Genomic DNA, 72,089 nt, shown 5'->3' on the forward strand with positions numbered 1-72,089 from the left:
TAATTCAAGGTTAATATTCCTAGGGAAATCCTCTCAGGGTTAAGAATTATTAAAGCAAGAACAAACTATTATTCTTAAACTATTTCTAGAAGGAAAACTCTTGTGTTCCAAACAGGTGGCTCACTCTCCTAACTTCTGATAAGACTACTTTTACTGACCAGTAGAAGGATAGTAGACTTTTTCCCATGAGAAAAAACCTTGCCTTCCAAAGAAGCTTTTAAGCCTCCTCTTGTTTGATGATAAGTACTGACTGGGAGGATAGTAGACTATTCTAGACCTTGCATTCCCAGACAATTTACATTAGTTCAATAAGATAGTTATGTTACTGAGGTTATTTTCATCATATGGATGGTGAGGTAATATTTTATGAAAACTTTTCATTCTTTTCTTTGTTGCTGGGGTAAATTTTCACAAGGAGCCTGTCACTCTGAAGACTACCCAATGTGTAGATATGGAGGAGGGGCAATAACATTGAGCTATATAATCTTGCTTGACTGTCAATTGGGACGGTTCATTGATCTTCATTGTCATTTTAAGATGTGAAGTGTGCCTTTTTCTTGAGAAAAGGCAAAATAAACATTTTTTGCTCAGTCTCTCTATATTTTTAAGTGGATTTTTATCCCATACAGTTTGATACATTGGCCAGGAAATCATTCCTCCTTAAGACTCTCCTGGTCAAGGATACAGTCACCAGACTGATAATTTCAGCAGCTTATGATATAGTGCCCAGACAGATCTCTTGAAGAGTGGAAAAAAAACCCAGAGGAGATAATTAATTTTTTTTGAGCAAAGGTGAAACCCTCCAGAGGCGGCAATCTCAAGAAATAGGGAGAGGAAAAGCCCCTCTCTCCCCACCAGAAATTGAATCAAGAGGCCATTTGGGTAACACAAGTTTGTGTAGACAAACCCAGACAAGTAAGATCTATGAAAGATCAGTGAGGTCCTAGGTGGGCCCCCTTTCCCCTTAAACCCTAAAACAGCTAAAAGTCTGTATAGTGGAGAAAGGAGAGGCATTCTGTCATGTGTGCAAAGACAACATGGGGCAAGTTCAGCACAGGTCAGATTCAAGTTAGGGGGCAAGAATATGAAAAGGATGGGGAGAGCAAAACTAAGTGACATGGAGCCATCATTCCATGGGATGCCGGGTGATAGTCCTTTAGGGACTAGACTTGGTTTTAGGGACTGAATCCCAAAGTACCAAGGACAGGATAAAAAAGAATGATTAAATTTTGTTGCCTAAGTTGGACTGGGGCCCTTCTCCAAGAAAGCAACTTCTGGCCAAGGTTCTATTCCTCTAATGATTTGAGGTACCAAAAATTATAAATATATGTGAATTCAAAAACTCCTCATATTGAGCAAGAAGTGATCTATGCAACCCTATGGCAGCATAAGGAGGGTCAATTTGTCGTAAAAGTTGAAAGTGAGGAGGAGGAGGAAGAAGAGGAGGAGGAGGAGAAGTCCAAGCAATTGGAAACTTTGCTGCTGCCAACCCCTCCTTACATTCCTCTGCTGGTACCCTCCCTGGTTGAGGACTCACAAACCCCTCACAACCCTCCCTCAGCACCTCCTGAAAAATCCGTGGGGGGAGCGGATGGCGGAGCTTTGATTGATTTAGTGGCATTCACCACAATTTCCTTACAAGCATTTCGTAGGGGAAAATTGGAACAGCTTCTGAAGATTGGGGAATTGTTTTTTCTCTTTCTGTGGCACAGGAGTTAACTGCAAACTCTAAGAATCATTTTTTAATTACTTTAAGGCAATGGGATTAAATGACTTGCCTAAGGTCACACAGCTAGGCTGAGGCCAGATTTGAACTCAGGAACTCCTGACTCCAGGGCCAGTGCTCTATCCACTGTACCGCCTAGCTACCCCCTCTAGGAATCTTATTTAAATCTTCTCTGCTGGTCTGTCAGACCCCATTTCTCCCTCCCTCCCCGCTCCTTTCAGGTAGTTCGCCTGCTTCTCTTTAGACCTTGAAGTTGAGAGAGAGAGAGAGAGAGAGAGAGAGAGAGAGAGAGAGAGAGAGAGGAGAGGAGAGGAGAGGAGAGGAGAGGAGAGGAGAGGAGAATGAGAATGAGAATTGTTTTATTGAGACTTGGTAATATATGTATTATAAGGGACCTTATTTAAAGTAAAAGCAACAAGAAATATTTTGCACCTGCCTCCTTATGAGATAAGTTATGTGGTTTATTCTATCTACAGCGAGAGGCAGGGGATATTATAATTGGGTTGTGGTGTTTTTGAGTGGTTGTTTGACATTCCAAATGGTATACCAATTAAAATTAAGAATTGTTAAATACCAAAACCTCTGAATGGAAAATGTATTGTGAAAAGTGGAATTATGTCTATGGTTAATATAGCTGTATAACCTATATGACTAGTTCAGAACAGTATGAATTAAAGTCAAAAAGAATTAATGAAAAAAGAATCTAGGGATAGTATATTAAGGGAAAATGTAAATTTTATAGTCTGAATAATAAGTTTTGAAAGAACTGGGAAGAGACAGTTGGGGATTTTGAACCGTTTGCTAAGTATGGAAATAGGTTAAGCATGTAGACAGAAGGTTTGAACAGGTTTGACATTGTATAAGTAAAAGAATTGATTTAGGGATTTAGGGAGTTTTGGGAGGTATAAAGCCCAAAGTTCCAATGGAGATATGTGTTTAAATGAGGTTGAGGTAATCTGAAAATTGCATTAAATTGCCACTTTTGCAATACCTGGCAGTGAATTGATTAGAAAAGTGATAAACCAAATAAAATGAAAAGCTTGATATGAAAGCAATTGCTAGGTAAATGCTAATTTCTTGTTTATTTTATTATTCATTCTTTAATAGGCTAATCTTTTGTATGAAGTAATCTGAAGATGCATGAAAACTCAATTAAGGAGTCTGTAAAAAATGTTGGTTTTTTTTTTTGGTTCTAATGTGTTTTGCCTCCTCTAGACTCATAGGAGGAAAATGAATGAATGGAAATGCTATAATAGATAGGGAGAGAATGGCTTGGGGGAGGCTGGGAGTCTGCCAAAAACTATTGTCAAGGCAGACTTGTGAGTTATGTGCTCTTAATCAAGCTTTAGAATTACAAACCAAGGGGAAGGTAATATTTACACTGATTCAAAATATGCTTGGGGTATAGTTAATCTTTTCTGGAAAAATCTGGGCTGAACAAGGATTGTTAAGCAGAAAAGGTAAAGAGTTGGGACATACTACCTTGATACCTCAAATTGTGGGGACTCTCCAATTCCCAGAACATAAAATGTTCTAATCTTAAGAAATATTGATGAGTGAAGGTAGAAAAGTCCTTATCAGTTGGAGATTTGAGAAGTTAGAATTGCACTGATAAAAATAAAGAGAATTTTCAAACTCTTTAGGCTTTGAAAAGAAAATGATTTAAGATTATTTTGAATAAGACTTTTGGAATTTTAGAAAAGTATAAAGAAAATTTTGTAATTATGAAAAGGGGTTTTTAGCAACAACTAGTCTTAAGAATTCTGTATTGCAAAATTCTAGGGAGCAAACAAAGGGAATGTACATGAAACTGAAATATATAATGAAAAAATTGGTGAACTATATATGAAAATATTCTAACAACATTTTTTTGAGAATTTAAAGTTGCATTACAATAATAAACAATGAATGAATTGAGGTTTAATCTATCACATTTGTAAAGATTTGTTATGAGGAAATTGAAGAATACCTTATCAAATGATTATATTTCTCAAAGATTTTTTGGCCCTGTTTGTGAAAGACTTTGTTTATTCACCTCATGTTATAGAAAGGAAATATTTATATGTAAGATCAATGTATCTTGTGTAATACCTGGTATTTAGGAAGAAAAAAGTATGTATATGTAAATGTACCACTGGGCTGTATAAAAATAGTACATTTGGTAGAAATTATCATATGTAATAGACTAAATTCATGAAGAATCATATTTTCATTGTTTTGAAAATTTTATATTTGGAATAAGAAGTAAATAGAGATTTGTGTGTCAAGATATATCAATTTTAATGTTAACCTTAAAAGAATCTGTTGTTTTGTTTTGCTTTAGGAGAATAAGATATCAACATGAAAACCTTATGTTTCATGTAGGTTAACTATTTAATCTTTAAATTTTAGTGAAGTATAATTGCAGATTTCTTCCCCACATTAAGAGCAAGTTTAGAAGGATAGTGTATAAGATATTGGTAGGTATATCTTAATTGCAAGATACCCTTCCCATTGATGTTGAATAAATGTGAGGGGCTTGGAATAACGATTAAAAATTATGCAACCCTAATTAGATGGCTTATCAATAAGTAAGATATGTAGTGTTATCAATCATGTGATCTACTTTTGGAAATATAAAGCATTTTACTGCAATGATGTCAAGCCTGGAATTAATAATTTATTGCTTTGTAGGGATAATGAGTGAAATTATCAAAGGTCATGACCCTCTGGGTTCCCTGAAATTTTTAAATAATGTGTGGGACCTTGCTCTAGATCTGTAGGTCCAGGTACAAATGTAATAATAGAAAGACTGGTTTGTGAAATCTAGTTCTTAATGTGTTGTACTTATTACTGTTTTGTTAAATTTAGAGACTCATGATAATCTAATGGATTGAATGAATTCTGAAAAGGAAAAATTTGCATTTCAAATATGGCTAATAATTAAATAGGTTTATTATAGAGAATTGTTTGCATAAGAACTTGCCAATTATATATGTAAATTGTAATTTTTGTGGTTTTATATATATGTATATGTATAAATATATATATATGCATATACATCTATTTCTATCTCTATCATATCTATCTCTATCTCTGTCTCTGTCTCTTTCTCTATCTCTATCATCTCTATCTGTCTCTGTCTCTGTCTCTGTCTCTGTCTCTATCTCTATCTCTAATCTCTATCTCTATCTATCTCTCTCTATCTCTAACTATAGCTATAGATATCTACCTATGTAACTTTCTAGCTATCTAGCTTTCTATATATCAAAGCTGTGGTTGTTTGCTTTAAAGGAAAAGCATCCAAGCAACATGGAAAAGACAATAATTATGATAATTTGCAATATTTTTTCTGTGACAAACTCTGGCTAATTGTTATGTGAGAATTCTTAGAATAATCTCCTAGACAAAGGAGATATTTATTTATTGTGTAGTACATCAGGTTAGAAGAAAGGAGTTTCTAGCCAAGAAGTCTCTAACACACTGTCTTTATCTAAAAATTAAACAAATATTATTTCAGACAAAAGGGATGCGGGTCCAGAGATCAGATGTAAGGACAGACTAGTTAAATTATGGAACGTAACTGTGAAGAGTATTTTTGTATGTCAAGGAATACACCAGATGCTGGGGGAACTTGGCTGCTTTTTCAATGTTTAGAAAGTAACCCTTTTTAATGTATTCTGATGATAGAGACACTCAGAGTAGGTACATATGATAAATGTATAGGAAAGGGGGCTGATTGATTGTGACACCCCAGATCCAGATTAAATTAGCATTTAGTTCTTGTGAAGTGAATTTACTTGGAGATCTAATTAGATGAAATTACTATTTTAGGTCATGGGACTTTTAATTGACTATTGATTTGTGTCTGATATCAGGTATGATCAGCAAAGAAAATGCTGTTGAGTCAATGCTCTCTTGAATTCTGGAAACCCAAAGGAGATTTGTAGACTACTCAGTTGACAGGTGTATTGGGATAAAAAGCTGAAGGGAAGCCTTTTCAGTACAACCTGAGATTTGACTCTTTTGACTTTACTTCTCCAAATATGACATTTGAATTATGTCTCATCAGATAAACCTAAAATTTGACTTAAGAAATTTGACTATCCACATGATCTCTGACTGGAAACTGACACTTAAAATTATATCTATGAAGGAATTTTCCTTTGATGTCCTGGATCTTTACAGTAAATCACTAAAAGTCAATCTGATATAGAAATTTTAGGTCAATTGGAGTTTAATAGCTACATAGACTCTCATGTGATTTTAACCTCTGCTGCTAGCTATATGTTTTGAGAAAAATTAAGATTCCTTTATTTTCTTTTATTTTATGCTAGAAAAAAGATACTTAGCTAAAAAGAATAAAAAGATGTATATAATTTCAAGATACACTTCTGTGCAGTAGCAGTATCGAGTTCTACTTTAGGAAGGGAATGTAAGTCAGTTGACTATATCAGGAGAAGAATCACCTATAGATTAGATAGAAACATTTTGGGAAGGGAGCAAATTATTTTAGTTAAGGATGCTTCAACTATTATTTTAAAGAAGAGCAAGACGTTAAGACTGTATGTCACTTTCTGGAAACTGTGCTAAAATTAAAAATCTAATGTAAATGTTATCGAGTTAACTTGATAATTTTCAATACCTTCACTTGTGAAATGAACAATTACAGAAGTTTTTATTTTTGTCAATGTGAAGTATGTGTATCAATGTGATAGTGAGTAAGGCAAGATTTGCAATAACTCTAGAATTTTATGGTATAATGATCAAAACTTAAGTCTAAGTTTGTTAAGATATTTTATTAAGAAGTTTGATAAACAGAAGAGTTCTCAACAAGTCATCCAATTTGGAGATTAGAATGGAATCTGCAGATTACAGAAAGATAGGATTGTCTCCAGGGGAAAAGAGAGAGATCAGATGAGTTTATCTTCCTCCATTGCATCTGTATGTGTGTATGGGATGTTTGGTAAGGGGGTTTGAAGAAGAAAATGGGTCCTGAGTGGACAGGAAGAGAGAACAGAACTTGAAGGGATATCAAGGATAGTGTTAGACAACTTCAGATGCAAAATATATCTCTATCTCTATCTCTATCTCTATCTCTATCTCTATCTCTATATCTAAACTATATCTATATCTTTATCTATGTATCTACATCTATATACATATTATATGTATGTGTTTATATATGCATATATATGTGTGTGTGTGTATATATATATATATATATATATATATAATTTATATAATATTTATTTATTTATTAAGGAAAAGAAGTGGAGGGATTGAGTGGAATATTCCCCAAAATGCCATTTCGAGGTTATATTCCTAGTGAAATCCTCTCAGGGTTAAGAAATATTAAAAAACAAACTGTTATTCTTAAACTATTTCTAGAAGAAAGCCCCTTGAATTCCAAGTAGGAGGTTCACTCTCCTAACTTTTGATAATGCTACTTTTAATGACCACTAGAAGGATAATAGATTTTTCCCATGAGAAAAACCTTACATTCCAAAGAAACTTATAAGCCTCCTCTTGTTTGATGATAAGTACTGACTTGGAGGATAGTAGACTGTTCCTAGACCTTGTGTTTCAATATAAATTATATTTCTTCAATATGATAGTTATAATCCTAAAGGTTATTTTCACCATCTAGATGGTGAGGTAATATTTTTTATGAAAAGATTTCATTCTTTTCTTTGTTGCTACAGTAGATTTTCACAAGGAGAATGTACTTCTGAAGACTAATCAATGAGTGGTCAGAGAGGGAGGATAGGGAGGAAGAGGGGATCATGTTAGGCCATATAATCCTCCTTGACTGTCAATTCAGGGCAGTTCCTTGATCTTCATTACCTTTGTGAGACTTGGAGTGTGCCAATTTTTAATAAAAGTCAAAATAAACATTTTTTTTATGCTCAGAGGAGTCCTCTATATTTGAAGTGGATTTTTATCTGACATAGGATCAAGTGAAATTATTTTATACATATATATATATATATGCATAAATGTAGATTTGTATATATACACATATGTATACATATGTGCTTATATAATTATAATTTTCATCATTATTAGCAGTTTCTATTTTTAATGTAGAGTGCTTCTGATGCCATCACCAATTGTGAATCATTTATGCCATTATTTTTGCTTCACATTAATACTAAATTATCAAATAAATATTTGAAAATTCAAATGTATTGATAAAACAAGCATTTCTGTAATCTAGTACACTAAAATATGACTGCACATGAAGCTGCAAATCAACTATACACAGCTAGCTACCTTATTTCCTCATATATAAGATGTACCCTTTTTTGACAAAATTTAGGGTTTAAATTAGAAGCATCTTATACAGTGGTTATAATTTTTTTTTGCTTTAATTTCCCAATTTTTCACATTTGTTGTTTTTGGGCTCATTGTTTTGCATTTGTTAATTGTATGTTAGGTTACATTTTGTCACATTCTGTCCATAATGGGCTCAGAAAATATTTTCATACAGTGCTGAATTCAAGTTCAAAGTGATACAGTTTTCAAAAGTGAATGGAAATCATGCTGCTGAATGCCAATTTGGTCATCTTCCAACTGAGAAAATAATCTGGGACTTGCTGCAGGAAGAAGAAACCCTACTGAAAACACCACAACAGAAGAAGGTCAAGAGAGGCAAGTTAGCAAAATAACCTGATATAAAGAGGAATTGAAGAGATGGATTTAAGAGCAAAGGGCAATTGGAATTCCTATGTCCACAAAGATGATTCAGCATGAGGCCAGAAGAATTGCTGTGGAGAAAGAAATTCCTGATTTCAAAGGACGCAATTTGGTGCTTTGGTTTGTTAAACGAAATTAAATAAACATGTGTCCACACGCCAGACTTGCCTAGGGGGTGCTTGTGGGCAACCACAGACCAGAGTCCAGGTAGGATTGAAGGCAGAGGGTTTCCTGAGATAATGATTCATCATCAAACATAGATGAGGACAAGATAATGGATGGAAGCTTTGACAGTGATGAAGAACAGTTTGAATTTTATGATGGATAAAACATGAGTTCAAAAACTTTACATAATGCATTTTTTTTCAAATTTTGGGTGCCAAAATTAAGGTGCTTCTTATACTTGGGAAAATATGGTATTCCTTTAAAGATAATCTAGATCTTTCTACGTCTAGTATACCTCTCACATCCATTTCTTTTTCTCTACTCAAACATCCTCCAAACTATTAATGACCTTCATTACTTATTTCAGAGACTAGAAAAATAGGTTCCTAATCTCTTTCCTTGACCCAAGTCTCTATTCTCACCAATCTACCTTTCATTTAAATGTCAAAAGACATTTCTTTGCCCAGAAGTCCTATAGTTCCCTCTAGCCTCTCAGATTCTATTTATATTATTTAATGAACTCTTCTACTTTGGAAAGTTCTTCAGTCTCTTGTCAGAGCGTTACTTCTCATTTTTTATTATAAATAGCCAGCTTATGGTGCAATTTATCTTGGTTTCATTTGACAATATGATATTCGTATGCCTTTTAAAAAAGAATATTTATTACAATGATATAAACAGAATTTTAAAAAATCCTTTCACAAAAAAAAAAAAAATTAAAAAAATCCTTTACCACTACCTACCAATGGGGACATAAGCTCTCCTTTCAAAACCATCCCATTGGTGTTTAGAAATGGAAAGGATTTAGATTTCTGTTCTACTTCATTCCATAAATTAGTTTAATTCCAAAAAATTCCAATTATAAATCAACCACTTTCCTCTAACTTTGTTGCTGGGTTGGCAGCAATATCTGCCCTAGAGTCATCTCCAAGTTTTCACGGTTCATGCTCCTTATTTCCACCACTTATAACTACAAACTAATCCTAAGGGTTTAAAAGGAATAACAAGGAGGAAAGATTCAGGACAGAGGTGTGGAGACAGCCACTTTGATCATGAAACACCTGAACATGACAGGAAAGAAAAAGGTGTTTTTTTTTTCAAATTAGGCAATTTAAAAAGTTACAATCAATTTTGTTTATGCAGTCAGTAGAAAGAGCCTGTTTCCAGACACATGTTAAGGAAATACAATGCGTATTTTCACAGAAGAAAATTCCTGATGTCTTCCACATGTTTGTTTTGAGTTTAGATGATCTTGGCATGTATCAATCCCTATTACTCAAATGTAATGCAAGACTAATAAAATCAAAGAGCTCCTTGCTAATTTCTAAGTATATTCTTTTTATATTTGTGCTCTGAAATTGCTCTTTCTAATAACACTAGGGCTTGCTTTTGTTTTAAAAGAAAAAGGGATCTCACAATGAGGTTATTGTTACTTATGTGACTTATGTGATGGATTAAATTTTATGCTTCTGACTAAACTAGCCTAAAACATACTAGGGAGATAAAAAATTAAAAATATGTCTGGGTCTAGAGCCCTTTTATGACAGGCTGTTTTCATTAAAGATATGTTGCACTGAAATTAGTAGGACCTGACTTCAAATCTGACCTCAGACACTTGACACTAAATGTGTGATCCTGGGCAAGTCAGTTAACACTGATTGCGTCACATCTAGGACCATCTCCAGTTGTCCTTATTCATATCCGGCCACTGGACCCAGATGACTCCAGGGGAGAATGTGAGACTGGTAACTTTGCACAGCACTGCCTCATTCAAAGTCAACTCATATGCATGTCATAGCATCACCTTCTTGATGTCATGGTCTTCTTCATGTATGAAGAACAAACAGCAGCAACTAAAACATTCTTAAAATCTTCACTTGCGTAATTTAGACATACTATCAAACTCTGTCCCTCTCCCACTCCTACACTTCCACACTCCTGTGACAGTAGAGGAAAGAAACCAAGCAGGCATGCCAAATCAGTAACCCATCTCATTTCTGAACAGATGAACTTTACTTTTTCTGATAGGGTCAATCAAGAGGGAAAGTCAGGATGACAGAAGTCAAGGAATTGCTTGAATTCTTCCCAGTTTCCCTCAGAAATAACACTAAATCAAGACTTTAAATGGATTAAGAAGAGATGGAAATCACAAAAGATAGAGTGGAACAAATTTTCATCTTAAAATGTTTTGGATGGACCACAGGAAAGATCTATCTTTCTTAGCTGTAGCAGCAGCACAGTCCCATATTAATGGCATACTGGAAGGCCAGGATGAAGCTCTTACCCAGAGCAGAGATCAGCAACTAATCCTGTTCATCTGTGAGTTCTCTGCAAGAAGAAGGCAAATTGCAAGACCCAGGACCTGGACTGGTGGATCTAATTAAATTTAGCAATCCTTCTGCAATGGAAAAGCCATGAACAAGAGGACCTAGTATGGAAAGACAGTGATCAGACCTCTGGACCCCAAACAAGCGCTTGGGACAGAGCAACCTTTGTCCAAGAGGAAGACCTCAACTATTTTTTTTAAAATGAGTAGATAAACAAAAACAGTTTTAACCAAAGAAAGCTACTATGGCAACATGTAAGATCAAATAATAAACTTAGAAGAGGAAAGCAGAGGCAAAATACCTACCTATGAAGCCTCAAATGACATTATCAAGTGGTTTCTCACTCAAAAAGTCCTCTTGGAAAAGTTTTAAGAGTATTTTAAAATTAAAATAGGGAGGTAGAAAAAATGGAAATAATAAGAGATATTCATGAGAATTATGAAAAAAGAGTGAACAATATAGACAAAGAGGTAAAAAAATTAATTGAAGAAAGCAACTTGGGGGCAGCTAGGTGATGCAGGGGATAGAACACCAGCACTAGATTCAGGAGGACCTGAGTTGAAATCTGACCTGAGATAATTAATAATTACTTAACTATTTGACTTTGGGCATGTCACTTAACCCCATTGTCTTGAAAATACCCCCCCCCAAAAGGAGATGAAAGCAACTCATTAAAAATTAAAATTGGACAAATACAAAAAAATTCACTGAATAAAACAATTCCCTAAAACAAATTCTCTGGGGGCAGCTAGGTGACCCAGTGGATAGAACATTGGCATTGGAGTAAGCAGTACCTAGGTTCAAATCCGACCTCAGACACTTGATAATTACCTAGCTGTGTGGCCTTGGACAAGCCACTTAACCCCATTTGCCTTCAAAAAAAACCTAAACAAACAAATTGGCCAAATGGAAAAGAAGATATAAAACCCAAGTGAAGAAAATAATGTCTTAAAACTTAAACATTGGAGAAGGAGTAAGTTAATAACTCTATGACTCATTAAGAATTGAACAAAATCTAAAGAGGCACAGAATAGAAGATGTAAAATAATTCCTTGGAAAAATAATTAACCTGGAAAATAAACATAGAATAAACTATAATTTAAAAAATAATTGGAGTTTATTAAAGCCTTGATCAAGAATTGATCTTATTAGAAATTATCAGAGAAAATTGTCCAGATATGCTAAAAAAGAGCAGGAAAATAGTCATTGAAAGAATCCACTTTTTTGAAAGAGATCCCAAAATGAAAACTTCTATAAATATTTCAGTCGAATTTGAGAATTACAAAATCAATGTGAAAATACTGCAGTCAGTCAGAAAGGAAAAATTCATATTTGAGAGTCACAATCAGGAGTTACACAGAATTTATCAACTTCAATATGTAAGGATTAGGGGACCTGAATATGATATTCCAGAATGCATAAAATTTGGATTACAAGCAGGAATCAACTTCTCATCAAAATTGAGCATGATATTTTAGGGGGAAAATTGCATATTTATAAAATAGGGGAATTTCAAACTTTCCTGATGGTAAAACCAGAGCTGAACAGAAAATTCAATTTTCAAATATAAGATCAAGAACTGCAGGAACTTCATGAAAATATATGAAGGCAGCAAGAAGGAATATACATTGAGTTTATAGGTGTAAGTTGATTTTGATGTAAAGACATAAAAAAATAAGACTCAAAAAAGGACTGTACTGGGAGAAAAGAAAAAGGGGTGCCTGAATAGGGTAAATTATATCGAAGATCTACAAAGGACTTACCACAGAAAAGGCAAAGAGTGTAGTGGTTGATTCTTATTCTCATCATATTTGGCTAAAAGTGGGAACAATATACTTAACATAATTGGGTTTAGAAATTTATCTTACCTTATGAAGAAATAAAAGGGGAAAGACAAAAGAAAAAAGGGAAGGGACAAATAGAAGGGAGGAAAGAATTAAAAGGGGAGAAGGCAAAACAAAAGGTGATTGATAGAAAGGAGGGCTGATCCAATGAGGTGCTCATCAGCAGAAAAAAACATTTGAGTAGAGATAGTTTGAATTGAGGGAGAAAATTGTAAAAAACTGAGATAAAGTTTGAAAGGAAAAATATACAGTTAATTATAGTAACTGTGAATGGGCTGAAGTCACTGATTAAGTGGAAACAAATAGACAAGAAGATTTCACATCAATATATTTTGTAAAAGAAATATTTGAAGCAGATAAGTGCACATAGGATAAAGGTAAAAAAACTGTAGCAGAATTTATTAAGCCCAATGAGTGAGTCAAACAATCATGATCTGAGACAAAGCAAAAGCAAAAGTAGATAAAATTAAAAGTGATGAGGATGGAAACTATATCTTGATAAAAGGTATAGATAATGAAGAAATATCAATATTAAACATATAGGAAACAAGTGGTATAATATCCAGATTTTTAGAAGGGAACTGAGTTAAAGGAAGACACAGGCATTAAAGCTATAGTAGCAGGAAACCTCAACATCCCTGTCTCATAAGTAGATAAATCTAATAAAAAATAAACAAGATTGAAGATAAGGTGGTAAATAGAATTTTGCAAAAGTTAAATAATCCTCTGGAGAAAAATGAATGGGGATAGAAAGGAGGATACCTTTTTTCAGTAGTACACGCCATCCACACAAAAATTCAGCATGTATTAGAGTATAAAAACATGATTAAATGCAGAAACACAGAAATATTAAATGTATCCTTTTCAGATCATGATACAATAAAAATTGCTTATAGTAAAGGGTCACAGAAGGATGAACTAAAAATTAATTGAAAAGTAAATAACCTAATTTTAAAGAATGAGTGAGTCAAACAACAAATCATAACAACCATAAAAGTTTTAGTACAAGTAGATAACAATAATGAAGCAGCATAGCAAAGTATGGGATGCTGTCAATGCAGTTCTAAGAGGAAATATTAAATCTCTAAATGTTTATATGAATAAAATAGAGAAAGAAGAGAACAATGAATTGAGCATGCAAGGAAAAAATTTAGAAAAAGAATAAATCAAAAATGCACAATTAAGTACCAAATTAAAAAACATGAAAATCTAAGGAGAGATTAATAAAACAGAAAGCCAGAAAATGATTCTGCAAATAAATAAAATTAAAGAGTTCATTAAGATAGATAAAGATTTGATAAATTTGATTTTAAAAAGAAAGGAGAAAGCCAACTACCACTATAAAAATGATAAGGATAAAATCCCCCAAATTAAGGAAAAATTAATCATTCATAACTATTTTGTCCATTGCTTAGCCAAGAAGTCTTAGAATCTAAGAGAAATGACTGAATATTCGCAAAAATACAAATTATCCAGGTTAACTGAAGAGGAAATAAAATACTTAAATAAATCCATTTAAGAAAAAGAAATTGAATAAAGCATCAATGAGTTCTGTAAGAAAAATAATGTAGTGTCAGATGGTTTTAAAAGTGAATTCTATTAAATAGTTTTGAAACAATTCCAATTCTATATATTTTATTTGAAAAACAATACATGAAAGAGTTCTGACAAATTCCTTTTATGTAGCAAATATAGTTCTGATACTTAAAGCATGGAGAGCCAAAATAGAAAAAGAAAATTATAGATGTATTTCTCAATTACATATTGATGCAAATATTTTAAATATAATATTAGCAAAGAAGCTACAGTAATTTATCACAAGGATGATATTCTATGACCTGTTCAGAGATCAGAAATGCAAGGATAAATCAGCATTAGGAAAAACTATAAACACAACTTACATTAATAAAATAATAACCTAAATTATATGATTATCTCATTACATGCTGAAAGTCTGAGAAAATACAGTAGATTTTCCAAATGAAAACATTAGAGAGAATAGCAATTAATGAAGCTGTCTTTAAAATTATAAGCTATATCTATCTAAAACAATCATCAATTATCATATGCAATGAGAATGAGTTAGAAGCATTAAAGAAGTCCAATATCACCAATATTATTTGATATTATACTAGAATTGTTCACTTTAGCAATAAGAGAAAAAAATTGAAGGATTTATAATAGAGTGTCAGAAAGTAAAACTAACAATGCAAATGAAATGATTGGATACTTAGACAATCTAGACAATGAACTAAAAAAAAACTACTTGAAACAATTACCAACTTTAAGCCAAGTTAAAGAATATAAAATAAATTTACATAAATCATTATCATTTCTATAAATTATTAACAAGGCCCAACAGCAAGTGATAGAGATATTTCATTTAAAGTTATTAGATAATATAAAATGAGGGTTTACATGCCAAGACAAATCCAGGAAATAGATGAGTTCAATCACAAACTACTTTTCACACATAAAAGTAAAAATCTAATGAATTAGACAGTATCAATTACTCATAAATAAGGTATGTTATTTAATAAAAATGAAAAGTTTACCATAATAAGCTAATTATCTAGTCCCATACCAAATAAACCATGAAAAATTTATTACATAGTGCTGAAAAATGTAATCTCAAAATTCATCTGGAGCAGTAAAGGTCAAGGAATCAGAAGAATTTAAAAAAGCAAAGAAAGGTGATCTAGCCATACCAGATATAAACCTAACTCATAAAGTGGCAATCATGAAAACTACTATCTTCTGGTGAAGAAATAGAGTGGTGGATCAGTGTAATAGTTTAAATACAAGAGAAATAGTTTTAAATGCTATCAAAAATTAGTCTTGATAAACCCATAGTCTCCAGGTTCTGAAAGAACTCACTTTCTAAAAAATGTTAGGAAAACTGGAAAACATTTTATCTGAAAGGAGGCAGAGATCCACATCTCATACCCTATACCAAGATAAGGTCAAAATATCCCCTAATTTAGACAAAAAGAATGATAATTCAAGCAAGGAGGAAAGCAAGAAATAACTGCTGTCAGATTGAAGGAGAAGATAAGAATTTATGACCAAATAAAAGATAAAGAATATTATAAAATATGAAATGGATAATTTTGATAAATTAAAATTTCAAAGTGCCTACTAAAGTTTAGAAGGAAAATAGAAGTTGGGAAACAATTTTATATTTTTCCTTACTAAAGATTCATTTCTAAAATATATGCAATAGAGTCAAATTTATTATCATACAAACTATTCCCCAATTCATAAATGCTTAAAGAATAGGAGCAGCCAGTTTTGAGATAAGAAATTAAAGTTATCTTTAGAATGTTTTGGAAAAGTACTCTAAATCACTACTGATGTGAGAAATGCATATTAACATAATTCTGAGGTTTACCTATCAGATTGGCTAAGATGACAAAAAAAGGAAGTGATAAATACTGGAGGGGATGTGGGAAAAATGAGACACCCATTCATTTTTGGTGGAATTGTGAACATAACCAAGCATTTTGGAAAGTGATTTGGAACTATGCCCAAAGGGTTACAAAACTGTTCATGAACATTGCTCCACCAATTATACTACTTAGGTCTGTATCCCAGTGATATAAAAAAGAAACAACCCACAATGTACAAAATAGCACTTTTTCTCTTAGCAAATAATTGGAACTTGAGTGTCCTACTATTGGAGAATTCTGAACATGTTAAGGTTTATGAATTCAGTGGAATACTATTGTTCAACAAATGCCATGATGAGATGGATTTCAAAAAAATCATGGAAAGTATTACATGAACTGAGGCTAAGTGAAGTGAAAAAAAACAGGTGAAGATTGGACATATTAATAGCAATATTTTATATTGATCAACTCTTGTGTACTTAGGTACCCTCAGCAATACATTGCACAGACTTTTTCAAAAGACTTCTTTTTTTAATTATATAATTATTTTGGTTTCCAATTATATACAATAGTTGTTTCTACCTATCATGTTTGATAAGGTTTCCCCCACCCCCTGTTCCCTCCCACTTCCCCCCACCTACACAGAAGGCAGTCTGATAATCTTTACATTACTTCCATGCTATACATTGATCAAAATTGAATGTAATGAGAGAAAAATCATATCCTTGAGGAAAAAATAAAATATTAAAGACAGAAAAATTATGTATTGCATTAGACAACTTCTTTTTAAAAATTAAGGTAATAGCCTTTCGTCTTTGTTTAAACTCCACAGTTCTTTTCCTCCATACAGATGGTATTCTCCAATGCAGATACCCTAAAATTGTCCCTGACTATCAGATTGATGAAATGAGCACGTCCATTCTGGTTGATCATCACCCTCATTTTGCTGTTAGGGTGTACAATGTTCTTCTGGTTCTGTTAATCTCACTTCTCTGAAATACCATCTTTTGTGATTTCTAATAGAACAATAGTGTTTCATAACATACATATACTATAATTTATTCAGCCATTCCCCAAATGATGGAAATTCACTGGATTCCCAATTCTTTGCTAGCACAAACATATGCTATGAATATTTTTGTAAAGTGATGTGCTTACAATCCAAGACTTCTGATATAAAATGCTATCTGCATTCAGAGAAAGATTTGTGGAGTCTGAATGAAGAACAAAAAATAATATTTTCATTTTTAAAGCACATCTCAAACTTTTGCCATTTTCCTTTTCTGTACCATAGGAATGAGATAGAAACTCAAAAATATTTCAATATGCATTTATCCTATCTATAGTGAGTTAGAACTTTGGTTTTTTTGTTTGTTTTTCATATGGTTGTAGATAGGTTTGATTTTTTTATATGGTTAAAAAAATAGGCATGATTACTTTATCTGGAAAATGTTCATATATTTGGGCAATTTATAAATTGGAGAATATTTCTTATTTTTTTTAATCAAGCTTGACTCAGTTTTTTATATGTTTGTTAAATGAAACTTTTATCAGGGGCACTTCCTTCAATTATTTTTTCCACAGTAACTATGGCTAATGGTATTTCCCTCTATGCTATCTACTATACTTAATGAATCTATTCTGTCTCTCCTTTCACATCTACTTAAGGGGATAATGTTTCTGACTACTGCCTCTCCCAATCTGCTCTTCTCTCCCTTCTTTCACACACACACACACACACACACACACACACACACACACACACACACACACACACAAAAAACAAACACATAAAAATATATACCTTTTACTTAACCCCTTTCCCTTTTACTTTTTAGAGTAACATAGATTTTCATATTCAGTTCTGTATATGATTCTCTCTCTGAGACAATTCTGATGACAAGAAGCTTCATTCTTTCCCATTCACATTCCACTTTTATCTCCATTTTATGGGTTGTTTGGCCACTTTTATGTGAGATAATTTACCTCATTCTACCTTTCCTTTCCTTTTTTTCAAAATACATTCCCCCCAATTTTATGTTTTTAGACATCATTCCTTCATTTTCAACTCTTAGGTATGCCCTCTGTTTATATAAACTCCTTCTAGTTGTCCAAATAAGAATTATCATTTTCTTATTTAACAATGTAAACAGTTTAAACGTATTAAGTCCATTATTATTTCCCTTTGGTTTTTGCTTCCCTTTTTTTGCTTCTTTTGAATTTTTACTTGAAAGTCAGTTTTTCTATTTAGCTCTTATCTTTTCATTAAGATTAGTTGAAAATTCTTTATTTCATTGAATATCCACTTGTGACCTGAAGGACTGTATTTAGTTTTGCGGAGTAGGTGATTCTTTATTGCACTCCTATGTGCTTTACCCTCTGGAAGATGATATTCTGACCTCTTCAATCTTTTAATATAGATATTGAAATTTGTGATCTTCAGACTGTGGCTTCAAGATACTTTGTTTCTTTCTGAAATTTGCAATATTTTTTCCTTGATCTAGGAGCTCTTGTACTTAACTATCATATTTCTGCTTTAGGATCTCTTTCAGGGAATGATAAATGAATTCTTTCAATTTCTATTTTAGCCTCTGATTCTAGAATATCTGAGCAGCTTTCTATGTATGTTCTTGAAAGATAATATCTAGAATTTTTATCATCACTTTCAGGGAGTTCCATAATTTTGAAATTCTTTCTCAGAATTCAAGTTGAGTTTTTACAATGAAATGTTTTATGTTGTCTTCTATTTGTTTTTCATTGTTTTAGACTTGTTTTATTGCTTCTTTGTTTCTCTTTCTTTATATCACTGGCTTCAATTTGTTCAGTTCTTCTTTTTGAGGAATTATTTCTTTTTCATTGAGTGTTAGTAGCTCCTTTTGCATTTGGTTAATTTTACTTTGTTCTTTTAGTTTTTGCAAGGCAATGGGGTTAAGTGGTTTGCCCAAGGCCACATGGTTAGGTAATTATTAAATGTCTGAAGCCAGATTTGAACTCAGGTACTCCTGGCTCCAAGGCCAGTGCTCTATCCACTGCACCACCTAGCCACCCCCAATTTTACTTTTTTAAAGTAATTTTTTCTTCTTTGAATGTTTTCATTCACTTTCCATTCAGTAAGTTCTAATTTTTCAGTCATTCTTCTTGTAATTAGCTTTTTGTATGTTCTTCTTTTATAATTTTATTTTAAAGTTTTATTTTCTTTAGTAATTTTGTGTATCCTTTATTAAGTTGTTGAATATTTTTTTCATAATTTTCTTGTATCACTCTCATTCCCCTTCCCAATTTTTCCTCTAACGTTCTTATTTTTCTTTCAAAATAGTTTTTGGGTTTTTCTATGGTTTGAGACAAATTGATATTTTTCTTGTATTGAATGGCAATGACTTTGTTGACTTCTCATTATATTTCTTGATCTTCCTTGTCATCATAGTCACTTTCTATGGTCAGAATTATTTTTCCTGTTGTTTCTTCATTTTCCCAGACTTGTAAGTCATTGTTAAAGTAGGTATCTGCCTCCAGAGTGTAGGGTGTTCTGTCACAGGCTTCAGGGATGTTATGCAGCTTTTTTCAGAAATACTTCTAGGACACATAAATTTTCATTTCTTGCAGGTTGATATGATCTAGGCAGGGGTGTTTACTTCTCTCTTAGCCTACTTCTCTCTTAGCCTGTGTACTGCTCTGAATGTGATCATAAGCACTGTTTTCTTCCCTGTATCTTTGATGATGGTCCCCATTCACTTTGGTACCAAATTCAGATGTGCTATTGCTACTCTGTGCTCTAGAACTGCTACCCAGGACTGTGATCCAGATCTGAATATGGGCAAAGCAAGAGAGTCTTGTCTCAGTATCAGCAAATAATCTGTATAAACTCCTTCAGATAAACTGTTTGATCCCCTAATCTGTGAGCTGAGAACTCTGGAAACAGCAGATTCAGGGACTTCCAAGACTGCTGTCAAAGCCTAAGCTGGATATTTTTTTACGCTTACCGAGCAGCAACAGACATTTCCTGCTGATGTTCTAAGTTGTCTTTGGTGTCTGTGGCCTGACTTGTCTGGAAAGTACCCTATTGGAACTGATTAAGTTACCTCAAGGCCTGTTCCTGGTTTGCTTGGGCCTGGACTATACTAGAATAGACTGTGCTACACTATACTCTTTCACTCTGATGAAAAATAATTTCCTGCAGAATTATTTATTTTCTTGAACTGGAAAATCATTTCATGGACAACTTCTGGTCAAGATAGCAAATCAAAGTCAGAAACTTTCTAAAGTTCTATTGGATTTCCCTCAAAGAAAGACAATAATCAATTATTTTTATAGAGTTTGCAGCAACAGATCCACAAAAGAATGGAACAGCTTCTAACAACTTCTGTCATGGGAAGAGTGTGAGTGTACCCAGGGCAAAGAACATAAACCCAGTACATGGGCTGCAGGATCAGTTGGGGACTAACCAGAGATCTTCAGTTCTCAGACATATCTCCAGTAGAACTTTTTGCAGAAAAGTTTTGCAGTGGATTGGCTATATGGCAGGTGGACTGAGAAAGTTCCAGTAATCTAGCTTCTAAAGTTCTCAACATAGAAAGTGTACAAACAAATCCCTTCTCCAATACAAGAACCTTGGGGAAAAAACCAAATAATAAATCTCAAAATTAATAAGAACGATCAAAATGAAAAGAACTGGGTCTGTTGAAAGTCACTTTAGCAATAAGGACTGGCAAAACACCATCTTAAAAAAGGTGGGCAGAAGGGTAATACATATGAAGCATTGTAGGAGAATGTGAGTTGGTCTTTAGTTCAGAGAGACTTTTTGTAAGATCCATAATGGATTTGAAAAGCAAAATGTAAAAAATAGGGAAAATAAATTTAAGAGAAAATATCTACAGCAAAAAGTGATAGAAGAAAACAAATCTGTTTAAAAAGACAATTGGACAAAGTCAAAAATAAAATAAACTTCAAAAACATAATTATGCAAATGAAAAATAATAGCTCCTTTAAAAATAGAAATGATCAAATTCAAAAACTGAATAAAGAAAGTAACTTCTTAAAGAATAGCTTGGGGTTAGTAGAAACTGTTGACTCTATGACATACCAAGAATCAGTTTTAAAAAAATTTAAGAAAGGCAAAATATAAAAAATATAAAAATAGTTCCAGGATAGATAATTTAACAAACATTGGACTACCTAAAAGCTAAAAGAAGAGACTGCAGATCATTCTTTATGAAATACTCAAGGAAAATTGCCCATAACCAGAGGATACTAAAATGAAAATGCCAAGTAATGTTGCAACCAAATTTCAGATTTATCAGATCAGAAGTCAGGAAGAAATAATTCAAATACCAAGGAGTCACAATCATTATTACATAGGAATTGGCTGCATCAATATTAAACAATCTAAGGGCTGGAATAAGATTTTCTGGAAGGCCAAGATGTTTAGATTATGGCCAAAAAATCTATTACCCAGAAAAATTGAGCATACTTGTTTAGGAAAAATGATAGACATTTAACAAAATAGGTATCTTTAAAACTTTTCTTTGGAAAGGATTAGAGCTGAAAAGAAAATCTGATCTTCAAATGGGGGACTAAAAGATACATCAAAAGGTAAACAGAGGAAAAGAAAAAAGAGTGCTTTCAATACGATTTAAACTCTTGCATCCCTTACAACTTTTGAAAACTGTAATTATATTAGGAGCGTATTTAGACTGAAGTTATAGACAAAAGTTCATTTTGATGGGATGATTTAAAAAATAAGATATAAAAAGCATTTTTCTATAAAAAAACAGGAAGAAGGAGGAAGCAGAATGAGTTAATTTGCATTCCATAAAGAGGTACAATAGATACATTAGAGTAGAGGAAAAGAAGAGCATAAAAGAGAACTGTGTTAATTTTACTTTCATTGGATTTGGCTCAAAGAGTAAATAACACATGTCCCTAGTTTCAAAAAATTATCTAATTTATCTTACCCTTCAGGTAAGGATGAACTGATAGGAGTGAGGGAATAAAGGAGAAAAAAGAAAGTGGGGAGAACAAAGTAAAGTGGTTTATAGAAATGTGACAGATTGAGACAGGCAACATTCAGAAGCAAAACACTGATTGGGAGGGATAGGGTGAAAAGAGGGGGAAAATACAAACTGGAGAATGCTGTAAGGTAATAAAGAGTTAATAACTGTAATGTCAATATGAATGGAAAGCAGATAGAAGAGTAGATTAAAAACTAGAAACCTACAATATTCTGCTTGTAAGAAACATATTTGAAGCAGAATAATACATGGAGAATAAAGGTAAAAGACTGGAGCAGAATATACTATGATTTTAGTGAAATGAAAAAAGTAAATATAGCAATCCATATCTCAGGCAAAGCAGCAGCAAAAAAAAATCATCTCATTAAAAGGCATAAGGAACGAAACCACATCTTAATAAAAGGTACCATAGACAATAAAATAATTATAAAATAAACAAGAAGTGAGTTTAGAAGGTGGATAGAATGTTAGAAAAGTCTTCTTCAAAAGATTTTCCCCTGTAACATGACACTACACAAAATTGACTATGTATAAAAACCTAATAACCAAGTGCAGAAAAGCAGAAACATTAAATGAAACTTTTTCAGATCATCATGCAATAAAAATCAAGTATAATAAAAAGTCATAGAGAGATAGACCTAAAGTTATTTTTTAATTTTTAAAGCTGAGTCAAATAACAAACCATAGACATAATTAATAAGTTCATCCAAACAATAACCATAAGGAAAAACATGTCAAAATTTTTGGGATATAGTCAAACCAGAGATCAATGAATTGGGCAGGCAATGAATAAAAGCTAGAGAAAGGGCAAATTTAAAATGTTTGATTGAATTCCACATAATAAATTCTGAACTTTAAAGGAGAAATTAATAAAACTGAAAGTAAGAAAATTATGGAACTAATAAATAAAACTAACCTTGTTTAATTTGGTTAAAAAATGAGAAAGAAGGGAACCAAATTACCAGTATCAAAAATGAAATTGATGAATTCACTACCAATGAGGAGGAAATTAAAGTAATAATTCAGAGCTATTTTGTTCAACTGTTTGCCAATAGATTTGACAGTCTAATTGAAAAGAATGGATATTTAAAAAAATATAAACTGCCCAGATTAAAAGGAAAGGAAATTAAATACATAAATAATCTTATTTCAGGAAAAAAAAATTGAACAAGCTATCACTGAACTCCCTATGAAAAAATCTCCAGTGCCAGATGGATTCACAAGTGAATTCTACCAAACATTCAAGGAACAATGTTCCAATTCTATATAAATTATATGAAAAACTAGATGAAGAAGGAGCTCGGCCAAATTCTTTCTATGTCACCAGTGTGCTGATACTTATACCAAGAAGAGTCGAAACAGAGAAATAATGTTATAGACTAATTTCTCTAATGGATTCAAACATTTTAAATAAATATTAGCAAACCATCTACATCAAGCTATCACTAGGATAATATATTATGATCAAGCAGGATTTATATACCAGGAATGCAGGATAGGATCAATATTAGCAAAACTATCACAAATAAATGACCATATCAAAAATAAACCTAAAAGAAAACATGTGGCAATTTCAAGAGTTGCTTAAAAAGCATTTGACAAAATACAGCACTCATTCCTAAGAAAAACACAAAAGTGCATTAGCATAAATAGTATATTCCTTAAAGCCATAGTAATATCTTTATAAAAGCATCAACATATATTATATGTGGACAATGCTAGAAACATTCCCAGTAAGATTGAGGGTGAAACAATGATGCCTGTTCTCACCACTATTACTATATATTGCATTAGAAATGTTAGTTTTAGCAATAAGAGAAGTAAAAGAGATTGAAGGAATTAAACTAGGTAATTAAGAAACAAAACTCACTCTTTGCAAATGGCAAAATGGGCAAACAGTGGATCCTAGAAATTTATCTAAAGACTACATGAAATAATTAACTTTAGCAATGTTGCTGAATATAAAATAAACCTATACACATCACAAGCATTTCTATATATTTCCAAAAATATACACAATTGGAAGAAATAGAAAGAGAAATTCCATTTAAAGTAATTGTGAACTACATTAAATACTTGAACTTGTACTTGTCAAGGCAAACTCAGAAACTATATGAAAATAACTGTAAAAAAACTTTTCACACAAACAAAATCAGATCAAAATAATTGGTGAAATGTCAATTGCTTATGGGTAGAATTGTTTATTCAGTGCCATCACTGAATCAGACTTACAAATCAATCTACCTACCAAAATCAAACTACCAAAAAAATATTATTGAAATTGAAAAAAATGGTAATTAACTTCATATGGAGGAACAATAGACCAAGAATATCAAGGGAATTAATGCAAAAAAAAATTCAAAGGAAGGTGATCTAGTCATACTAGAGCTAAAATTATTTTCTAAAACATTGGTCATCCGAACTGTTTGTTACCAGTTAAGAAATGGACTTGGGGAATCTGTGGAATAGATTAGGGGCAAAAAAACCAGTAATAAATGCCTTTAGTAATTTGATGTTTGATAAACACAAAGATTCCAACTTCTGGGATAACTGAAAAAAAACTACTTGAAAAACTGGAAGGTAGTATAGAAGAAACAAGACATAGAACAATATCCCACAACCTGTAACAAGATAAGGTTGAAATGGGTATAAGATTTAGATATAAAAGGTGATATCATAACCCAATTAGTACAAGGAATATTTTATGTCTGAAAATTTGCTGCTTTAGATTTGTTTAGAATATTTAAAGATATTTGGAGGTGTTTGAGGGAAAACTCAGGTAAGTCTTCCCTTTAACCTACAATCTTCATTTCATTTTGGATTTATTCTCTATCAACAGCAGATTTTTAATACATTTTTATTGAATTGTATATCCCTGCTTTTAGTTCTAAGTTTTGTCCTTGTAATAAGGTTTATTAGCAGGAAAGATTTACAATTTGCATTGAGTTGTAATAAGACTTCTTTTTAAATCTTAATAAGAACTTATTTCTGAGTAAAACTACAATCATGCTTTTTTCAGTTTTTCATTAAAAACAAGTTAAAACTGAATTTTTTTCATCCTTTGATGTAAGAATCCTCTGTGTTCATTAACACTAAGTATCTAACTATGTTTACTGATGGTAAATCATGCCAATTAGCTATTGATTATGTGACAGTATTTTAATAAGACATCTGGGTTAACTAATGAATGTGTATTCTTCAATGAAAAGAACAATTTATTTTTTTACTCTTGATATTCTATATTATTTTCTTCATTTTTTTAAACAATAAATTGTTCATGCTTATTATCTTGTTAATTTACATTTTTATTTCATACTGTCTCAAAATCTCAAGAGATTACATGCAAAAGGACTTTACCTTTGAAAAATTCCATATATCTGACTTTCCTAATATTTTAGTAGCATTTGTTCATTTTTTTCTTGCATCTTTTTTTTTTTGGTTCTCTTAAAAGAAATCATTCTAAGAGATTATTCTCAGGAAACCTGAGGAATAAAAGGGAAAATATAAGTAATGCACGTATTTATAAAAAACTAACTTCCTAAAAGATTTATAACTTTAAAAAATTGAAAGAAGAAAAGAAAAAAGAATGGAATAGAAAGGTAAAAATAAAATTATATTTTTGTCCATTGCTCCATTGCTGCTTCTGTCATACATATTTCCATTAGTGGCTGAAAAGTTTTATACTGTGATCTCTAAAATTTTAAGTCTTCCCTCAGTGACTTTTTTTTGGGGGGAGGAATAGGTTAATTTTAATAGCAAATGTTATTTTGAATTCTGTCTCATAATAATTTGCATTTGGTCATGAACAAGTCATCTAATTTCTCATAACTTCATATAATAAAAATGAATAATAATTTTGTCTATAGACTTTCTTACACCAGGGTGTGATGAGGATCAAAAGAAATGTATTTAAGAATTTACCAATGTTAAGGTTTTATGGATGCAATGACAAAAACATAGAAATTTAAAGTCTGTATTTGAATTGTAACTCTGCTACTTATTTCTGCAAAGTCAGTCAGAAGATATTAAATGTCTGCTCCATGTGAGCCACTGTACTCTATGTTGCAGATACAAAGAAAAAAGGGAAATGGCTATAATATCAACAATCTCAATATAATGGGAGAAATATGCAAACAGTTATGTACAAAGCAATATGCAAAATAATTTGCATTAGTTGAGGAATTGCTAAACAAGTTGTGGTACATTATTGTGATGGAAAGAAAAAGTGAAGTGAGCAAAACCAAGAGAACATTATTCACATAAAGTAATATTGTTATATAAAAGATTAGTTAATTTGATCAATTCAATGATCTATGAGAGTTTCAAAGTGCTAATGGTGAAAAACAACTACCTTCAGAGATAAAACTGATGAATTCTGAGTGCAGGTTCAAATATATTTTGTTCATTTTCTTTCTTTTTCTTATTTGTGTGTGTTTTCTTTTATAACATGGCTAATATAGAATTCTTTTATATTTTATTTCTGTAATTAATGTCATATTTTTTACCTTCTCAAATGATGGGGAAGGGGATAGGAGGAGATAAATTGCAACTCAATTTTTTAAATGTTTAAATTTCTTATATAATTGAGAAATATTTAAACAAAATTTTCTAAATTAAAAAATTGAATTGCAAAAGCAAAGGAAAGCTGGTAGCTTTAAGGACTGCAAGTTTTTTTGTAAAAGGTGAATTTCACTTAATAAGTGTAAGATGCCAGTGAAGTCAGGAGGCAGAATTGTAGATAGAAAGCAATCCAGGTATAAGGGACAACCTATTTAAAAGTTCATATAGAGATGGAATATATTGTTCTAGGAACAGCAAGGAATCAATAAATTAAAAAGTATGTGCAGAAAAATAAGATGCATGAAATGGAAAAGGTAGAATTTGATATGAAAAATTTTTAGGCTTCTTCATGTCTAAAAAGAAGCAATTACACAAGAATACCCCTGTCTATACTTCCATCTCAAATCCAAACATGCAACTATAAACAAAAAGAAATAGGGGGTGACCAGGTTGCACAGTGGATAGAGCGCTGGCCTTGGAGTCAGGAGTACCTGAGTTCAAATCCGGCTTCAGACACTTAATAATTACCTAGCTTTGTGGCCTTGGGCAAGCCACTTAACCCCATTGCCTTGAAAAAATATCTTAAAAAAAGAAAAAGAAATAAAATATAAGCCCTTCCCCCAGGATATTTACCATCAAATTAGAGACAAGATTAAAAGTAATATATACAAAGCTAACTAAAAAAAAATAAATGATAAATTACAGAATAAAGGGTTGGAAAAGGTTGGGAAGGGTTGGGAAAAGCTTCCTGTAAAAATTTTATTTTCCCTGAGATTTAAAGGAAGTCAGGATTGATTAAAGGAAGGCAGAATTGAGGAGGGAATACATATACAGGCCTGGGACACAGCCAAAAAAGGTGACAGATATAGATTGTCTTGTTTGTAGAATGATCAAGAGGCCAGTCACTAGATTAAAAAGTTTGTGGTGAGGTTGTTTTTCGGGCATTTTTCAGTTGTGTCCAATTTTTCATGACATTGTTTGGTCTTATCTTGGTAAAGATACTGGAGTGGTTGCCATTTCCTTGGCCAGGACATTTTACAAATGAGAAACTGAGTCAAATAAAGTTAAGTGACTTTCATAATTTATAAATAATAAATAAATAAACTTACATAATTCATAAATGTCTGAGACAAGATTTGAATTCAGGAAGATGAATTTTTTTGACATCAGGCCCATCACTAAGCATAAGAGGATTTGAATGGGAGTTAGTTATGAAGATCTTTGAATTTATTGAGTAGGAAAACAGTATAGTTAGACATGTGCTTTAATAAAATGACTTCAATGACTAAATGAAGGATAGATAAGGGAAAGGAAATTTGTGAAAGATAGACCCAACATCAGTAAGTGGGGTATGCAATGATGAGGACTTGCATAATAGTAGTAGGATTGATAGAGGAGAGAAGGACATGTATAGGAGAGATGCTGTAGAGGAAAAATCCATAGATTTTTGCCAATTGAATATAAAAGTCAAGGATAGTGCATAATACTAATAATAAAAATTATTATAGGAAGAGTAAAAGATAATGCATAGATTTCAAGTCTGTGAGACTTCAAGAGTGGTATCACCTGCTATGGTAAAATGGAAGGTAGAAGGAGTCAGAATTTAAGGGGAGAGATAATGAATTTTATTTACAATATGCTTAATTTAATATATTTACTGAACATCTACTGTGAGATGTCTAAAAGTCAGTGGGAAATGTGAGTTGGGAATTCAACAGAGAGAATGGGGCAGGATAAGTAGACTTGAAAATCATCAACAGAGAGATCACAATTAAATCTACTGATCAAAACCATTAATCACATGATGTGTCATGTAAATGCTTCTGTTATTATAAGGGGAGGGGAGAAAATAATATTCTCAAACTAAAAGCATTGAAGCAAAATAATAGAAATAAAATATATGTATGAATAAGTATACAAACACAAATACACACATACATGTATTTATGTGTATATTGCAGTCGCATCTATGTGTATTTATGTGAATGTCTCTTCATACTTACATAATTTTACATATTGTGTGTAAAATAAGATAATGCAAAGTGACAAATAATATATGTATATATGTACACATGTATAAATATTCATACATGCATGTGTGTTTGTTTATGTATTCCTTTACATATCCATATATAATAATTTGTGTGTGTCTTCGTATATGTGTGTGTGTGTGTGTGTGTGTGATTTTGAAATGTTCTTGGCCTGTAAGTATGCAGCTGCATTTCCAGCACAGATGGAGAAGTTGGACAAAAACAGACATAAACAAAACTTTAAACCTAAAGTGTATTTTTTAAGTTATAACTATGTTACTATGTTGCTTGATATGCAAATCATTGCTTAGGAGCTAAGGTTTAGAAGTGATCTTCCTTAATTCTGAAGCAAATTATATATATATATATATATATATATATATATATATATATATATATATATGTAGATATAGATATAGATATGGAGAGAGAGAGAGATCCACTGTAATAAATGTATCAATGCTTCTTCAACCATAAACCTTTATCAAGTCTCTGTTAGAGTAAGTTAGAACCTTTCACAGATCAGAGAAATATAAGGAAGAAGGAAAGAAGAATTAAAAGCAATCCCTATATATTAACTCATGAATGTATCAAAAATGAAATGCTGCAAATTAGATACTAGATAGAGAGCTGGACTCAGAACCAGGATGACCCAGGTTCATGTCTTCATTATCAAAAATACTGACTATGCTCAAATTTTCAGGAATCTCTAAACAACTCTTTAAGACAATTAATAGCAGAGAAACATTGGAGTGAATTCACAAGGGAGTTTCCACGTCTAGGAACTTCCTAAAGCAAAGAACTAGCAAGTCTAAGTCTTAGCCCTATGAAAAGAGAAAACAACAAATAAAAAGAAAGGATTAAGAAGAGAAGCCATTATAAACATTTTCAATAACTTTAACCCCACCTATTGAAATTATCCATTAGCTCTAACAACCAGGAAATAAACATAAATAAATATCATAGGACCAAACATTAAAACTCAAAAGTTATCTCAGAGGTTATCTAATCTGATGGTGTCATTTTATATATGTAGAAACTAAGTTCCAGGAAAGGTATGTGACTCTCCCACAGGATATTTTTATTAAAGTCAAAATTTGAATCCATTTCCTATGACTTCAAACTCTCTGTTAAAAATTAATATTTTACTTTATCTTCCTTAGTGCCAGAAATATTTATGAAGAAAATCAGAAAATGGAAAAGACAGGACTTAATAAATTGGATTCTATAGTATATTTTATCTGTACACAAATGTTTGAAATAATCAAAGAATGCAAAATTCCAATCTGTTTATAGCATAGGACTCATTATTATTTTATAATGACTCAGTGAAACATCTAAACTCTTTTCCAATAAGTTATCAATCATCCATTAGTAAATTCATTTTCTTTTATTTTTGGTATTAAATTCCCTCTTTAATGATGAAAATCAGTGCTCACAGTTGTGTGAAGGAAAGGTGAAATTGAATGGGAACAGAAGAAAGGGAACTCTTTAATTTTGTTGTGATGCTATTGTTGTTAGACATTCTACAAGTTTCAAGTTTCTTTGGGCCCTTCAGTCACTTTGAATGTTTCAAACTTCTAGCTCCATGAAATTTGATTAACAATGGCAACCCCACTTCAAGTTATTGAAGGAAAAATATTGACATGGGAAAAAAATAGCAGTTTCCATCATACCTCATGCCTATCTGGCCACACTAGGATTTGGGATTCATTATATTGTTTTAAATCTGGAATACTCCCTTTTGATTAAGCAGTTACCTTACTCAGAGTGGGAGTACATCTTTAGTCTGTATTGACTGGCATAGGTTCTTATGAATGTATTTTCACTGTCTTTTATTTTGCTACGTATTTGGTTAAATCAATTTCTTTTCTAAATGGTTTGCTTCTTCATTGCAAGTGAGAAAGGTATTAAGCTTCGGATATAAAGATTGGAATCCTCCTTCTTTATATTATGAAACAGAACTGTTAATTTCAAACTGGAAATTATATCTTCTAGACTAACAACATTAATGAGAGCAAATAGCATTGTAGCCTAGCACCCTTCTCTTGCAGGAGAAGAATATGTTTGTCTCTGGCCCAAATATTTTCTCTACTTATTGGAATTGAGTCTCCCTTGGAAGGGTGGAAGAGGAAAAGATGTATTCTACCTCCCTTTGAGCCATGCATGCATCAATATATCCATGATATATGTAAAGGCTAGTCTTTGCAATATATGAAACCTCATTAAATATATATTAACAATGCACTAGAATCCCCAAATCTCATAATAGGAAGAAAACTAAGAGGTCATCTAATACAACAACTTTTCTATAACTCTTTTCTACATACCAGATAAGTAGTCATCCAGCCTTTGCTGAATTATCTCAAGTAAGAAGGAATGTTACTTCTTTTTAAAATTATTATTATTTTTTAATCCATATACAAATGTATATTTTTAAGTTACAATATTTTCTTTCACCCTTCCTTCTCAGAGCCCTCTCCTCAGCAGCAAACAGTCAGGTTAGCATTGTACATACATATTTTGATAAATATGTTCATAGATTAGTTATTTTCAGTACAAAGAATTAGGATTGAGGGAAAGGGATGCATAAGAGATATTTTTTTTAATTTTTATTAGATTCTGAAGGGTTGTTTGTGTGGGGGATGTGTGTGTGTATGTGTGTGTGTGTGTGTGTGTGTGTGTGTGTGTGTGTGTGTGTGTTGCGTTCTGTTCTGTTTGTTTTTCTTGTTCTAGATGGGCATAACATTGTCTATAACTGGGCTAATACAGTTGTCCTATCTCTAACCTACTGAGAGAAGCTGCTTTCATCAAGGTTTTTCATCTCCCAATGTTGTTGCTAATGTGTACATTTTTCTCTTGGTTCTGCAACCTTTGCTCAGCATTAGATCCTTTAAGTCATTCCATGCTTCACTAGAGTCCAACCATTTTTGGTTTCTTATAGAATAATAATATTCTATAACTTTCATATACTATAACTTGTATAGCCATTCTCCAATTGATGGACAGAAACATTACCTTCTAAAATAGATCTGCCTTTTAAGAGTTCCTAGTATGATGAAGTGTATTATGTCATTCCAATCCTTTATATTCTCTCCATTCTCTCCCCTGCAATCAAATTTGAACAAGTATATTCTTTCATATTTAGAGTCTTTAAGTCCTTAAATGCAGATATTCGGTCTCTTTTTTTTTTTGGCAAGGCAATGAAGTTACTTGCACAAGGTCACATAGCTAGGTAATTATTAAGTGTCTGTGGATGGATTTAAACTCAGGTCCTCTTGACTCCAGGGCTGGTGTTCTATCCACTGTGCCACCAAGCTGCCCCAATATTCTATTTCTTGAAGACTTTTCTTCAGGTTAAAAATTCATATTTTCTTTTTCTACTTTTCATAAGACACGAAATCATGAAATTGGGACCTCTAACTGTTTTGTTGATTCTTTTCTGGAGTCTCTCCAAGCTATGTCCTTTACTCCGTGAAAATTTATTAAACACCTACTCTGTTCCAGGAACTGTGCTGAATAATGAGAATATAATTCTGAGAGGAAAAAAGAGACAGGCAGACAAGCACAGACAGACCGAGACAAATATACAGAAAGACAGAGACAAAGATAGAAAGACTTCTCTCAAGGAGCTAACAACCTAATGCTCTTAAACCATGGTTTCCAGAAATGAACCCTGTGGTACAGGTATGCTATGATCAAGGCAGAATGTGATGGAAGTATTGCCTGATTTTGAGAATTGTGCCTCTCAATAAAACTTAAAATTTCATCACCTTCCAAGATTGTGGCATTGAATAATATTGAGTTGGCAATCTGTTAAACCTTCCAAATCATTTTTCAGGTGAATTGATATCTAGTCACACCTTCATGATTCCATGAGAAATACAAAGTCAGAGATGATTATATTCAATCTGATGAATTAACAGCAAGACAAAAAATAATGAAATTCATTTTAACTTTAGTATTTTGCCACTGTCACAAAGAATGTCCATGGAAGAATTCATTGAATAATGATTCTCTATAAATAATTACATTCTCTGTTATTTTTATGGCAAATGCCATTTTTATTGAGATTTTATTTTTCCAATTGCATGCAGTGGTAGTTTTTAAACATTCATCCATTTGTAAATTTATAAGTTCCAAATTTATCTACCACCCACCCTGCCCATGGCTGTGAACAGTCTGTTAAAAGTTGTGCAAGAACATTCATGTTTGACATATCTACATATTATTCATTTTGTGAGAGAAGAATTACAATTAAAGGGAAAGGAAAAAATGAGAAAGGAAGGTAAAACATAAAAGAAGTGTCATGAATGAAAAGTAATAAAGCCAATTTGTCTAAAAAGTAGAGTGTAAAAATGGACATAAGGGAAAAGGTAGTTTAGCAGAAGGGCTTAAAAAGTTAATAAGAGGGGGGTGGAGCCAAGATGGGAACAAGAAGGGATCGAGTCCTAGGCGCTCTCTGATAAAATGTGAAACTAAGGACTCTAACTAAACTTTCAAGAGACAGAACCCACAAAGGGACCCAGTGCGGCACTTCTCCTACTCAAGGTAACCTGGAAAAGAGCAGAAAGTCTCTGCTCCCTGGGGCTGGAGGGGGGCCCGCCAGAGGGGTGGCCCACCAGAGCCAAAGAACTTCAGCCTCCCGGAGGCAGCCCCAGGGCGCTGGGAGCCACGGCTCACAGCAGCGGGGGACTCTCCTGAGCTGCACCCCGGTGAGCACCGGGCACAAAGTGGGGGAACAGCGGGGACCTCTGCCAGAGTGAGCACTAGGAACCCAGCCCTCAGGGCACACAGCAAGCAGCTTGGTCTTTCCCCAGCCCTGATCCAGGAAACAGAAGCAGGCAGAGCCTGTAAGCAGGAGCCCCCAGGGCATGAGCCCATTGAGCTGAGGGAGGGGACTGAAGAGAGACTGCAGAGTTCTTCTGTCCTCTGCCTCTGCCTCTGGAACAGGACTCTGGGGCTCTGACCACATTGAGATCCTGATCGCAGTCTAGGACCCCCTCCCATAGAACAGCAGCCCCCCCCCACCTCAGCCCCATGGCAGAGGGGGTCGCTTATGGTCATTCACAGACCAGGAGGGAAGACAGAGCCTCACACACTGAGACCCTTGTGGGAGTGTCCCAAAAGCTCAGGAAGCACCCCAAAGCCAGGCTCAGGCTGGGAAAATGAGCAAGCAGAAAAATAAGAGGAAGACCATTGAGAAATATTTTGCTCATGAGCCCAAGAAGGATCAAAATACTCAGTCTGAAGATGAAGAGGTACGAGCTCCTGCATCTAAAGACTCCAAGCAAAACAGAAATTGGGTTCAGGCTATGACAGAGCTCAAAAAAGACTTTGAAAATCAAATGAGAGAGTTGGAAGAAAAACTGGGAAAAGAAAGGAGAGAGATGCAGGAAAAACATGAAAATGAAGTCAGCAGCTTAGTCAAGGAAATCCAAAAAAATGCTGAAGAAAATAGCATGCTAAAAACCAGCTTAGGTCAAATGGATAAAACAATTCAAAAAGCTAATGAGGAGAAGATTTCCTTAAAAAGCAAAATTGGCCAGATGGAAAAAGAGATAAGAAAACTCTCCGAGGAGAATAAATCCTTCATACAAAGAATAGAATTCAGGGACATCGATGAATTTACCAGAAAGCAGGAATCAATACTTCAAAACCAAAAAATGAAAAATTAGAAGAAAATGTGAAATATCTCATTGAAAACACAACTGACATGGAAAACAGACTTAGGAAAGATAATTTAAAAATTATTGGAATACCTGAAAGTCATGATCAGGAAAAGAACCTTGACATCATTTTCAAAGAATTACTACAGGAAAAGTGCCCTGATATTCTAGAAGCGGAGAGCAAAATAGAAATGGAGAGAATCCACTGATCCCCCCAAGAAAGAGATCCCCCAAAACCAACCCCTAGGAATATTATAGCCAAGTTCCAGAACTCCCAAGTCAAAGAGAAAATATTACAAGCAGCCAGAGCGACACAGTTCAAATATCATGGAGCTGCAGTCAGGATCAACACAGGACTTAGCAGCAACTACATTGGAAGCTCGGAGGGCTTGGGATATAATATACCGGAAGGCAAAAGAGCTTAGAATGCAGCCAAGAATGAACTACCCAGCAAGGCTGAATGTCCTCTTCCAGGGAAAAAGATGGACTTTCAATGAACCAGGGGAATTTCAAATATTCCTTTTGGAATGGCCAGAGCTGAACAAAAGATTTGATCTTCAGATATAGGACTCAGGTGCAGCATGGAGATTGGAGGAGAGGGGGAAAATATGAAGGACTTAATGATGATGAACTGCATGTTTTCCTGCATAGAAAAATGACACTGATAATACTCATATGAACCTTCTCAGTTATTAGAGCAGGTAGAGGGTGCTTTTATAATTGAAGCACAGGAGAAAGCTGAATTCGAAGACAAACTATGGTGTAAAAATGGAGTCAATAGCAAAAAAGGGAAATGTAATGGTAGAAAGAAAAAGGACAGGGGGAATAGGCCAAGATATTTCATATAATAATTTTTTTATTATTACAATAAGCTATTGCAATGATATGGAAGGGGAGATACAAGGGGGAATGAAGGAACCTTTGCTCTCATCAGAGGTGGCTAGGAGAGGAAACAGCACATATAGTCAATGGGGTATAGGCATCTGGAGTAAGAAGGGGGGAGCAGGAGGAAGGGGTGAATAAAGGAGAAGAGGATGGACCATGGGGGGAGAGTAGTCAGATATAACACATTTTCTTTTCTCCTTCTTGCAAGGGGCTGGGATTGGAAGGCCTGCCCAGGACCATGGGGCCAGGTGGATTCTGTGGCTAAGGGGTGGTATGGGGGCTCAGGGCTTCTTGGACCCAGGACCAGTGATCTGTCTGCTGCACCACTCAGTGACCCTACAGCAGAGTCAGAGTGAAAGGTGAGAGAAAATATAGTACATGGTAGTAGAGAAATAAGAAAGGAGGGAGTTCAATCAGCAATGGCAATGTTGGAAAAATATGGAAGTGACCTTTGCGATGGATTCACCATAAAGAATGCGATCCACCCATGACAGAGTTGTTTGTGTTGGAACAAAGACTGAAGCATATTTTTATTATTATTATTATTATTATTTGGGGAAGGGTGCAGGGCAAATGGGGCTGGGTGGCCTGCCTGGGGCCACATAGCAGGATGATCTTTGGCTGACTGAGGCCAGATTTGGACCCGGGTGCTCCTGACTCAAGGGCCAATGCTCTGTCTGACACCCAGCCACTACTACTATTATTACTATTTTATTTTATTCTGAGTCTTTTTTTTTTCTTGTTTTAGGTTTTTGCAGGGCAGTGGGGATCGGTTGGCTTGCATGTCACACAGCTGGATGATTGTTGGTTCTACGGGGCTGGATGTGGGCTCAGGTGCTTGTGGCTCCAGGGCTGGTGCTTCGTCCATTGCGCCACCTGGCCATACATACAATTATTACTATTATTCTTTTTTAATTTTAATTTTTTTTCTCTCCCCTTTACTTTATCGCCCAAGCAAGTCTATATTCATGGGGAGGAGTATTTTGTTTACTCTTAACCAAGAATATTTTATTAATGTAAAAAAAAAATTTGTACAAAATGAGAATTAAAAAAATAAAATTAAAAAAAGTTAATAAGAGGGAATGATGTTTGTACCAAGAGGCAGAGAGTCACTGGGTTACACCAAATAGGAGAATAGAATGAGCATATCTGTTTTAAGATTGTTTTAGTCATTCATTCATCTAATTTTTTTCATTTATTTTTAGAAAATCATTTTGACAGTTTAGTAATATGGGCTGTAGCAATGGTTTGGTGATAAGTGATGAGGGCCTAAACATAGCTGATAGATATAGAAATAGAAAAAAAATGGAACATATGAAAAATGATATAGAGAAATACATAAAATAGTTTGGCAGAAAACATAATTAGACATGTGACAAAATTGATGCCTAAGACACAAGGATAATGCAGAATGTGAGATGCAGTTAATTATCAGTATTTGATATTCTAAGAAGAAATAGGGAAGTTAGAAAAGAGGGTGGGTTTACTTGGAAACTAATGAGTTAAGCTGGATACATTGGAAGTCCTTATTCTCTCATTACCTCTCCAACCTCTCCAACACTGATTGTTTTCCCTTTTTGTCATCTTAATTAATCTGATAAGTATGAAGTGATACCACATAGTGGTTTTAAAATGCATTTCTTTAATCAGTAATGATTTGAAGATTTTTTTTCTCTGATTATGTATACCTTTAATTTCTTCTTTTGAAAACATATTCTTGGTCCATTTATCAATTGGAGAATGATAGTTTGATGCAGTTCTCCATATATTTTAGAAATGAGAACTTTATGAGAACCCCTAGCTGTGAAAATTGTTTCCCAGCTTCCTCTTTTCCTTCCAAATTTGGTAGAATTGATTGTATTAGTGCAAAAACTTGTTTTAATTTAATATAGTCAACATCATCCATTTTGCAATTTATAATGCATTCTATTTCTTATTTGGTCATAAAATTCTCCCTTTTCCATAGATCTGACAGACAGAATATTTGTTGGTCTGTGAATTGACATATGGAGTCAAACTCTATGTCTAAATTCTGTCTAAATTTTGACCTTATTTTGGTAAAGCTTATGAGATGTGAGTCTATGCCTAATTTTTACCTTCTATTTTCCAGTTTTCACAACAGGTTTGTCAAATAGTTAGTTTTTATCCCAGAAGTTAATGTCTTTTTGTTTGTCAAGCATTGGATTATTGTAGTCATTTACTACTGTTTCTTGTGAACCTATCCTATTCCACTCATCCATTACTCTATTTCTTAATCAGTACCGGGTAGTTTTGATGACTGCTGCTTTATAGTATTGTTTCCATGATATCTCACTGACATCATTTTCTTGGATGCAATTCTTGATATTGCTAGATCAAAGGGCAAGCACATTTGTTGTTGCCATTTGATTGTAATTCCAATTTTCTCTCCAGAAAGGCTGGATGAGTTCACAGCTCCACCAACAATGTAATAGTGTCCTAGATTCCCCACAACCCTTCCAACAATGTTCATTATCCTTTCTGGTCATATAGGCCAGTCTGAGAGTTATGAGGTGGTATCTCAGAGAAGCATTAATTTACATTTCTCAAATAAATAATAATTTAGATAAATTTTTCATATGACTATGGATTGCTTTGATCTCCTAATTTGTAAATTGCCTTTGCACATCCTTTGATTATTTGTCAATTGAAGAATTTTTGATTTTTTTAAATATGACTGAGTTCTCTATATATTTTAGAAATGAGTCCTTTATCATACACATTGCTTGTAAAGATTGTTTCCCAGTTTACTACATTTCTTTTGATCTTGGTTACAGTGATTTTTATCAATGCAAAAGCTTTTTAATTTGGAGTAATCAAAATCATCTAGTTTGCTTTTAGTGATGTTCTCCATCTCTTCTTTATTCAAGAACAGCTTTGCGTCCATAGATCTGACAGGTTAACTAGTCCTTGATCTTATAGTTAGTTTATGATATTGTTTTTATGTCTAAATTCTGTATCTATTTGCAACTTATCTTGGTATAGGGTGTGAATTCTTGGTCTAATCTAAGTTTCTTGCATAAATATATCCATTTTCCCAGAAGTTTTTAAAGAGAGAGTTTTTATCCCAATAACTAGAATCTTTGGATTTATCGAAAAGCAGATTGCTATAATAGTTTCCTGCTATTGCACCAAGTCTGTTCCACTAGTCCTCTATTTCGTAACCAATACCAGACAGTTTTGATGACTAATGCTTTATAATGTAATTTTATATCAGGTAGGGTTGAGCCACCTTCTTTTGAACCTATTTCAATAAATCCCTGGAAATTCTTGACTTGTTATTTTTCCATGTGAATTTTCTTACAACTTTTTTCTAACTCATTAAAGTAATTTTTTGAAATTTTGATTGGTAGGGCACTAAATAGGTAGTTTAGTTTTGGTAGAATTGTCATTTTTATTATATTAGCTCTACCCATCCATGAGCAGTTGATGTTTGCCCAGTCATTTAAATCTGATTTAATATGTGTGAGAAGTATTTTATAATTATTTTCAAAAAGCTTCTGGGTCTACCTTGGCAAATAGATTCCCAAGTATTTCATATTGTCTGAGGTTAGTTTGAATGGGATTTCTCTTTCTAGCTCTTCCTGCTGTATCTTGCTAGTCATACATAAAAAAGTTGAGGATTTGTGAGGATTTATTTTATAACCTGAATATTTGCTTAAATAGCTAATTGTTTCCAGTAGTTTTTTGAATGAATTCTTGGGCTTCTCTAGGTATACCATCATGTCATCTGCAAAGAGTGAGAGTTTTCTCTCTTCTTTCCCAATTCTAATTCCTTCAATTTCTTTTTCTTCTCTAATTGTTGAAACTAAAAATTCTAAAACAGTCTAGCCTGGCTGCTGATCAAACAGGTCCAGTTCTCTGGCCCTCAGGTTCCCAGGGCTTCAGTCCCACCTCTAATCAGGCTAATCAGGGATGATCTGCCCTCTTAGCCAAGACTGATCCAGGACTGCAGAAGACAAATCGTGAGGTGGATGGTCTTTCTTCAGGCTTTTCTTCCTGGGTTTTGGGTATCGGATTTCTATTACAAGGTTTGTTTCATATCCTAGATGGGGAAAGATCGGGAGACTTTAGAACTGTGCCTGTCTTCTCTCTGCCATCTTGGCCAGAAGTCCCTGCTAACTTTTCATAAGCACAGCAGAAATAAAGTAGGTCAAAGAAAACTGAGACATAAGTTTAGAGTAAACACTCCTGCTTTTCATTTGTGCTTTTTTTCTCAAACATAGGGATGACATCTTATTCCTCTTCAATGGAAAGACAAGAGCCAACCAATCTGATCTCGTCAATTATATTCAATTTCAACTATCCTAAAAGGAATGCAATTTTCAAGAGTTGCAAGTGTTATATTTTCCCTTATGGGTTGTATACAATTTGATGCTCTTGACTAACATTTATTTTTGTTTTGTTTTTTTCTTCCCCTTTTTACTTATTTTTAATGCATCTCTTGAGTCTTGTATTTGGAGTTTGAATTCTCTATTCTGTTCTGGTGGTTTTTACCAGAAAATTGTATAAGTCCTCATTTTTGTTGAAAGTCTATCTTTTCTTCTGGCAGAATGTGCTGAATTTTTCAGGGTAATAAATTCTTGTTTGTAATCAAAGGTCCATTGCCTTCTTATATATTGCATTCCAGGTCCTTGAGTCCTTTAATATTGAAGTTGATAAGACCTGTGTAAGTCTGATTAGTTTCTTTGTATTTAAATTTGTTTCCTTTCTTGCTGCTTGCTATATTTTCTCTACTTTATTGAGAATTCTGGAATTTGACTATGATAGCCATTGGAGTATTTATCCTGGTGTTTCCTTCCCAAGGAGTTTTAGGTTTTATTTTAGTGCCTGTTTTCTCTTTTTACACTAGCAGATTTGCATAGCTTTCCCTAATGATTTCCTGCAAAATATTTTCCAGACACCATTTTGAAAATGGACTACTTGGCTTTCTAGTTTCCAATAATTCATATATTATCTCTTCTGGGTATATTTTCCAAGTCAAATGTTTTTCCTAATACATACTTCAGGTTTTCTTCAATTTTTCTTTTACTTTGATGGAACTTGAATTCTCATATGAGATTGGTTTTTCTTTGACCAATTCTAATTTTTAGGGGTTTATTTTCTTCAATTAGTTTTTGTGTTTCCTTTTTCAGTTGGTCAAGTTTTTATTATGAAAAGGTACATTTTTTTAATTGGTTATTGTTACTGTTACTGGACTTTATTTCCTTGGTAATTTTTCATAATTGTCCTACATGACTCTCATTCCTTTTTCCACTTTTCTTCTTCCTTTTCTCTTTGGTTTTTAAATTATTTTTATGCTCTTTAATGAGCTTTGGGATTTGAGTATAATTCATAGACTCTTTTGAGATGTCCACTGTAGATAATTTTTCTGTTTTCTCCTTCCAAGGTAACATTACAAACATCTTTAACTTCATAGTAACTTGCTATATTGAGTGTTCTTTTAGCTTCTTTTTGTTCATCTTGAAATGACTGAGCTCCAATCCTTGGGAGTACAGAGTATAGACTCAGTTTTTTTTTTTTTTTTTTTTTTTTTTTTTATGTTGGGGCTAGGTTGTGATCTCTGGTTGTTGATGACCAAGATCTTGCCTATGCACTCCAAGTGTTGTCTTTGCAGAGATTTGTTTTCTCTTTTATGCCCAGGTTCGGCCTATGCAATTACTTGGTTAGTTCCCAACCCATTCCTGTCTTTTGCTTCAGTGTTCCAAGATTTCAGATTTTTGGGGGGCTTGAGCCCTCTCTGCTAATGTCCTGTCTACCGCTGGATCTTATGCTGTTTTCAAGCTGCTAGGACCTAGGCACTGTGGCTAAAAGCTTCCCATTGGCTTTCCTGCTCTCTCCTCTAATGGGAGCTTTCCTTCCTCTTTCCCCCCAAGGAGAAAGACCTTCACTGAAGATCCTCCAAGATGTCTACCATTGAAAACTTCTTTGAATCTTGTCTTTTTTTGATGGGATCTGTAGCTTTAATGTCTGTGTAAGAGGTTTCATTGAGCTTTGTGTAGGGAAAATTGCAGGAGAATGCTAGTTTTATGCTGTCATCTTGACTCTGCCCTCTCTGGGTCAATTTTGACAAGAGGGTATCAGCAATTTTAATTGCCTTCAGGCAAAGTTCCAAATTGTTCTGAATAATGGTTGGATCAGGTCACAATACAAACAACAGTGTGATAGTGTCCCCATTTTTCCACATCCTTTACAGCATTGATCATTTTCCCTTTTTTTATTATTTTACTTGATCTGATAGGTATGAGGTGATGCCTCAGAGTTTTTGTAATTTGCCTTTTTTAATCATTATTTATTTGGAACATTTTCATATGCATGTATATACTTTCAATTTCTTCATCTGGAAACTCTCTGCTAATATCCTTTGATTATTTATCAATTGGGCATGACTTGTAGCTTTATAAATTTGACAGTTCTATAAATATTTTTAAAATGTGTCCTTTATCAGAAAAACTTGTGACAATTGTTTTCTTCTAATTTGGTCTTCATTGGTTTTCTTTGTGCAAAATCTTTTTAATTTAATGTAATAAAAAATATTCCTTATAAAACTTATAGTGTTCTCTGCATTTCATTTGGTAATAAACTCCTCCGCTCTCTACTGATCTCATTCTTATTGTAATTGTCTTATGGTATTATCCTTTATGTCAAAATCCTATACCCAATTCAAAATTATCTTGGTATATAGTGTGAGATGTAGATCTATGCCTAGTTTTTGACATACTATTTTCCAGTTTTCACAGTTGTTTTTGTCAAATAGGAAGTGAATTCTTATCCTAGAAACTAGAGTCTTTGGGTTTATCAAATAGTACAACTGTTACTTTTTGGTACCTAATCTAATCCACTGATTTATTTGGCTATTTCTTAACCAGTAGTAGATGGCTTTAATGACTGCTGATTTATGACTTAGAATAAAGTTTTACACCTGGTATGGTTAGGACATTTTTCTTTGGCATTTTTCCTTAATTTCTTGATATTCTTGCCACTGTTACAATAGATAAATTTTGTTATTATTTTTGTATCTTTGTAAAGTAATATTTTGCTAGGTTTATTGGCATGGCTCTGAATAAATTATTTAATTAATATAGAATTGACTGTTTTATTATGTTAGTTTGACTTATCCATGAGCAATTAAATTTTTTAGTATTTTGTTCCTGACTTTATTTGTGTGTAAAGTATTTTGTAATTATGGTCATATACTTAATGATTGTATCCTGGGAGGCAGATTCCAAAGTTGTTTGTGTTGTTCAAACTTATTTTAATTATAATTTTCCTTTCTATCTCTTGCTGTTGGTCATTGCTATTTACATATGTATATATATATATATATAAATGTTGATGATTCATGTGGATTTATTTTAATATTATCTAACTTTGAAAAACGTTATAATTTCAAGAAGATTTTTTTTATTTGATTCTTTAGGATTTTCTAAGCATAACATTCATGTCTTATATCTGCAAAGAGTAATAATTTTGTTTCCTCATTGTCTATTCTATTTTCTTAAATTTTGTTTCCTTCTGTTATTGCTGAAGCTAACATATCTTATGCAATACTGAATAAAAATTATGATAATGGGCATCTCTGTTTCACTCCTGATCTTATTTGGAAAACTTCTACTTTATCCTTATTATATATAGTGCTTGTTGATCATTTTACATAAATACTGCTTTTCATTTTAGGAAAACATTTATTACTATTCTCTATATATCATTTTAAAAAGGAAATGGTTTATATATTTTATCAAAGACAAATGATACATATGGATATAATCACATGATTTGTCTTGTTATTGATACAGTCATTTATGCAGATTTTTTTCCTAATAATTGATACAACCCTGTATTCCAGGTAAAAATTCTACTTGAACAGAAGGTATTATCCTAGTAAAAACTTTCTGTAATCACTTTGATGATATTTCATTTAAAATTTTTGCATTAATATTCATTTTATATAGATAGATAGATACATAAATTTTTTGCTTCTTTTGACTTTTCCTGGTTTAGATATTAGCACCATCATATTGGTGCCATAGAACAAAATTCATGTAATTTTTTTCAAAAAATTATAGAGATTTTAAATTCACTGTTCTTTCAATGCTTTGTAAGATACACTTGCAATTCTATCTCATGCTGGAGATTTATTCTTAGCAAGTAAACCGATGACTTGTTCGATTTCTGTTTCTAAAATGGGGTTATTTAAGTATTTTATTTCCTCTTCTGTTAATCTACACAATTTATAATTTTTCAAATATTCATCCATTACACTAAGATTCTTAGATTTATCATCATACAGTTAGGCAAAATAGATCTGAATTTTTTACTTTAATTTCCTTCTCATTTGGAAGTCCACAATTTTCATTTTTGAGATAGGTAATTTTATTTTCTTCTGTTTTGTTTTAATTAGGCTAGACAAATGTTTATCATTTTACTGTTGGTATATTTTTTTAAAAAATAAGTTTTATTTATTAGTTCAATAGTTTTCTTTCTTCCAAATTTAATAATTTCTTCTTTTTTTCAGAATTTCTAATTTGTCATTTATTTTGGGATTTCTAATTTGTTCTTTTTCTAGCTTTTTTGGTTGCCTGACCAAATGATTGATTTGTTCTTTTTCTATTTTATTCATGTAAATAATTAGAGATATTAGTAATAATAATAATATTAATAATTAATAATATTAATATTTAATAACAATAGTAATAATAACTGTGTCTCGACTGCATTCCATAAGTTTTATGTTGTCTCATTATTGTTCTTTTATTGAATGAAATCGTTTGTTTCAATGAATTATTGTTTGATATATGCATCCTTTAAAATTAATTTTTTTTAGTTTTTCTTTTCCTCATTTATTGCATCATGATCTGGAAAGCTGCATTTAATATTTTTGTCTTTCTGTATTTTATTGTGATCTTTTTTAATCTGTTATTTAATGGTCAAACTTGTGTAGGAATAATGTGCCTCAGAGAAGAATGTATGCTTCTTTCTATCCCCTTTCAATTGTAACCTTCTTAATTTGCTTCTTCTTTAATTTATCTAATTCTGAGTAAAGATTGAGGTCCCCCATTAATAGTTTTCCTGTTTAGGTATTCCTGTAACTCACTTATTTTCTTATCGAAGAATTTATATGGTTTACATTTGGTACATATATGTTTAATATTGATATTACTTCATTGCCTATTGCCTTTTATGAAGATGTAATTTATTTCCTTATCTCTTCTAATAAGATCAATCCTTGCTTTTGCTTTGAGACCAGTATTAATATCCCTGCTCTTTTACTTCATCTAAATCATAATATATTCTTCCCCAATCGCTTTTTCTTTACCCTGTATGTATCTCTCTATTTCAAATGCATTGCTTTTAAACAACATATTGCATGATTCTGATTTTTAATTCTCTCTGCTATCTACTTCCATTTTGTAGGAAAGTTCATCCCATTCACATATCATTACTAACTCAATTTTTCCTTCCATCTTATTTTCTCAGTGTTGTACTTTCTCTCTTTCCCCCCATCCCTCTTTACCAGTGATTTGCTTCTATCTGTTGCCTCCCTCTTTCTTTCCTGTTTCCTATCAGTTCCTTCTTCTTCTTTCTTTCCCCTTTTCCTTTCCCCATCTTTTATCAGTCTCCTTTCATTTTATTTCATCCCCCCCCTACTATTTCACTTTGGCATGTGGAAAATTTCTAAATCCAATCTAGAATCTATATTATTCCTTTTTTTTAAACAAAAGGTACTTTTTGACTTTTAATGTGGTTTTATTTAACCTTTAATGCTGCCATCTTGTTCTCTAGGTGTAATCTTTTTTTTTCTTTACCATGTCTCAATTGTTTTATATCTGTCTTGTAGATACACCCTCTAAGTAAGTATACCCCTTCCAACCATCAAAACAAAATTACAATTTGAACGGGTTAGAAGCATCATCACATCTTGATTATTTCATATCTATACCTTCTGTTCAGCTATGCTCCCCTCACCTGTCACATTAGAAACACAACTGTCAAGAGCCATAAACTATCACATCACTCTATTTTGAGCACATCCTCTAAATATGCTCCCTTCAACTTTCCCAATAGAAATGCAATTCATTGACTTATCACCACATCTTTAGTCCAAATACACTCCCTCTAACTTAGCAATAGAAATACAACCTTCAAGAATTAAAAGAATCATCATATCATTATAAGTTTACACCAACTATATCTAAGAACACTCCATTAAATTGTCTTAATGGAAATATAATTCTTTTTTTTAGGTCTTTGCAAAGCAAACGGGGTTAAGTGGCTTGCCTGAGGCCACACAGCTAGGTAAGTATTAAGTGTCTGAGACCAGATTTGAACACAGGTACTTCTGACTCCAGGGCTGGTGCTTTATCCACTATGCCACCTAGCCACCCCTAGAAATATAATTCTCAAGAATTATAAGGATCATCTCATCATAATCAATTTATATTCCTATTTTCTGTCTAAGTATGCTGCTTTCAAGTGTCCTAAGATAAATACCGATCTCAAGAGTCATAAGTATTGTCTTCCCATGTAGGGATGTAAAGACTTTATTCTGCTTGAATAGCATTTTTCCATTTCCATTTACCATTTTACATGTCTCCTGTGTCTTGTATTTAAAGATCAAGTTTTCTGAACAGTTCTGGTCTTTTTATCAGGTAAGTCAGAAGATCTTCTATTTCATTGAAATTTTTTTTCTCTTGAAAGAATTTGCTGAATTTTGCAGGATAGTTGATTACTGATAATGATACAAGCTCTTTTTCCCTTCAGAATATCAAATCCCATGCCCTCTGATTATGTAATGTTGAAGCTGACCAGTCATGTGTAATCCTGACTATGGCTTCATATTGTTTAAACTGATTCTTTTTTTGCCAGCTTATAGTATTTTCTCCTTTAAGTGATAATTCTTATCTTTGGTTACAATATTCCTTGGAGTTTTAATTTTGAGAACTGTTACTGGATGTGATCAATGTTTTCTTTCAAGGACTATTTTGTTTTCTCATTCTAAAACATTAAGGTTGTTTTCAACCATAATTTCCTGGAAGATATTGTCCAGGATTTTATTTCTTATCATGGCTCTCAGTAAGATCAATAATTGATAAATTATTTTTCTTAAATATAATTTCCTAGTCAAATATTTTCCCTTAAACATTGTTTATATTTTTCCCTATTATTCTTATTTTTGGTTTTATTTGAAAGAATCATGGTATCTCATATTGTCATAGTTTTCCATTTGTCCTATTTTAATTTTTAGGATTTTATTTTCTTCACTTTAATTTTTTTGTATTTTCTTTTCAAGTTGATTAATTTTACTTTTAAATGCATTGTTTTCTATTTTTTCCATTCAGTCAATTATATTTCTAAAAGAATTTTCTTCAATCTATTTTTCATAATTTTCTTGCATTATATTCATTTTTCTCCTATTTTCTTCATTCTCTCTTCTTTGGTTTTTAAAATCCTTTACAAAATTTTCCATGAATTTTTGGATTTGAGATAAATTAATAATGGCCTTTGAGGCTACACATGTAGACATTTTGACACTGCTTTTCTCTTCTGAGATGTCATTTTTATCATCCCTAACAGAATAGTAGCTTCCTGTGATTAATGCTTGTTTTGATTTTTTGCTCATTTTGAAAGTAGATCTTTGTTCCTGGGCCTGAAGAGGTATAACTGCAAACTTTCTGGGCCCAGAGTCTGACATCTCAGGTGCTCCTAGTTTCTTCCTTGTGTTTGGAAACCCTGACCCAGTCTCACCTGCTACCCCAGCCTAACTAGGATTTAAATTGGTTTTCCAAAATTGTTTTGAAACCTTCACTGTTGCTCTGCTCTACCAGTGGTTTGCTGATCCAGAGCCTGAGTTGCACTGTGTCTTAGAGCCTCCTATTAACTTCCCAGTTCTTCTGACTATATTAACCTGCACTTCCACTTTACTCAAATGAATCATACCTTTCCTGAATTATCTCCAAGATATCCTTTGCTGAAAAGTTGTTTCACTCTGTTTTTTGTGGGTTCCTTTCTGCTCAGAGACCATTTAAGGAAAATCTCCGTGAGTTTCCTAGTTTCACACTACCATCTTGGTTCTTCCCAGGAAGTCCTCATGCAAATAATTCTTAAAAGTGCATACATACAATTTCTTTCTTTTTTTTTTTTTGAGTGACTGCTGTTACACTTTTATTCTAGAATATTTTCATTTCCACATCCTCTTTCCTTTACATCTTCAGTGCCTAGTGATACCACTGTCGGCTAATAGTAATGAGAATATTAATGACATGTATATTGAATTTATATATCAATTGCTTTCCAAAAATTTCATCATATGAACCTCACAACAAGGCTGTAAATGAATGGCTATTAATGTCCCCATTTTGCATTTGTATAAACTGAGACAAAGAGGGTTGAAGTGACCTGATAAAAATCACATAGTTAATTTGTATAAGAAGTATATCTTAATTTCAGAAATTCTCTAGTTTTCTAGTACAATGACTACACAACCTATTTATTTACGACATCTCTCTGTTCTCCAGAATTCTGGCTCCTAATGATTTCTAAGATTGTTATCACTCTTTCTTGCCAAGCTCAACCACATAAAGCAATCTCAAAATAAAGAATGTTTTTACCCCCTCCCTTTTAGGTCATGAGTTATCATCATTTTTCTTTCTATATTTTTGTTCACCAATTACTTTGAAAGAGTATTTTACTTGAAATTTTTGAACACAAAGTCATATGTGTTTTGGGAGGTCAAGAAAGAAACCAGAGGCTTGTGGCTAATCACAGCTTTCCTTCATAGTGGAAAGAAAGATCAAAAGTGATTTTTATTTTATTTTTAATTTAACATACTCATATTTTCTAAAATTCCACAATTACTAATATCTCCCATCATTAATGAAATTCTCAAATGCTAATTAATTTATTTAATTTATAATAAAGTATGAATGACTGATACCTTATTTAAATTTTGTTCAATTATAATTTTTAAAAAGGAAGGTAACTAATTTAAATATTTTTAAATTTTAAAATGGACTAAAATGCAATTAAGTTAAAATTTGTAATATAAAATATATTTTATATGCATAATATTAAAGATTAAATTATATATAATATATTATTTCTATATTTTATATAAAAATATAAATAAGTTAAAATAAGTAAAAAAATCAGAATTTATAGGGAGAAATATTTTTTGCAGACTGAAGTACATAATTAGAACAAGTATATAAATCTCTAAACTATTTATCTCTAAGCTATTCAGTTACTTGTTTTTTAATATAGAATTCCTTTGCTTGCTTCAGATACTGCAGATTCTCTCAATTATCTGAAGTTTGGAAAAGATTCTTAGAGTTAACTCCTAAGAACTAAAATTAGAGTTACAAAAGTTATGCCTGTTTGCAAGTAGAATAATTTTAATTTAATATCATAGAAAGAACTATTTCTACTATAGTATTTTGTTATCTTTACTTTATCTTTTTGTTTCTTACTGTTGATTATTCTCAAAAGAAATTGAGATTACCATTAATGCAGTAATGTGGAATAGAACTTTGTACATTCCATTCTGCAAAATGTGCTCCATTTACACCAAATAAGATGGATGGTCATATCTCAAGGTTCTTCCCAAATTCTATAACCTACTTTGGTTGTTTATTGAAAAACTTTTAATAGTTACTATTATTATTTCGCTTTTTAATGCAAAGGTACTCAGAGTTTATGTTTCTCAATCATATAATAGTTACAATGTTGTAAAAGCACCGAAATTTTTCATTAAATTGCCCATGTAGTAATGATCCATCTGAGTCCCTACAAACTATATAAAAATCTTTTAAAATAAAGTAGAAATATTATTACTCAAACTTAATAATTAGTAGCTTCACTTTTGGCTTCCTCAGAGTTTTCTATATAGTTCATAAATTGAGAAATATCAGTATAAATACAGAACTGTACTAAAAATTCCAAAATACATTTCATCATTTCATTGCTCTGAGAATAAACTTTTGAAATCAAGATTATGATCACCCATCTGTACTGGTTGGAAATCCTTGCCTATTTTTTATTTTTTGGAAAATGCAATTTGAGGAAATCCTTCTTTTTTAATTGGCTAAATTAGAAAATCAGGAAATTATTAAACTGTCTCTCTGCACAAAGCAAAGCAATGTAGGGGAGGGGAAGTCAGTAGAGAAAGATATCAAGAAAATACAAAACTCTTCCAAAGTACACTCAAAAATTATTAGACTAAGTGATAAAAACATGAGAATCTGGCTCAAAATAATCTCCAACTTATGAAAAACCATATGATCAATGATTAGTCATTGAAATGAAACTTCGAAAATCAACAAACCTATATTAACATCCTTTCTCTATGTAGCACAAACAAATCAAACAAAAAAATCCCTTCCCAAATACTTTGCTACTATAATTTAATTATATTATAGACAGATTATAGTTATCAAACAACTCTTTAAAATATTCTCCAAGGTTTTTTGAGGCTGAGAGAACAAGGACATTGATTTCTATGCCACTACAAAAAGAACTGCTATAGATAGTGGAGTCAATATAGTGGCATGAAGGCAGCATCTCTCGGGAACTCCTTCCCCGCCAAAAAAAAAATTCCAAAAGTCATGAATTTATGACTCTAGCCAAAATTTAGAGGGGGAGAACACACAGAAAGACTGAGTTATACATTTTCCCAGTCCAAGATTACTTAGAAGTTCTATGGGAAAGGTGTGTTTCAGCAGGACCAGGAGTTGGAAAAAGTCCCAGTTGCAACACAGCCCAGGAATAGCTTGAAGGGGTGGTGAGAGAATTCTGCTACACCGGAAGGAGTGTTGTGTAAGGAGCACCAGTGGCAGAACCTGCAGCAAGAATCAGGAGAAACCAGCCTGCACCTCCAGAGCTCAGTCCACAGATGGTAAAGGGGTCAGGGAAAACTTCAAAAGCTTCTCTGCTCTCCTTGAGGGCAGAACTCTGTTGTTTGCCCACATTCAGATCCAGGTGGCTGTTTGAAAATCATTACTAAGATAGCTGAGCAGGTCTCCTTCTTACAGCTCCAGGGCAGAGGGTAGTGCTGTGGTCATATGCATGTCAAAACACAGGCAAGAGAGCATAAGACATTGGGGGAATAAAGGACCCACTGGGGTGCACCCCCAAAAAAAACAAAGCCTTGCAGTTGCTGTAAATTAGTCTTGGACTGAGGAAATGAGGAAATGGCAGAAAGAGAAGAATCTGATCATAGAAAATTACTTTAGACACATGGAAAATCAAAACACATATTCAGGTGATGGCAAAATTGAAGCTTCATATCCAAAAAAACCTCCAAAAGAAATAGAAAATAGGCTTAGACTATGGATGAGCTCAAAAAGACTTTGAAAAGTAATTAAGAGAGGTGGAGGAAAAATTGGGAGGAGAAATAAGAGTGATGCAGAAAAATCATGAAAATCAAATTAACAGCTTGGTGAAAGAAACACACAAAAAAAAACACTGAAGAAAATAATAGGCTAAAAGCCAGTTTAGGCCAAATGGGAAAAGGGGGAACAAAAGGCAAGTGAGAAGAAGAATGCCTTAAAAAGCACAACTGACCAGTTGGGAAACGTGATAAAAAAGCTCTCTGAAGAAAACAACTTCTTCAAATTTAGAATGGATCTAAAGGAAGATGATAACTTTGCAAGAAATCTGGAATAAATAAAACTCTTCTAAAAAAAACAAAAATTAGAAGAAAATGTTAAATATCTCATTGGAAAAACAACCAACCACAAAAATAGATCAAGAAGAAATAATTTAAAATTACTGGACTGGGGGTGGCTGGGTGGTACAGTGCATAGAGCACCAGGCCTGGAGTCAGGAGTACCTGAGTTAAAATTTGGTCTCAGACACTTAATAATTACCCAGCTGTGTGGCCTTGGGCAAGCCACTTAACACCATTTCCAAAAATGCCAAATGTTAGAAGAAAATACAAAATATCTCATTGGAAAACAACCAAACTTGAAAATAATTCCAGGAGAAATAATTTAAAAATTATTGAACTAACTGAAAGTCATGACTAGGAAAAAAAAGCCTAGACTTCATTTTTCAAGAAATAATACAGCAAAACTGCCCTGTGATCCTAGGAGCAGAGGATAATATAGAAATTAAGGGAATTCACCAATCACCTCCAGAAAGAGATCACAAAAGAAAAACTTCCAGGAATATTATAGCCAAATCAAATTTCAAAACTATCAAATCAAAGAGAATAATCTAAAATCTGACAGAAACAAAAAATTCAAATACCAATTATCCATAGTCAGGGGTACACAGTATCCGGCAGCATCTACGTTAAGGGCTCATAGGGATTGGAATATAATATTCCAGAAGACAAAAGACCTTGGTCAACAACCGAGAATCAACTACCTAGCAAAACTGAACATTCTCTTTCAGGGGAAAAGATTAAAAATATGGACTTTCAATAACACATGGGACTTTCAAACTTTCCTATTGAAACAACCAGAGGTGAACAGAAAGTTTGATCTCCAAGTACAGTACTCTGGTAAATCATAGAAGGAGTGGATGAGAAAGACTAACTATGAGGAACTCAATGATATAAGCTGTTTGTATTCCTCCATGATAAGAAGATATTGATGACTCATATGAACTTTCTTAATTATAAGAGCTGTTAGAAGGAGTATATATAGACATGACACAAGAAGGAGCAGAATATAATGGTGTAATATAGTAAAAAGATGGAGTCAATGGGTAATAAAGGAAAGTAATGGTAGGAAGGGAAAGGAAATGATGAAAAAGCTAAGAAATTTCTCATAAGGGTCAAGAAAAAGTTATTTCAATGGAGTAGAATGGCAGAAGGAAAGGGGAAATGAGTGAGCCTTCATTCTCATCAGAAATGGCTCAGAGAGGAAATACGATATGCACTTAATAAGGTATAGAAGTCTATCCTACCCTATAGAAAAATGGAAAGACAGGGATGGGATAAGGGGGAATGGGGGGGAGGAAAGGGGAGAAATGGATGATAGATTAGAGGGAAGATTTGGGGAGAGGGTATTCAGATACAATATACTTTGGGGCAGGGCCAAGAGAGAATAAAATAAATGAGAGTGGGGAGGAGTAGAGTGGAGGGAAATACAGCTGGTAATAGCAACTGTGGGAAAAATATTGAAGCAACTTCTCTGGTGGACTTATGATAAAGAAGACAACTCACACAAGAGACAGAACCATTGGAATCTGAACAAAGACTGAAATACATTTTTTTCTCTCTCAGTATTTTTGAGGTTTCTCATCTTCTTGGTGGGGGGTTATATTTACTGTTATAACAAAATTATTGTAATGATATAAAATAAATAAATCTAGATCCTTCACTGAAAATAAAATATTATCCAATTATTTTTTTTATAATTTGTGCTACCCTTCAAATAGTCCTAATATTTTCATTACCTATTAATATCTAAATATTAGCAGTTTCTAAAAGAATTATAGAATTTTTAGGCTGTAAATTAAAAATGTATAATAAATTGTTCATATTTTTCAAAAATTTTAAATAATTCATCCTAAAATTGTATCTTCATGTCCTAATGTAGAGAACCATTTTAGTGGTATATATGATACTATAGAGATATATAAGAAAAAGAGAGAGTAGGAAGAAAGTATGAGAGAGAGAGAGAGAGAGAGATACAGAAAAAGAGTCAGTGAGAGAGAGAGAGAGACAGATACAGAAAAAAAGTCAGTGACAGAGAGACAGAAAGAGGTGGAGAGAAATAATTTGTCCAGAATCTATTAATTTCATCAACTCTTCACTTTAGGCATAAGTAGATGAATATGCAAATGAATGACTGAATGCACATATATTTTTGAAGAGCTTATTTCTGGAGTGCTAAATTCTGGAAGTACAAATGGTTTTTCATGACTAGGAGATTATCATTTTAGCCAGATTATTAATCATCTAGAATATTAATTTTTGAGGGCATTTTTGTTAAGATATCATATTTTAACATAAAGAAACATTACATATAAGAAATTTTAGCTTTGTCATATAAAATGATTTTTTAAAATTTCTTCTCATTTTATTCTTCTAAATATTATTTATTGGCTAGGTGGTGCAGACATTTAATAATTATCTAGCTGTGTTGCATTGGATAAGACACAACCCCATTGCCTTGAAAAAAAAACAAATAAATGAATGAATGAATGAATGAATGAAAGGAGAAATAAATAACTGAATAAAGATTACTGGAATCCTTGGGGCACAGCAATTCTTTTTATCTTTTACATTTTACCATTTGGTCTTCCGTTAATTCATTTAATTTTTTTATTCTTCTGATATTACTTTTGTTTTTCTTTTTCTTCAAATTTAATTCCTGGATTTGAATTTTGTACCATGGTAAGCTTAGCACTTTTAGGTGGAGTGCACAGGTCCTGACCAATTTTTAGGATAGATGGATGCCATTACTGTGGTTTCAGCATAGACATGATCCTGTTTCTGTTTCTAAGTAGACTGACATTGGTGCCGACTTCAGCTCTAATTCTGTCTTTCCCCTTCACATAATCACCAGTCAAGACTTTCTTCCATTCCATTTGAAAGGCTTCATCCAGCTGTATAGAACAGTACCAAAATCTCAGGCTTCCTAAGAGCCACACGGAATGGGATGCCTAAACTGTGAGTAACACCACACCATGAACTAACTCTGATTCCTCCAAAGCACAGGAGTTCTGGTTTAGGGTCTCTTGGAATTCCCAGACATATACTCACTTTTCATATTCTTTCTACAGATTCATTTACATATTTGGTTTCATTTCTCATTTAATATAAAATAGTCTGATTTCAAAATATCACCTATTGTGCCATCATTCAGAGTGGTCAAAGATTTTGGCTCTACTTTTGTCTAGTCTTTAAATGGCTAAACTCATTAGTGTTTTCCTTTGACTTCCTTGACTATTGTTCCCTTTTAAGGGTATAATGGATATTTATTGAAAAAGTGGGATATATACCATGACCTCTTTCATAATGATTATAAATGAAAAATTATTATAAATTTTCTACAGTGAAGTTGGAACATATCTTCTAAATTTCTCTTTAAATTTATGATTTTAGAGTTTCATTTTTCACTAAGAAAAAAATATCATGTGGATTCTATACTATCAAGCTTGAAATCAGGAAGACCTGAGTTCAAATACTCTCCCAAAGGATCAAAGAGGGAATTGTGTTAAACAAACTAATTCCATATTATAAAACTCACTCTCTTTTGAGACTTAGATTTCTATTTCTTGTTTTGTTGAAATTCATAGCATTATAAACAAATTAGGCAATAAATTTCTAATTAAGATATAATATTTTAAACATGTGAATTATGGCAACTTCTAAAAAAAGTCAGATTTTGAAGTTCTGCAGAATAAAGTTAAGCAAGTACTAAATAAGGAACTCACACCTTCTCTATTTCCTATCAGATAAAGTACTAAGAAGAAGCTTAACAAATGGTAACATCTCTTAGTGAGTTTGGGGTACTCCTTGGTATAATTTGCTTTAAGGAAATATAAGAACATTATTTTGTGAAAGTTAGAGGTAAAAGAACACTTAAACCTCTTATCACTTTCCCTATTGATTGATATAACCTATTGTTTTTGTGCAAAGAAGGAAAATGATAGATCTGATTTACTAATTAACTAATTAAAGTTATTTTGAAAATAATTCCATGTCAGAAAAATATGCATCTTGGTCCAATTACAGTTACTTGGCCAAGGAAGAAGTCAAGATGATGACAGGAGAAGAGCGTCTCATAGGTGTTCTCTCCATAATATTTCAAAAATCTTAAAATTACAACTCTAACTAAATTTTTGATAGACTGAACCCACAGAAAGATCCAGTAAGCAAATTCTCCAGAACAAGATAACCTGGAAAATGGTGTAAAGGCTCTGCTCCAGGGGGTTAAAGGGGCTGCCCGCCAGAGTGAAGAAACTTCAGCCCCTTGGACGCAGCCCCAGGGCACCTGGGATCCACAGCTCAGGGCAGCGAGGACAGTTTCTTGACTTACATCCTGGGGAGCACCGGGCACAAACTGGAGGATCAGCGAAGGAGACCTCTGCCAAAGCAAGCACTGGAAGCCCAGGCCCTCAGGGCGGTCGCAGCAGACAGCACAGTCAGCTGAGCAGCAGTGGCTGCACAGAAGAAGCCTGTGGAGTCAGTAACCATGAGCAGAGCCAGTAAGCAGGAACCCCAACACAACTGAGCTTTGTTTCCTCAGTCCAGGGAAGGTAGGGGAGTGGAGAGAGACTTCAGAGGTCTATCCTCTATACCTGCAACAGGACTCTGGGGCTCTGACCACATTAAGATCCTGATTGTAGTCTAGATCCCCATAGAACAAAGTCCCCTCCACCTCAGCCCTATGGCAAAGGGGTGAGCTTGTGTTCATTCACAGACCAGGAGGGAAGTCAGAGCTTCACACACTGAGATCCTTGTGTGGTGGGGTGTCCCAATAATACTTAAAAGCTTAGGAAGCACTATAAAACCAGGCACAATCTGGAGAAATGAGTAAACAGAGAAAAAATAGGAGCACCATTGAGAAATAGACTAAGATCCCAAGAAAAATCAAAACACTCAATCTAAAGATGAGGAAGTACAAGCTCCTGTATTAAAGACTCCAAGAAAAACAAAAATTGGGCTTAGGCAATGACAGAGCTCAAAAAAGATTTCTGAAAATCAAGTGAGGGAGATAGAAGAAAATATGGGAAAAGAAATGAGACAGATGCAGGAAAAACATGAAAAAGAAATCTGCAGATTATTCAAGGAGATGCAAAAATGCTGAAGAAAATAACATGTTAAAAATCAGCATAGGTCAAATGGAGAAAGCAGATCAAAAAGTCATTGAGGAGAAGAATGCTTTAAAAAGCACAATTGACCAGATGGAAAAAGAGATAAGAAAGCTCTATGAGGAAAACAAATCCTTCAGTGGTAGAATGGAGCTAAAAGAAGCTGATGACTTTACAAGAAGTCAAGATACAATACTTCCACACCAAAAGAATGAAAAAATAGAAGAAAATGTGAAATATATTATTGAAAAAAAACAACTGATCTGTAAAACAAATTCATGAAAGATAATTTAAAAATTATTGGGATAACTGAAAGGCATGATTAGGAAAGGACACTTGAACTTATTTTAAAAGAATTCCTACAGGAAAATTCCCTATATATCCTAGAAGCAAAGGGCAAAATAGCAATTGAGGGGATCCATTGATCTCCCTTGGAAATAGATCTCCCCCAAAAACCCCAGGAATATTTTAGCCAAGTTCCAGAACTCCTAAGTCAAAGAGAAAATATTACATGCAGCCAGAACACAATGCAAATATCATGGAACTGCAGTCAGGATTACACAGGACTTAGCAGCAACTACATTAAGGACTTGTAGGGCTTGGAATATAATATTCCCAAAGGCAAAAGAACTTGAAATGCTACTGAGAATCAACTACCCAGAAAAACTGAAGATCCTTTTACAGGGGAAAAGATGGGCTTTTGTTTTAAGTTTTTTTGCAAGGCAAACTGAGTTAAGAGGCTTGTCCAAGGCCACAGAGCTAGGTATTTATTAAGTGTCTGAGGCCAGATTTCAACTTAGTTACTCCTGACTCCAGGGTCAGCGCTCTATACACTGCATCACCTAGCCACCACTGAAAAGATGGACTTTCAATGAACCAGGGGAATTTCATTTGTTCCTGTTGAAACAACCAGAATGGAACAGAAAGTTTTAACTTCAATACAGGACTCAGGTGAAGCATAGATAGCGGAGGAGAAGGGGAAAATATGAAGGACTTAATTATGATGAACTGCATGTATTCCTTCATAGAAAAATGATATTGATAATATTCATATAAAACTTCTCATTTAATAGAGCAGATAGGAGATTTTATAGATCAAGCACAGGATAGAGATAAATTTGAACATATAATATATTGTAAAAATAGAGCAATTGGCTAAAAGGGAAATGTAATGGGTGTAATAGAAAGGAGAGCCGGAATAGGCTAAGATATTTTATATAATAAGATGTTTTTCTTGCAATGAGTTATTGCAATGTTATGAAAGGTGAGAAGGCATGGGGCAATTTTGGAAGAGGGACTATGAAAGGAGAGAGAAAATATGCAGTAGTGGGGAGGTATGAATGGAGGGAGTTAAGATAAGCAACAGCAAAAGTGGAAAAACAAGGAAGTAGCTTTGGGAAGAACTTATCATAAAGAATGTGATCCAGCCAAGAAAGAGCTTTCCTTTCCTTTCCTTTATTTCTCATGAGGGTCTATGTTTATTGGAGGAGGGGGTATTATGTTTATTCATAAACAAGAATGTTTTAATAATGTATAAAAATCATTTGTACAAAATAAAAATTAATTAATTAATTAAATGCTAAAAAACCAATAATTTGGTCACACTTACAGTCAAGACAGTGGAGAAAAGACAGACACTATGCTAAGGTCTCCTGATCTTCACTTATATACAATACAAGACAAAACTCTTAACAGAAATTGGATTGACAAAATCCAGAAAAAGAAGTTAGTAGAAGAACATTTATGAAGAAGGTCTGTCTTCAGGAATCATGAGTGAGCCATTGGAAGAGAGCAGAGAGCCAGAGAGGCTGGGATGAGAACCAGACTAGCAAAGGATCAGCTGCAGAGGTGTTGACTGCAGGAGTCTTGGTGCAAGAGCCAAATGGGTCCTGCAGACTTTGGCTGCAGGCCTGATGATCTGGGGATCTCTGGCAGGGCTGGAAGGAGAATTACAGTGTGGAATGTGACTGGACATCGATTTTCTGGGTTCCTCTGGTCTGGAGGACCTCAGAATCCATACCTTCATTTCAGTTGAATTCTCTTCCAAGAAAAAAACACATTAGCAATGTATCTCCCCTCAGCACCCAGGCTCAGGTGTGGGCAGCAGAGCTACCTCAGCAGAATAGAAAGTTTAATTACACTTGCCCCAGGGCAGAGACTAGATTGTTCAAGGATGAAAGTATCTAGCAGCACCACCCACCCCCTCCAGACCAAGGGAAAGGGTGCCAAAACCAGGTCACCAACACTCCAGAGAAAGTAATCAGAGTCCTCTACTGACCAGGCCACAAAGAATAATTAAACCCAATGGGCAAAACATCTAGCACTCCCTACTGGCCAGAAGTTACTAAATACAGTGAGCAAAACCTCTAGCAACACATACTGGCCAGGCCACTTGGAGATATTAAACCCAGTGAACAATAACCTCTAGGGATCTCCACACCAGACATCTGCTAACCAGAACCTCAGTCAATATAAGATCTTAGGAAAATGAAGAAAAGTCCATGAAAAGCGGGGTCCATAAAAAACTACATAGAAGGTAAAGAGCTTAACTCAGGGAATTTTAGATCCTCTGAGAAGAATATTATTTGGACTGCAGCCCAGAAAGACATCCATGAAGGAAATGGGAAGGAATATAAAAATCAATGGGAAAATTTGGAAGGGAAAATTAACATCTTGCAACAAGAAAACAAATCCTTGGAAATAAAATTGGATAAATGCAAAAAGAGAATAATTCTCATCTCTTGAGGGTATAGACCCAGTAGTGGTATTGCTGGATCAAAGGGTATGCACAATTTTCTTGCCCTTTGAGCATAGTTCCAAATTTCTCTCAAGAAAGGTTGGATGAGTTCACAGATCCACCAACAATGTAATAGTGTCCCAGATTTCCCACAACCCTTCCAACAATGATTGTCATCGTTTCCTGTCATATTGACCAGTCTGAGAGTTGTGAGGTGGCACCTGAGAGAATCTTTAATTTACATTTCTTTAATAAGTAATGATATAGAGCAATTTTTCGTATGACTATGAATGTTTTTTATCTCCTCATCTGTAAATTATCTTTGCATATCCCTTGACAATTTGTCAACTGGGGAATGGCTTTTAAAAAAAAAAATTACAGTTCTCTGTAATTTTAGAAATGAGTCCTTTCTCAGAAACATTAGTTGTAAAGATTGTTTCCCAGTTTACTACATTTCATTTGATCTTAGTTATTGGTTTTTGTCTGTTCAAAAGCTTTTTAATATAATGTAATTGAAATCTTCTAGTTTGTTTTTAGTGATGTTCTCCATCACTTCCTTAGTCATTAACTGCTTCCCTTTCTATTGATCTGAGAGGCAAACTAGTCCTTGATCTTCGAATTTGCATATAGTACTGTTTTTGATGTCTAAATCCTTTATCCATTTTGATCTTATCTTGGAATAGGGTGTGAGATGGTGGTCTAATGTAAGTTTCTTCCATACTAACTTTCAATGTTCCCAGTAGTTTATTTTTATCAAAGAGAGAGTTTTTATCCCAATAACTGGATTCTTTAGATTTATCAAAAAGCAGATTACTATAATGGTTTCCTGCTATTGCATCTAGTTTATTCCACTGGTCTACCACTCTATTTCTTAATCAATACCAGAGAGTTTTGATTAATGATGTTTTATTATATAATTTTAGATCAGGTAGGGCTAAGCCCTCTTCATTTGTACTTTTTTTCATTAAATCCCTAGAAATTCTTTACTTGTTATTTCTCCATATGAATTTATGTTTAATTTTTTCTAACTCATTAAAGTAATGTTTTGGAATTTTGATTGGTAGGGTGCTAAACGGGTAGTTTAATTTTTGGTAGAATTGTCATTTTTATCATACTAACGCTACATATCCATGAGCAATTGATGTTTGCCGAGTTATTCAAATCTGATTTAATTTATGTGAGAAGTGTTTTATAATTGTTTTCAAAAAGATTCTGAGTCTGTCTTGGCAAATAGACCCCCAAGTATTTTATATTGTCTGAGGTTACTTTGAATGGGATTTCTCTTTCTAGTTCTTCCTGCTGTATCTTGCAAGTTATATATAGAAAATGTGAAGATTTATGAGGGTTTATTTTATATCCTGCAAATTTGCTAAAATTGCTAATGGTTTCCAGGAGGTTTTTGAATGATTCCTTGGGATTCTCTAGGTATACCATTATGTCATCAACAAAGAGTGAGAGTTTTGTCTCTTCCTTCCCAATTCTTATTCCTTCAATTTCTTTTTCTTCTCTAATTGCTGAAGCTAACATTTCTAATGCAATATTGAATAGTAGTGGTGATAATGGGCAACCTTGTTTCACCCCTGATCTTATTAGGAATTCCTCTATCCTCTCCCCATTGAATATAATGCCTGTTGATGGTTTCAGATAAGTACTGCTTATTATTCTAAGAAACAATCCATTTATTTCTACACTCTCTAGTGTTTTTAGTAGGAATGTGTGCTGTATTTTATCAAGAGTTTTTTTAGCATCTATTGATATGATCATCTAATTTGTGATAGGTTTGTTGTTGATATAATTGATTATACTAACAATTTTTCTAACATTGAATCAACACTGCATTCATTGGAGAAATTCTACTTGATCATAATGTATTATCCCAGTGATAACTTGTAATTGTTTTGCTAAGATTTTATTGAACAATTTTGCAACTATATACATTAGGGAGATAGATCTATGATTTTCTTTCTCTGTTTTAACTATTCCTGGTTTAGCTTTCAGCACCATATTGGTTCATAGAAAGAGTTAGCCGGAGTTCCATCTTCGCCTATTTTTCAAAAAAGTTTATATGGAATTGGAACCAATTGTTCCTTTACTGTTTGGTAGAAATCACTTGTTAATCCATCAGGCACTGGAGATTTTGTCTTAGGAAGTTCAATGATGGCTTGTTGAATTTTTTTCTGAGATAGCGTTGTTTAGGTATTTAATCTCCTCTTCATCTAACCTGGTCAACTTATATTTTTGAAAATATTCACCCATTTCACTTAGATTATCAAATTTATTGGAATAGATTTGGGCAAAATAATTTTGAATTATTACTTTAATTTCCTACTCATAGGTGGTGAGTTCACCTTTTTTCATTTATGATACTAGCAATTTGGTTTTCTCTTTTCTTTTTTTAATTAAATTTACCAGAGGTTTATCAATTTTATTGTTTTTTTTCATAAAACCAACTTTTGGGTCTATTTATTAATTCAACAGTTTATTGCTTTAAATTTTATTAATTTCTCTTTTAATTTTTTGAATTTCTAATTTGATATTTAATTGGGGATTTTTCATTTGTTCTTTCTCAAACAGGAGACTTAAAGACACATGAAAAGCTTCCAAAAAGAAAAAAGGCAAAAACTGCTATCCAATAAGGTCAACCTGGCTATATCCTTACCTGGAGAAAGACTCTCATAACTCTTGAGAATTGTAACACTGTTAGAGAGAATATACTTATTCGGAAGTGATGGATACTCATGACTTTTCTGTGACTCAGAAAGAATGATTTAAAAACAATTCCTCCTTAAAGAGGGGGACAGTAAAGAAATGGGAGGATGGAGGAGATTGAAAGGGGTAAATTTTATTACATTAAGAGGTATAAAGGACTTAATGCAATAGAGGGGAAGAAGGGAGGAGGTGAGACCTGCTTGAATCTTACTCTCATAATATTTGGCTTGAAGTTAACATAAATACACTCAGTTAAGTTAATAAACTCATCTTAATTTTCAAGTGTTAAAAAAGGGAAAGAGGAGGATGAGGAAAAGGAGAACTAACAGAAGGAATGAAAGGAAGAAGGGGCAGAGGGAAAGGGGAAGAAAGAATATGGGGTCTGGAACACATTGAAGGTAGTGGTATTCAGAAACAAAATACTGTGGAATATGGATAAATAAAAAAGGGGGGAAATACAAACAGAGGGAAGATAGCATGGAGGACAATAAAAAGTTGGTAATTATACCTTTGAATGTGAATGGGCTGAATTGCTCCTTATAATTAAAATGAAGAGTAAAATCGATTAAAAACCAGAATCCTACTATATACCACTTACAAGAAAGTCATTTAAAGCAGAGAGATACATATAGACGAATGGTAAAAGGATGGAGCAAAACATATTTTGCTTCAACTGAAGTGAAAAAAGCAGGGATAGCAATCCTTATCTCAGACAAAGCAGTTACAAAAATAGATCTCCTTGGAGCGGCTAGGTGGTGCAGTGAATAGAGCACTGGCCTTGAAGTCAGGAGTACTTGGGGTTCAAATCTGACCTCAGACACTAAATGATTACCTAGCCATGTGGCCTTGGGCAAGCCACTTAACCCTAGTGCCTTGAAAAATCTAAAAACCCCAAAATAGATCTCATTAAAAGGGATAAGGAAAGAAACTATATCCTCCTTAAAGGTACCTACCATTGACAATAAAGTAATTTCAATACTAAGTAGGTATGCACCCAATGGAATAGTATTGAAATTCTTAGAGAAGTTGAAGGAGTTACAGGAAGACAAAGACAGCAAAACACTACTGGTGGGAGATCTCAACCTCCCACTCTCAGATTTAGAGAAAGCTCAAAATAAAATAAAGAAGAAGGAAGTTAAGGAGGTTAAATAGATTGTTAGAAAACCTAGATATGTTAGATCTATGGAGGAAATTGAATGGGGATAGAAAGGAATATATTTTTTTCTGCAATATATGGAACTTACAAAAAAATTAATCATGTGCTAGGGCATAAATTCCAATTGATGAAATGCAGAAAGGCAGAAATGGGGAATACCTGTTTCTCAGATCATAATGCAATAATGAACCAGAGAAAATAGATTTAAAAAATAATTGGAAACCAAATGAACTCATTTTAAAGAATGAGTGGATCAAACAAAAAATTACAGAAAGAATTAATGATTTCATCCTAGATAATGACAACAATGAGACAACATACCAGAATTTATGAGATACATATAAGGTAGCTGTCAGGGGATATATTATATCTCTAAATGCTTACATGAATGAATTAGAGAAAGAGGAAATCAATGAACTAAACAAACAGTTAAAAAATAAAGAGCAAATTGAAATACCACAATTAAATGACAAATGAAAAATTCTAAATATTAAAGGAAAAATTAATAAAATTGAAAGGAATAAAATTATTGAGCTAATAAATAAAACTAAGAATTGGATATATAAAATATAAAATTGATAGAGCTTTGGGTAATTTGATTTAAGAAAAGAAGTAAACCACATTGCTGGTATCATGAATGAAAAAGGTGAACTCACCAGCAATGAGGAGGAAATTAAAATAACTTGGAATTATTTTGCCCTACTCTATGACAATAAATTTGATAATCTAAGTGAAATGGAGGAATATTTAAAAAAATAAGTTGCCCAGGTTAAATGAAGAGGAAATTAAATATTAAAATAAACCTATCTCAGAACTGAAGAAGTTATTATTGAACTCCCTAAGAAAAAATCTCCAGGGCCAGATGGATTCACAAGTGAATTCTATGGAACATTTAAGGAACAATTGGTTCCAATTCTATATAAACTCTTTGGAAAAATAAGTGAAGATGGAACTCAGTCTAACTCTTTTGATGACACCAATATGGTTCTGATACCTAAAGCAGGACCAGAGGAGGGCCTTACCAGTAGTGCTTTGCTGTCTATGTCTTCCTGTAACTCCTTCAACTTTTCCTCTAATGCAGAGAAAGAAAATCATAAACCTATCTCCCTGATGAATATAGATGAAAAAAAACTTAAATAAAATCTTAGCAAAATGACTGCAACAATTTACCACTATCCCATGAATGCAGGGTTGGTTCAATATTAGGAAAACAGTATAATCAATTATATCAACAACAAAGCTATCATAAATTATATGATATCAATAGATGTTGAAAAAAGCTTTTCACAAAATACAATACCCATTCCTATTAAAAAAAACACTAAATAGTGTAGAAATAAATGGATTGTTCCTTAGAATAATAAGCAGTATTTATTTGAAACCATCAACAAAAATTATATGCAATGGGGATAGGTTAGAGGTATTCCCAATAAGATCAGGAGTGAAACAAGGATGTCCATTATCACTACTAATATTCAATATTATATTAGAAATGTTAGCTTCAGTAGTGGCTAGGTGGTTCAGGGGATAGAGCACTGGCCCTGGAGTCACAAATACCTGAGTTCAAAATCCAGACTCAGACACTTAATAATTGCCTGGATGTGTGGCCTTGGTCAAGCCACTTAACCCTATTTACCTTGCAAAAATCTGAAAAATAAAAGAAATGTTAGCATCAGAAATAAGAGAAGAAATTAGAATAGAGACAAAACACTCATTCTTTGCACATGCCAGGATGGTATGGCTAGAGTATTCCAAAAAATCATCTTTAAAACTAATGGAAATAATTAGCAACTTTAGCAAGTATACAGGATATGAAATAAACTCTCATAAATCATCAACATTTCTATATATGACCAACAAAATGCAGCAGAAAGAGGTAGAAAGAGAAATGCCATTTAAAGTAGTTTTGGGCAATATAAAATACCTGGGAGTCTACCTGCCAAGGCAGACTCAGAAACTTTTTGAAAATAATTACAAAACACTCCTCATACAAATAAAATCAGATGTGAATAACGGGGCAAATATCAAATGCTCATGGATAGACTGGGCAAATATAATAAAAATGACAATTCTACCAAAATTAAACTACTTGTTTAGTGACCTAGCAACAAAAATTACATAAAATTACCTTAATGAGTTAGAAAAAATTGTTAGCACATTCATATAGAGAAATAAAATGTTGAGAATTTCTAGGGATTAAATGAAAAAAGTACAAAAGAAAGTGGCTTAGCCATACCAGACCTAAAATTGTATTATAAAGTTTCAGTCATCAAAACTTTTTGGTATTGGCTAAGAAATATTCATGGATAAGTGGAATAGACTAGGTGCAATAGCAGGAAGTGATTATAGTAATCTGCTGTTTGATAAACCCAAAGAGTCTAACTATTGGGATAAAAATTCTCTCTTTGATAAAAATTATTGGGATAATTGGAAGTAAGTATGGCTGAAACTTGGATTAGACCAACACCTCACATTTTATACCAAGTTAAGATCAAACTGGATCCAAGATCTAGACAGAAAAAACAATATTATAAGCAAACTAGGAGATCAAGGAATAGTTTACTTGTCAGATCAATGGAAGGGAAATCAGTTTCTGAAAAAGAAAGAGATGGAGAAATCATTAGACAAACTAGACAATTTTGATTACATTAAATTAAAAAGCTTTTGCATAGAAAAAAAAACCCCTGTAACCGAGATCAAAAGAAATATAGTTAATTGGGGAACAATTTTAATGATGAATAATTCTGACAAATGACTCATTTCTACATTATACAGAGAACTGAATCAAATTTAAAAAAGACTAGCCATTCCCCAATTGAAAAACTGGTTAAAGGATATGCAAAGGCACTTACAGATGAGGAAATCAAAGCAATCCATAGCCATATGAAATATTGCATTAAATCACTAATTATTAGAAAAATGCAAATTGAAGCATCTCTAAGGTATCACTTCACACCTGTCAGACTGGCCAATATGACCAAAAAGGGCAATGATCAATGTTGGAAGGGATGTGGGAAATCTGGGATACTAGTACATTGTTGGTGGAGCTGTGAACTCATTCAAACTTTCTGGAGAGCAATTTGGAATTATGCCCCAAAAGCAACAAAAATGTGCATACCCTTTGAATCAGCAATACCACTACTGGGTCTACACCCAGAAAAGATTATGAAAAAGGGTAAAAACATCACTTGTTAAAGTTAATCATAACAGCCTTGTTTGTGGTGGCAAAGAATTGGAAATTGAGTGAATGTCCATGCTTTGGGGAATGGCTTAACAAAATTTAAATATATGTGATGGAGCAGTATTGTTCTATTAGAAGCCAGGAGGGATGGGAATTGAGTGAAACCTGGAAAAATTTTCATGAACTGATGCTGAGCAAGTTGATCAGAACCAGAAGAACATCATACATCCTAACAGCAACATAAGGATAACAGTCAACCTTAATGGATTTGCTCATTCAAACAGTGCAAAATTCAGGCACAATTTGGGTTATCTGCCATAAAGAATACCATCTGTATCCAGAGATAGAATTGTGGAGTTTGAACAAAGACCAGCTATTATCTTTAATTTTTTAAAAAATGAATTATCTTATTCTGTAATTTTGCTATCTCTTATACTTCATTTTTTCCCAAGGATATGATTTCTCCCACCTTACAGTTAACTTAGATTAATGTATACCATGGAAACAATATAAAAAAATCACAGAATGCCTTCTGTGGAGGATGTGGGGTATGGGGGGAGGGATATGAGATTAAGGGAAAATTGTAAAATTCAAAGTAAAAAAAATAAATTTCCTTGAATAAAAGAATTGGAAAAAGACTTTTAAAAAATAGTAGGTTGGCCTTAGTCTTCCAGTCTAGTTTCACTTAATGCTGTTATTTGGATGTAATACCTGCTGACTTCTTTTCCCACAAAAGATGTTTGTCTTTAAGGCTATTTAGTTTTCATGTTTTTTCATAAGCATGTTTACATTCCATATACTGATGTTGAATGGAACCATTTTAGCAATATTTTTGTGCATTTTTTTTGAGTTTCAATTTCAGAATGGTATCCTCACCTATCATGGTAAGCAGCAGGCCAAGGCTGGGTAAAATAGAAATTTTTGGAAACATTTTTTTCTAACTGCTAGGATGTAGTCACAATGTTTTATTATGTTAGACAAATAGAAGATATTGTTGATAATCAGAAGGTCTTGTGGTGCAGAATTCTTCAGTAGTAAGTGATAATCAGTATTGGTGTTTCACCTTCATTCCCCCCAGGAACTCCCTTTCTTGGCCATTAGTCTGTGCCTGCTCTAGCATAAAGTCACCAAAAATTATAATCTTCTTCTCTTTTAATACAATGATGATCAAAGTCTCCAACTCTTCATATTTTTTTTCTTCAACTTCATCAGAGTAATCATGGAAGGAACGCATGCACTGATGTTGGTGATATGGCACTTTCCTGGAAATGAATATCATACCATGGTGACCCTGTCATTTTTCTCCTTTTGATAGGCATACAAGATTGCTGACTAGATTAGTTTTGTTTTAAAAAGCAATGGAGTAGCTGTGTGGCCTTGGGCAAGCCACTTAACCCCATTTGCTTTGAAAAAACCTAAAAAAAACCAAATCTATAAAAAGCAATGGAGGGGCGGCTAGGTGGTGTAGTGGATAAAGCACTGGCCTTGGAGTCAGGTGTACCTGGGTACAAATCCAGTCTCAGACACTTAATAATTACCTAGCTGTGTGGCCTTGGGCAAGCCACTTAACCCCATTTGTGTTGCCAAAAAAAAAAAGCAATGGAAACTTCCAAAGACTACCTTACTCTTTAGTCATTGAAGAAAAACATACATCAATCTTAAAATTTGGTAAGATGGCCTTCATCTGCTATTCTTGCACACTCAGGATGTGCTAATTATCTCAAAAACATCTGTTTTTGAATATTTTAGAAGTTTTTGTACATTTTTTTCTTTTTTGACCACAGGATAGGATTTATCCTGTTCCTCTATGCACAGGTCAGTTTAGATAAATAGATAATTTTAGGGCATCTTTTCTAGTCTCTTCTTCATACTAGCAGGTGAGCAACATTGTTGTTAAAAAGACGCTCAGACACTAAGGGGGCTGTTGAATCCTATGCATGCTTCCAATAAGAAGAAAAACTTATGTCCTTGGCCAACTATGTATAGGGTTGCAATTACAACTTCCAGTTGCTGCTTTGTCCATTGCCTAACACCTCAGGTCTTTAAGATAGGTAAAATGACAGAATTTTATGGGTGACCTTTCTTAGTCTCATGTAGATTTAAGTGAAAGCAGATTTTAATTAAGGTGTGAACCTCAAATTCTTTTTTAAAAATATATTTATATAAGTTAATAGGGTTAAGTGAATTGTCCAAGGTTACAGCTATGCAATTATTAAGTATCTGAGACTGGATTTGCATTCAGCTCCTCCTGAATGCAGGATTAGTGCTCTATCTACTGTGCCATCTAGCTGCCCCTAGACCTCACTTTCTCTTCCATTTATCATACTTAAATGCCAGAATATATTCTAAATAACTGACAACCAAGACCTATGATTTATTTGGTGTAGGAAAATTTTAAATGGAAACTCCTTCCAATTGTGAAGATGTGCACCTTATCTGCAATTTAGAATATTAGAGTATTATATGAGTTACTATAAGATTGAATGACTTTATATATTGTGTTACTATTGAAATGTGTTAGGCCCTCTATCTATTATATTAGATCAAAATGAAGTTATTCTTACCAATCATTTTAGCAAGGTTTTCATTTTTGACATTTTCTCCCCCTCCCCTTTCTCCTCCCCCTCCCTGACAGAAAAGCAGTTTGATATAGGCTTTACATTTATAACCATGCTAAACATGGACCCATATTCATCGTATTGTGAGAGAAGAATCAGATCCAATTGGAAGAAAGAAAATAGATAGAGAAAAAATGATGATACATAAGACAACTTTTAAATATTCAAGATTATAAATTTGGGTCTTCATTTAAATTTCACAGTCCCTTCTCTGGATGAGATCATCTTTTCCATCATAAAATTGTCTTCAATTATTGCTGAATTGATCAAGTCCATCTTGACTGATCATCAACTCATGTTGTTGTTGGCATGCATAATGTTCTGGTTCTGATCATTTCGTTCAGCATCAAGTCTTTTCAGTCTTTTCTGAAATGTAATTCCTTATGATTTCTTATAGAACAATAAAACAAAATTTGTTCAGTCATTGTCCAATTGATAGATATCCCATCAATTTCCACTTCTTTGCCACTATAAAAAGAGTTACTTGGAATATTGTTTTTCATGTGAAATATTTATTCTTTTTCATGATCTTTTCAGATCCAGTATTGCTGATATTGCTAGATCAAAGGGAATTCACAGTTTACTGCCCTTTGGACATAATTCCAAATTGCTCTCCAAAATGTTTGGATCAGTTCACAACTCCACCAGCAATGCATTAGAGCCTCAATTTTCCCACATCCACTCCAAAATTGATCATTTTCCTTTCTAGTCATAGTGGTCAATCTGAGAGGTGAGAGGTGGTACCTCAGAGATATTTTAATTTATATGGCTCTAATAAATAACTTTTAGAGCAATTTTTCATATGCCTGTAAATACCTTTGATTTCTTCATCTGAGAATGACATTTCTACATGCTTTGACTATTTATCAATTGGAGAATGGTTCACTTCTTATATATTATACAAATGGGTCCATTGTCAGAAACAATTTGCAAAAATTGTTTCTAAACTTGCTATTTTTTTTCCTTTTGCTATGGGATGCAGTGGTTTTAAATATGTAAAAACTTTTTTATTTAATGAAATCAAAATAATCCAGCTTGTTTTGCATAATGTTCTCTACCTTTTCTTTGGTCATAAACCTACTCCATTTTCCATAGGTCTGACCAGTAAATTAATTTTTGTTCTACTAAATGGCTTATGATATTTCCTTTTCTGTATAAATCCTATATCCATAAAAATTTTATCTTGGTAAAGGCTATGTTAGTCAATACCTAGTTTCCTCATACTGTCTTCCAATTTTCCCACCAGTTTTTTTTTTATTAAAATGTACAATTTTACCTTAGAAACTGAAATCTTTGAGATTATCAAACAGTACAATACTGTTTGAATACAACATATTCACTGATGTCCCTTTTGCACCTAAACTATTCCAATAATCCACCACTCTGTTTTGTAGCAAGTACCAAAGAGTTTTGATGACTAATGCATTATAATATAACTTTAGACCAGGTATGGCTAGGCCTCCTTCCCTTGTATTTTTTTTTTGCATTAATTCCCTTGATATTCTTGATCTTTTTATACCATATGAATTTAGTTACTATTTTTCTAGTTCACTAAAGTAAATTTTGTATAGTTTGATTGCACTAAATAAGCAATTTAATTTAGGTAGAATTTTAATTTTTAATTATATTAGTTCTGCCTACCCTTGAGCAACAGACATTTGCCCAGTTATTTAGATCTGATTTTATTTCTGTGAAAAGTGTTTTATACTTGTTTTCATAAAGTTTCTGAGCCTACCTTGGCAAGTAGATTCTCAAGTATTTTCTGATGTCTAGAATATTTTTAGATGGAATTTCTCTATCTCTTCTTCCTGAAACTTGTTAGTAAGATATAGAAATGCTGAGGGTTTATTTTTAGTCTTGTAAATTTGTTTAAATTGCTAATTGTTTACAATAGTTTTTTAGATTACTTTCTAGGGTTCTCTAGGTATACCATCATATTATCTGAATATCGTGAGAGATTTGCTCATTATTACCAATTCTGAATGCTTCAATTTCATTTTCTTATCTTATTGGTAAAGTTAACATTTCTAATAAAATATTGAATAATAACCCCGATCTTACTGGCAAAGCTTCTAGTTTATCACCACTACATATAATACTTGTTGATGGTTTTAGATAGATACTGCTTATCATTTTAAGGAATATTTCATTTATTCCTATTCTCATTAGTGTTTTTAATAGGAATGGGTGTTGCATGGTGTCAAAAGCTTTTTCAGCATCCATTGAGATAATCATATGACTTCTCTTAGGTTTACTATTGATATGGTCAATTATACTTAGAAATATCCTAATATTGGACTAACCCTGCAATTCTAGTATAAAACCTGCTTGATTGTTTTATATTATTGTAATGATAATTTTCTGTAATCACTTTGTTCCTATTTTATTTAAACCTTTATATCCATATTCATTAGAGAAATTAGACTATATATTTTTAATCTGTTTGGACTTTTCTTGGTTTAGCTTCAAATTGGCAACATGAATGGAACTTGACAGACTCCTTCACCAATTTTTTAAATAGTTTATATAGATTGGAAATAATTGTTTTTGAATGTTTGATAGAATACATTTATGAATCCATATGACATTGGAGGTTTTTTCTTAGTGACTTCATTCATGGCTTATTCAATTTCTTCTTCTGAGATAGGTTAATTTAAGTATTTGATTTCCTCTTCTTTTCACCTGGGTAAATTATATTTTTTGTAAATATTCATCTATTTCATTTAGATTATCAAATGTATTGGCACACAGTTGGATAAAAGAGTTCTGAATTTTTATTTTAATTTCTTCCTAATTGGTGGTGAATTAATCTTTTTTCATTTTTGATACTAGTAACTTGTTTTTCTTCTTTTTAAAAACAAATTAACCAAAGGTTTATCTATTTTATTGTTTTGTTCAATTCTTGGTTTTTATTTATTAGTCCAATAGTTTTTTGCTTTTATTTTATTGATTTTGTCTTCAATTTTTAGAATTTCTAGTTTTGTATTTAATTGAAGATTTGTTAATTTGTAATTTTATATTTTTAGTAGCATGATCTGTTCATTGGTCATCTCTTCCTCTATGTGATTCATGTAAGCATTTAGAGATATAATATTTCTCCTAATAATTGGTTTGACTGTATCCCATTAGCTTTGGTATGTTTTCTCTGTATTGTCATTGTCTTATATGAAATTATTCATTCTTTCTATGATTTATTCTTTGATTCATTCAATCCTTAAAATTAAGTCACTTAGTTTCCAATTAGTTTTAGGTCTATCACTTCATGGCCCTATAAATTGCATCAGTATTTGAAAATGATTCATTCAATATTTCTCTCTTTCTGCATTTGGTTATGAGGTGTTTATGTTCTAATATAAGATCAATTTTTGTATAGTTTACATATACCACAGAAAAAAAATTTCTATTCCTTTCTATCCCCATTCAATTTTCTCCAGAGTTCTATCACTCCCATTAAATACCTGCTTGTTTATGCTATGGTTAGATCCATCCACTTCTGAGAGAGGGAGCATGAGGTTCCCAAACAAATAGTATTTTACTGTCATTTACCTTCTCCAATAGTTTGAATACTATACTGAGTGGTACATGCATATTTAGCATTGCAATTACTTTATTGTCTATAGAAC

This window comes from Macrotis lagotis, chromosome X (genome assembly GCF_037893015.1).
Source record: "Macrotis lagotis isolate mMagLag1 chromosome X, bilby.v1.9.chrom.fasta, whole genome shotgun sequence".
NCBI lineage: Eukaryota > Metazoa > Chordata > Mammalia > Peramelemorphia > Peramelidae > Macrotis > Macrotis lagotis.